The sequence below is a fragment of the Nuphar pumila genome, chromosome 17 (assembly GCF_984573655.1).
Source record: "Nuphar pumila chromosome 17, dmNupPumi1.hap1.1, whole genome shotgun sequence".
Taxonomy (NCBI): domain Eukaryota; kingdom Viridiplantae; phylum Streptophyta; class Magnoliopsida; order Nymphaeales; family Nymphaeaceae; genus Nuphar; species Nuphar pumila.
Window position 1 is genome coordinate 61,318,844 of NC_143265.1, and position 72,089 is coordinate 61,390,932.

Below are 72,089 nucleotides of genomic sequence, written 5' to 3' on the forward strand. Positions count from 1 at the left end.
TGATATGCGCCTTCAAATGATGAGAAAGATTGTCCCTCAAGAAAAATAAAATATTTTGAAAAGAGAGTCAAGAAATTAAGCCCAGATCTAAGGAAAGTAAGCACTATGAGTCATCAAATGATGAGGATGAGTACGACCGTAAGCAAAGCAAAAATCAAAAAAGACAAAGCAGAAATTTGAGGAAGTATAAGAACTATCATGAGTTAAAAGATCTACCATGAGTTACCCAAGGAAAGTGAGGAGGCGCTACCCAAGGAAAACAATCCTACTTAACATTCTACCATATGTTAAAAGATCTAAAAGATAGAAGAAGGTTAAGGAGAGAAAGGGACTTATACTTTGATGGGAAATACTACCCAAAAAGAACCTAAGAAAAATACATGAGACCTGAAAGGGAGTATGAAAAAAAAAATAACCAAAAATGAGGTTCCCAAGATGTCTAAACCATATCAGAAGATTGTGGAAAATGTCAGAGAAAGAATGCCCAAGAGGAAATCCAAGTATGAAGATACAACTTTTAAGTCTAAATCAAAATATGTTCCTAAAAAAAAGATTCTAGAACTCAGGGAAGAGTACATAAAATGAAAAGAAGAAGACTCCACTCGAAGAGAAGAAAGGAAAATAGAATAAAAGAAAATGAAAGTTTCCTATAATAGAAAAGAAGCACAATGAGAAGAGAATCCTAGAAAAGAAAGTCCCAAAAGCAATAGACTTGGCAAAAATCTCATAACAAAGTCAGCATATGATAAAAATGCAGAATTCAATTAAACAGATGATTCTTCAAATCAAGAATGAAGATGCCAATAAAGAACTCAATTCCAAAGACTACCTCTTGTAGCGTGAGAAAGAGCAAGCAGAAACACCTAAAAAGTTTGTTAAATTAAATGGAATAAAAAATCCTCATTCTCATATGACATTATTTATAAATGAATGTTCACAATACCTTGAGAATGACAAGCTCATGATAATATGGTTCCCACACAGCTTGGAGAGTAATATCCTAATATGGTCTTTCTACTCTGAATTTTCAAATGATCAAGAACTTCAAGGGACTAGGCAAAGCGTTTATTGATTGGTTCATATATAATGTTAAAGCAATCTCTACTAGAAATCACTTATATGAGACAAAGCAAAAAAGGGAAGAGGGTGAAACAAATTTCATTCATTGATGGAGATCTGTTTACAAAAAAATGATTGAACTAGTCTTAAAAAAAATGCTCTCACAATTATTTTGTATAATTTATCCCAACCATTGAAGACTCTGATCAGTACGATCCAGACAAATAGTTTTGAGGAGAAACTGATAAAAAGAGAACTTTATGAAATTGATGAAAATTCGTTTAAAAAAAATGACTGAACTAGTCTAAAAAAATGCCCTCACAATTATTTTGTATAATTTATCCCAACCGTTGAAGAGTTTGATCAGTATGATCCAGACAGATAGTTTTGAGGAGGAACTGATAAAAAGATGACTTTACGGAGTCATTATAAAGTCAAGAACAAAAAAGAACAACAACAAAAAGTAAAATTATCAGAAAGGCCAAGTCAATGTGGTCAGGCATAATAATAACACTCACAAAAAGGACAATAGGAAACAAAAAAAAAGGATAAATAGTATCAGAGGCAAAAATAGATGGTCAACCTCCTGATATGCAGGTAAGATATGGACAATACAATCCTCACTGGACAAAGGATAAGAAGTCTATAAAATATTTCCAAAGTTATGAGAATTAATGAATATTTTGATACAGGCAGGTGTTCTAAAGCTTCCAACTATCCCAAACCCATAAGTTACAAAGAGAAAGGACTTGGCTACATTTTGCAAGTTTTATGGTTCGGCCCAACATAATATAGAGGAGTGTATTGTTCTGGTGCATATAGTCCAAGACAACTAGGATAAGAGAAAACTTGACAAAAGGGGATGATCCATCCACTTCCAACCAAGATTTGGAGATTTATTAAAACCCATTTCCTAAACATAAAGTCTAGGAGGTGGATATAGGGGCGGTAAAAAAGTTCAAAACTATCCCCAGCCTGAAAATTGTCGAGAAATCATTTGGGTGTTACCCTTGAGAGAGGAATCCCCTCAACCAATAATTTCTTTGGGCTTTACTAAAATATCTGATCAAACCCTCTTAATAACTCCACTTCAAAAAAATTTATCCTATCCTTGGAAAATGAAGAAAGTTTTTCCCTAGAAAGCTGGGTCTGGAGAGGTCCCATTGAGTGCGGAAGGTAGTCATGGATGGGCTTCCTACTCGGTTAGCTATGAAAATAGCTATATGGAACATGGAGGTTGTAGGTTGCAAACATACACAGCTGGAGAAGCTGTTAAAAAAGGGGGTTTTGGCCAGCTTGATTGAGTAGGAAAAGTATGATAGCCGAACTCAGATATATATGACTTGGATTGGAAGCGCTAGAATATGGTTGCATACTCCTGAGTTGTAAAGCTGGACAGTATATGGTGGTTGTAGGTTGGGGTAGTTCTTTCTGCTTTTTTCAGGGCATGTGTTTGGCTCATGGTTATGTCTAGTCGGTAACTTTGTAACTTTGTTTTTTACGTATTAATTCATTTCCTTTCTTTCAAAAAAAAGATTTGAATTATCTCATCTTTAAGGAAACAAAAAAGATAAAAATAAAAGAGCAACATCCCTTTCTTATAATAGTTGCATCTCCATTCTCAATATCGTAAGCATTTTGAACATATCACATCCGTAGAAGACAAAAAGGATATATACAATAAATGAAAAATATAATAGACCCTGTTTAAAATGCTCACACACAAACACACTTCATAAACAGAGATGTTTAGGCGTCCATGCACAACCTCACGCCATCAAGATCACCTATAAACATTTCATCTGGGGTAGTTTGGTGTCTTTTCGGTAGGCGTTGTCCCCATAAATGCATAAAATAAACATTTCATCTGGGGTAGTTTGGTGTCTGCACTTTCAGGAACAAATGCTTTTCTCCTACCGAGCTCCGATGAATGGAGTGCTTGGGTAAATAATGGGGCAAGGAGTGTCGGAGCTACTCGAACTGTAGTTGTCCTTGCCTGTACCCTTCGTGGAGGTGCTGCTTTGGGTCGTTTTGGTTTCCCAATATGCTCTCAATCTGCTATTCCCAATAGAAGCAGCAGGGTATACAACGGATGGAAGATGCAAAGTGCAGTTTTCAAGCATGGCAACCACCTGGCGCATTTCTGGTCTGCTTGAAACATCTTCTTGGACACATAGCAGGCCAATGTGAATGCATCTTTGTACTTCACTTATCTCACATGTTCCAACCAGTATAGGATCCATGAGTTCTGTTTCCCTATTCACCCTCCAAAGTCTCCATATCTGCACGGAAAAACTTAATAATCAAATAATATTCTATTAGCAACAATTACTGTGTTTGTTTTCCCTTTATTCTTAAGCAATATAAGCTTGTACATTTCTATTTATCTTTGAGTAATGCGTTACTTATGCCCCTTTTTTGGTTAGGTCTCGTTAGGCCCCTTCAAAAATCATAGTTTTAAGTATTTTTTTCTCATATCTAACACTGTAGATGTGATCTATAAGTTTTGTTTAGTGGAAATCAGTTTTTGGATCGCCCGGATCTGACATGTATACAGGTTTTTCCAATGATCCAAAATCGATGGCTAGGAAGTTATCAGTTTTTTCCAGCTCATAAAATGATGGTTATTTATCGAAAAATCATGATCCAAGAGTCAATTCCCACTATATCGATCATGCTAAACACATCTAACGGTTCAGATCTATCATAAAACACTTAAAAGCTATAAGCACAAACGGGGCAAAACGAGAAATAGGGCCTAATATGTTCAGTTCTCTTTATCTTTAGTATTAGCATAAAAAGTAAATGTATTTGAGATTTTGCACGAAAGTTAAATGAGAATTTTTTTTTCTGAGTTAATCTGAAGTCTTTTACATAGTTTAGCGTATTTTACAACTTACCTCATCGGAGACATGTTAGTTCTTGATCTCATACATCATAACTTGCATAAAACTTTTTCTTTTTCTAGATAAATGATCATAAAAATTTATCAGATTATGATAAATTGTCTGATAAATCTAAATCTAAATCTCTTGAGTTTATAACAAATATTTTGGTTTGACAGCCAAGTCATTATGCGCTACAATATACAATTGCCTGCCGTTTATGTTAATGTGACCAATATACAATATTACTGCAACTAATGTTTGTGATTCCTTTTTTCAAAAATCTCCAGTTTTGTTTGCTAGTAGCAAAAAATGTCCTTCTTACCAAAGGGGGGGGGGGGGGGTTACACTTGTTTGGTAGGAACAGTTAGTTCGCGTAACCTTGTGTCCGGACGTTGCAAGTTCAAAACCCAATGGTATGAGTTGTATATAACTGGTGGAGGTCTGCCTAATCCTCAGCTTTCTTCGTAAAAAAAAATGTTCTAGTTTTTCTGAAGTGGTAGAACTACACCATTACCCCCATCTCTGGGGTTCGCGCTTGGCACAGTATCAGTGCAATTTTTTGTTGTCCAACTCTTTTTTTTTAAAGGAATCTTAACATCTTTTGGACTCTGTTTGGGAGCCATTGTTTGGGAGCAATGACAGCGGTGATGAAATCGGGGGATTCCGCAGCAACGTTCTCATGAGGATGTTGTTGAAATCCGCCCATTTACTGCACCATTGCCCCTCACAGAACGGTGACTCCTATGACAGAGGCGACTGTCACTCTATCGCCACTTCCAACTACGGCTCCCAACATGGTCTTATTTTGTAACAGACCTTTATCCCCTCTTACATAAATTTTCTAGTTCCACCCTGCTGCTATTCAAACACCCCCCCCCCCCCTTGAGTCCACGCTATTTATACTTATTTTAAATAGTTATTTTGGTGTTTGGATTTTTCACTTTTATTTTCTAAAACAGTTTTTTATAAATTTGATGAGAAATCACCATTTTTTCAAAAACAAGAAGAGACTTACTTTTGTTTTTCTTCACCAACTTTTTACACTATACCATCACCATCATCAATTCCACCACCACTACCGCCAATGCTACTATCACAACTATTGGTTTTTGCACGAAGGGGACTCCGGCGTTGAGGGATTCCTTTGTTTTTCTCCGTTTTTCTTCTTTTTTGTAGATGGATGATCCGTCTATTTGTAGAGGCTTCCCCTCAATCCCTTTGTCCCTATCGTAACCGCCCCATTAGAAGTTTCAGCTTTGAATTTCTGGAGATTTCTCTCCCACGATTCACGACCTTGATTTTTGGCCATTATCGGTAACGATTATACATTACCAACATCTCCCACTTGGCCAACAAATCAACATACTTACATTATTCGTATGAAGTATACCATATCAATTCTCATACTCCCACTATTAGTGAGATATCCATCCTTCTTTGCTCATATGTTCCTAAGCCTATTAAGCCAACAAGCTTGATGAATTTTTTCGCTGGAATTCCTTTTGTCAAAGGATCAACAATCATGTCACTAGTGGGGATATATGACAATTTCACTTCCCCTTTCTGTACAATATCTTGAATATAGTGATATTGTATTTCTATATGCTTTCCGTAAGAGTTATTTGCTTCGTTGTTAATCAAACTAAGTGTTGCTTGATTATCACAATACATCTCAATTGGTCCATCTACCAAGTTGAGATCCATATATTGTAAAAACCGTCTTATCCAGACTGAGTAGTAGCCATGCTACAAGCAATATACTCAGCTTCCTGTGTGTATCTTGCAACACACCCTTGTTTCTTGCTACCCCAAGAAACAACTGCACCACCAAAGATGAACAGGTGTCCCGAAGTGGACTTTTTATCATCTTTGTCCCCTCCAAAGTCTGCATCAGAATAATCGATAACATCAAGAGTATTAGCTTGATAAACCAACTTGTGGTGCAAGGTTCCTCTCAAATATTTCATTATCCTCTTGACAACTTCCCAATGTGTTGTTCCAGGATTAGCTTGGTATCGACTCACCAAGCTCACAGGATATGCCAAGTCAGGTCTCGTACTCATCATTGCATACATTAAGCTTCCAACTGCTTCAGCATACGGCACCCTGAGCGGATCTTGTCCCTCTTCAGGATATTGCTCTTTTCCCAACCGTTTCCCAGGGACTAACGGTGTAGGTGCTGGATTGCAGTTATGCATTCTGAATCTCTTGAGTACAGACCGAAAATAACCTTCTTGGTTTATAATCAACATTCTAGACTTCCAATCTCTTATAATTTGTATACCAAGAACATAGGAGGCCTCATCCATGTTCTTCATGTCAAACTTTCCACGTAATTCAGACTTGATGTATTTCATCATCTGAATATCTTTTTCGGCGAGCAAAATATTATCCACATATAAGGATAATATTATATATGTGCTCTCATTCTTCAATACATATACACAGTTATTAGCTTTATTTGCAACAAATCCCAGTTGAATAATTGTTTTGTGGAACTTGAGATACCATTGTCTAGAAGACTGTTTTAAACCATATATCAATTTTTTTAACTTGCATACCCTTTCCTCTTGACCTTCCTCCTGAAATCCTTCAGGTTGTTGCATATAAATATCTTCCTCCAACTCTCTGTTGAGGAACGCAGTCTTAACATCCATCTGATATAACTCCACGTCAAGATGCGCTACGATGGCCAAGATAATTCTGATTGATGTAAACTTAGCAAATGGAGAATATGTTTCTTGATAATCAATACCTGCTTTCTGAGAATAACCTTTGGCAACCAATCGAGCCTTGAACTTATCAATCAACCCATCAGCTTTAAGCTTCCTCTTGAATACCCATTTGCATCTGATAGCTTTCCTTTTCTTAGGTAAATCACATATTTCCCACACTCCATTCTTTCTCATGGAGTCCATTTCTTCCTTCATGGCTTCTAGTCATAAATCAGATTCCTGCGAATTCATCGCATCATTGAAATTTATCGGGTCTATATAATTATCCTCTTCTATATCCACAGATAAACATGAAGGCTCACACGAATATAAATGATAATTATTCATCCATGCAAGAGAAGTTCTCAATCTTTTGTTTCCAATAGCAGGTATACTAGATGATTTCACATTCGTAGGGTTTTCATTTTCCATTTTTGGATGAGGTTCATCCTCAATTTCTGGATAATTTTCAGCAATATCATTGTAATAGTCATCGCCTATTACAAGTAGAGGTTCCTTCTCCTTTTTCAAAGATTCTTCTTCCACAACATTTTCTAGAAACGTTGCATCCCTATACTCAATGATTTCTTTCTCTTTATGGAAAAATCCATATCCATATGATTTCTTACAATATCCTACGAAGTTGCATCTAAGAGTTTTGTTATCCAACTTATCTCTAAGTTGGTTTGGAATGAGAACATGGGCTACATACCCCCACTTCTTGAGATGACTCAAATGTGGTTTCCTCTCATTCCATAATTCATAAGGTATACTTATAACAACTTTAGTGGGTATTCAGTTCAGAACATAATTCGCAGTTACCAATGCCTCTCCCCACAAGTTCTTTGGGAGACCAGAATCTGATAATATGCATCTTACAGCATTCATCAGAGTTCTATTTTTTCTTTCTGTCACACCATTTTATTGTGGCGTATAAGGCATTGTCAAATTTCTTTTGATTCCATATTCTTGAAAATATGATTCAAATTCCTTTGAGTTATATTCTCCACCTCTATCTGTTCTCAACACCTTAATATTCCTTCCAAGTTGCCTTTCTACTTGCATCTTGTATCTCTTGAAGCAGTCAAATGCTTCTCACTTAAGAGAGATTAAGTAAACATAGGCAAACCTTCTTCTCACTTAAGAGAGATTAAGTAAACATAGGCAAACCTTGAAAAATCGTCCATAAATGTTATGAAATATTCCTTGTTATTGTACGTCTCTGTACTTAGAGGGCCACAAATATCCGAGTGGACCAACTCTAATAATTTATGTGATCTTTTTCCTTCTAAAAAGAGTTTCTTAGTCATTTTTTTGATTAAACAGTGTTCACAAAGTGATAAATCTGCCTTACTTAAACCTGATATTAAATCCATTTTGATCATTTGTTCCATTTTAGATTTTCCAGGATGACCCAATCTAGAGTGTCATAGATCACATTCTAACAAAGTACACAAGGAATACTTAGAAAACTCAATATTATTATTTTCAGTGTCAATTACTGAGATACAAAACAAATCATGTTCCAGGATAAACTTTCCCATGGCAAGTACTTTCTTGTCTTTCCCTATTGACACTTTTCCGTTGTAGAACCTAACTTTTAGGCCTCTCTTCATCAATGCTGGCACAAAAATCAGATTTCTTCTCATTCTAGGTGATAGAATACATCTTTGAGGACCATGATGTTGTCCCCAAGATCCAATCTATAATCACCAACACCATCCATATCTAGGTAGGTGTTGTTTCCCATATACACCCTTTGTTCTCCTGCATTGACCTTCTTCATCGACACCAGCCCTCTTTTCATTTTTGCAATGTGTCGAGTAGTCCCTGAATCAATCCATCATTCATTAGAGTCAGCTAATGCTGCATTGCATTCAGTCACTCCAATGAATTCTTTCTTCCCAATTCCTCCAACATTTTGTGGTATGTTCTCCCCTCTATTTTCTTGCTTGTTGGGACAATTAGCTTTGAAATGACTATATTTTCCACAGTTATAACAGACACCTTGGGGAATCTTCTTGCCTCTTGATTGTAATTTTCCTTTGAATTGTAGCTTCTTGGTTCCAAGTGGACATTTTTGGGCCATGGGCTTCCGGTGTACATGGTTAGCCTCTTCCAAGTTCACCTCTAGTTCTCTTATCCTAGCTAGTATGTCTTGCTCAATTGCTAACCTAGCTAGCAGGTCTGTGACACTTGAACAGAATCACTCATTCTCAATGTTGTGGCTGCCATATCAAGCAAGGCTGGCAAACTATTCAATATAGTTGCCACCTGCATTTTCTCAGGAATCTTAGTTCTAGCAGTTTCCAGCTCTTTAGCCATAACAATCATTTTGTTGACATGTTCAACAACGCTATCACCTTCATGCATCTTACATGTATTGTACCGATGCAATAGGAGTTGAGTATTCACTTCAATCTTGGTGTCATACTTCTCCTTGATAGCTTTCCACAGTTCATTGGAAGTTTTGTAAGTCTCGAAAATTTTTATCAAATTGTCCTCCATGAACATGAGCATAAAGCTCTTGGCTTTCCTGTCATCCGTGATCCATTGATCCCATTTTTTCTTTTCCAAATCCGTAGATTCGTTATTAATTTCCGGTTCAATGGTATCGATGACATGTTTCACATTGTCATGGATAAGGCCAAATCTGACTTTTCGGTGCCACATATCATAGTTGGTTCTATTTAGTTTGTCCAATTTAGCTAGTTCAAATGCAATGAGCTTACTAACCATTAGAACTAGGATCGTTCTGGAAATAATATCATTTAGTTTCATGAACATCATACTTAACAACATTCAAAAAAATATTCATACTAACATAGAATTTTGAATTTGAGAGCATGCATATTAATTTGAAACTAATATATTTGCAATTTAAGATCATGCATGTTATGAATAAGATAATATATATATATATATATATATATGAGTTAAATAATATACATGTAATAATATATGTTTAATATTTTATCTAATTGTAAAGACATACTTTATTAAAATAATACAAACTAACATTTCATATTATTTTATTATAACATTATGTATTTAAATAAATAAAAAATGTACCTTGAAACCGTAGTTTGCAAAAGGCTTTAAGTGACTGGGTTGCGCAGGCCCGGTACCAAACGGCTAAAAAAGAAACTAGTAAACTTAATAAAATATGTTTCTGGAAAACAGGTTTGTAAACCATGTGTTTTGCGTTTTCTGGATTCTGCAAAAACAATGAGTTTATATGACCTTTCTGCCTATACCACCAACAAATATGTTCGGCGTCCTTTCCGGTGAGGTGGACAAAGCCTCAGTGCTCTGCGATCCTTTCTTCGATGATCTAGACAAAAAAAACAAACCTTGAATGACCCAGATAGAACTTTGATCATCGATGCCTCCTCTGGTAAGTTGAACGAAATCCTGATGCACCCCACCAGAACCGAACTGAGGAAAGAGGAGATGACAGAACAACTGACTTTTCTGCAGGGTCGTCGGCGATGTTGACAATCGTGTCGCGGACAATTCGACGAGAAGGAAGAAAATGCAGAAGTCGGAAAATGACATTGGCATCTTGCCAAGAAAACAGAGAGGATTATCGACGGTCGTAGGTTGCAGCAAAGAAAAAACGAAGAGAAAAGCTTTAGTCTGTGAAGACCGATGGCTGGCGATGGTTGCCGGTGGTGAAGCAACTCCGGCAAAAGGAAGGCGGCTGTTGGAAGCTGCCGGCATGTGAGGTCAGATGGGAGGCAATCGCGGCTTCGGTCTGCATAGGGGAAACGAAAGAGGGAACCAAAAAATAAGCTCGTGTAGCAGACAGGGTGCCGATGAAGGAGGTAGAGAAGGGTCGGCAACGTCAGATGATCAGCGTGAGGACCACAAGTCATCGTCAATGGCTTGCCCAAAAAAGGGTTTTCCTTTCAGCCAAAGAAGAATAATAGGGAGCGACGCGGGGATGGGAAGAATGGCTTTTCTTTGTTGCAGACAACCTGAATAGAGCAGGGGTGAAATTGGCTGGACAGAAACTGATGATGCATAAATATTACATTTTATTAATACATTTTCACTACATAAATGCATCATCTATAGGTTTAAGGTCCACACTTAGGTGCATAATGATATTATAGAGCTTTGGTTCGAATTTCATCGAAATCGGACATAAAATGAAGGAATTATTGTATTTCTAGTGTTGCGGATCAAACCTCGGAGTTGAATCGGGTATTCAGGATCCAAATCGCCCATCCGGGTCTTGGATCTGGGCCAAAATTGATGTAGATCCACTCCAGCAAATCCATTCACGTTTTCTGTAAAATCTTTGCTAAAAAACCCCTCCTACATGAGGCGCCCAGTGAATATTTTCGTTTTAAACCTTTTTCTGGAAAAATGCCCAAAATAGCCCAAAACGTTAAAAGAGAGATGACGCCCAACACAAACCTGTCTTTGCTTTGGTTTTCATGCCCTAGGGGCACGAACCTTGGTCCAGCCCCTTCTCATCCTTCACCTCACGCCATCTCCATTAGAGTTTGAAGAAATGCTTGAGATCCAAGCATTCTCTCTTGCCTCTCTTCCATAACCTCTCCAATTCTTTTTCTTCCTTGTTGGTTAATCCCATGTTTGCTGTGTTTTGCAGGTGCAGCAGAGTTTGAAGACACCTTCTCTTGCGTGGAAGTGTGAGACACTCCAACAAGAGGGATCGACTTTACCTCCATCCGATCTTCAAAGCCATCCGATCGAGAATCAGCTCCTCCTCCATCTTCGGTGGACTTCAAACATGTAGTAGTTGTACAATACTGTTTCATGGTGTATTTCCAGCATCAACGAGGTCCCTTGCGGTGTGAAGCCAAGCAAAGTCTGCTCTGCCTTTCCCCTCAGTCGTTGGATCGCCCTGGAGGTTAGATCTTCCCATCTACTACTTCTAGATAAAACCCAATCTGTGCACGAGTTATGTGCTGTGTATTTTCTATTTTTCGTCAGCCTTAGTATAGATTTTTCGTGCATAAACCAGCACGTAGATGTGTTTAGGTTCTCTTCTTGAATAATCGTGATTTACCTTTCCATGTTGGCGTTTTGAGTGTGTGCGTGTGTTCTGAATTTTCTGATTTGTGTATCTGCGTTTTCATAGTGTTTTTCCAGTAATATTTAGGTATAGTTATGTTGATGATAGCAGATTAGGTCAAGTAGGTGTCTTACAATTTGATTTCGTGTGAAGTTCTCATTTCAGTTCCTGAAGATAATGTGAGTCGCATATTCGGTAGGTGCGCTTAATTTAGTTGTTTAATGTCAAATCTGCTGTAGCGTTTTCTGTATAATTTGAGTTTAAATTAGTCTTTAATTCAGTTAAATTGCTGTGTAGAGGAGTTAGTGTTAATCTGGTATTAGATTTAATTTAGTGCTTAATTTCTAATTTTGCTTTAGTTTAGTCGATTTTAGTGTAATTGTTTATAATGCGTGTTATGTGTTTGTTTAAATTTCCAGCATATTAGTTAGTCAGTTTTTACGTTTCTTAGTTTTTAGAGTTCCTGCATAAACGTGTATTAGTGTAGTTTAGATCGAATGATGTTTAGTGATTGTCGTTATAGTGTTAGATTATAATTAGTATAATTAGGTGTTGTTTGGTAGAATCAATAGAGTAATGTGTTTTATTGCAGTTTTGTTTAATTTCTGTATATAATACTAAGTTAAGTTAATGTTAATTCAATTTTAGAATAGATGTAATCATAGGTTATGTTTAAAATGTCTAGATTCGTTGAAGCTCTTTTTAGTCAAGTTAGAAGTCAATTAGCTAGGTCGATGTCTTGTAGTATTTAACATAGTAACTCATCCTAACGTGTATTTTATTGGCCAATCTTGTCCTTTGGGTTAGATTGGATAATGGATTAATTTTGAAATGCAAGGAGGGGCACATGAGTCATTCTATTGGAAAAACGGTTTTGGCAAATTGAGAATCTTACCTAAATTCGTGGAATTCAAGTAGAGGATTTGTAACTCCTTTGTGGCCAGCATTTATAGAAACCTCTCTCATTTTAATTTTGGAAACAAAGGTAAGTTTCAAATTCATTACTAAAATCGGATGGGGATAGAATTTCAAAAAGGATGTGTTGTTTTGAATGGAAAGTGAAAACCGTGTGGATCTCCTAAATTGGATGTTTTTATTGTAATTACAATCTTTCCAATTCATGATATCATTTTAATGATGGATGAATATGACTGATTTCCAAATTCGTGTTTCAACTTTTATAGCCCCTTCTTATTAACTTCCCTCTATTGACATAAGCTTATTTAGTATAGTATTAACTTAATATTTATTGAATAGGATTAGACTCTCAAAATCGTGTTTTTCTAATTTAGTTAAGTGTGTTGTCCTCTTTTAATATTAGTTTGAATATTGTTAGTTTGTTTAGTATAGATAAATTAAATTTAGGTTAATGTAGTCCATGTCGATTTTAGAAATTAACTTTTATTGTTAGGTTTTTATATTAATTGATTTTCAATATTAATTAGCCTAATTAACCCCTCTAGGTTGGCGTGGACCCTATTCAAGCCATAACCTAAGCCGCCACCTAGCTAACCCCTAACCCTAGTTAATTAGTTTCTAACCCTAGTTACTAACATTAGGTTGTCCTTGGCATTTTAATTAGGTTTTTAAGGTTGTTAGATAGCAATTAGTTAGTTGATATTAGCTAGATTATTTATTAAGTATTTCATTATTTAGTTAGTTTAGATTTGATAGAGTACATTACATTAGTTAGTTGTGTTTATATAGTTGTTATAATGAGAATTAGATCTTAAGTTAGGTTAGATTAGACTTAACGAGTGGCTTAGATTAACTTTAGTTTAGGTTGTTTAATTTATTTCCAAGTTTTTATAAATTAGCTTAATTGTTGTCCTTTGCTGTAGTTTAATAGTATATTATATTTAGTTCATGACTGTTCCTACGTGTGGTTTAATGTCAAGATGTGAAAAGTGTATTTCGCAAATGAGTAGTGCACTGATTTTTAAAATTGTTTTTTACCCTCTTGTGCACTCGTTATTTTATGTAAATTTTTCTGGAGTTTTCTGAAAATTATATTTCTATTCTCTACATCCGTGTGTGCACTATCTGCAGACCAAAATTCAGCTCAATTCGAGTTGATTTGGTCTGGTTTTTAAGCATTTTGTGAAAACAACTTTTTCAGGATTTTAAATTTCGGGTCTTGCGATTTCCAAGATTATCCTGATTTTGAAACGCTTATATCTGGAGATCCAGAATGAATTTTCCAATTCTGTAAAAACTGCCATCTTCTTGGTTTTGTTAGTTACAGAACAGAAGTGATTTCTTGAATTTTGGAAATTGTTGTTCTGTCAAATTATCTATTTGCGAAAAGCTGTTAGAATCTGCTTTTGCATTGTTTAGGGACAAACCAGTCATTTAGTCATTTGTTTGATTTAATGTAGTTTTAGTGTTTTCTAATATTGTAGTTAGTGAATATAAGTTAAGTAGACTAATTAGAGTCACTTTGCTTAGTTAGTTTAGTTAAATAATGTATTTTTAGTTTTCTTTAGTTGTTTAAGTGTATTTTAATTTCTGCATTAGTTTAGAAATAATCGTAGTTATAATGTAGATTTAATTATTATTTGTGTACTGACTTTGTGTTTTCATTGTGTAGGTTGATAAGTTAGAACAGGTTTACAGGTGTATTTCAAAGATGAAGTGCAACTGCACATGTGGTGAAAAGACAATTTTCCTCCTGGAGATCTGCAGAAGACTTAGCTTCCTACTTTAGTGCATTTTCCTGTTTTTAGATTGTTATTTGATTCAAATTGTAATATTGACATAGTTGTAAAACTTTGTGATATTAATAACGTGTTATTTTAGAATTATTTCAGAATGTATCTCGTTCCCTGTGGATTCGACCCATACTCGCCACTTCTGTGGAAAGTTGGTTTTTATATCTTTGGTTGACGATTTTCCTTGTTTTCATTGAAAAATATCTTTTCAAAATATGCATTCCAAAAGTCAAACCAAATTTTGACGCCGTTGCTGGGGAACGGCGATTATATTCTGATTATTTCTGAGATTTCAGTTTATTAATATGTGTTTAGTAGTTGTTTTATTTGTTTTAGTTTTAGGATTTAACATAGTTAGAAAATATAGGTTCACTTGCTGTTTTTCCTAGGATTCACTAAATTTCATGCTTCAGTGATCAATTAGACAGGTGAGTCTTAGAGAATATAGTAGTGTTTTCCTGTGTTTACTGATTTTCTGATTTAGATTAGAATTGTTTGTATTTCATAGATTAGTTAGATGGTTTTAACATAGCTTAACATAGAGTATTTGCTAAACTTGCTGATTTAGATGTAGACTGTTTTTATAGAATACTTTTGACATAGTGTAGTTGTTTAATGTGTTAGAAATTTTATTTTATTCATTGTTTTTCTTAGTGTATCATATGTATATTAAAATAAAGTAGTTAGTTGTTTATGTATTCTGTTTTGTTCTGAATTTTGTTTTGATTTCATTCTTTTGTTTTGGATTTCATTGTTGACATGTATGAACATTCGATCCATCAATGTATGAGTTCAAGTTACAAGACATGAAGAAGCCTTCAGGAGTAAAACATTGACCAAATTAGCAGAAAATTATGCATTTGTACATACATAGTGGTGGTGCAAGGTCCAGTCAATCGACAGCTTCAGAGGCTCGAGCATACCAGGTTGTATCTATCCTTTCTCCTAATTTAATTTATTGTTCTATAGTGTGCATCTGCATTGCATGATTACATATTTTGTATGCCACTAGGGACATTGTCATTCAAGCATGGGGGGATGGTTTAGATACACAAATTTTTTTAAAATTTTTTATGTCTGGTAGCTTAAAACTCATAAAAGTAGGTCTTTAAGAATAAGTTGTAGCATTTATGATTGTATTTCTGCATGATCTGACAATTTAGAAATGTTTAAGCCCCATGTGAATTTTTTTTTTCTGATCGGATTTAAATAGAGTAGTTGTTTATGAAATAGTTTAAAGAAAAGATAGTATTTGATTGTTAGAAAGTTTTGAATCACTTTAGTATAAGTATGCACAGTGTGTTTTGTGAAAAAGTAAGCAATTGAAAGATGTTTTTGAAAAATGAGCTTAAAAGTATAGAGCTACGTTTAGTTGTTGATGTCTTCGTGAGTCCAAGTAGTGGAAGTCAGACACAAGATGAAGTGTTTGAATCTCTTGACGAAAAGGATAACGAAGGAGATCATCTTCTTGTCTAGTCGATATCTGTGGCCTTTGTGGTTTGAGTAAGTAGAGTCTTAAGGGTGTTTTACACCTGGTGCCCTAAAGCCATCTGGTTTGGGAGCCACCGATTCGAAAGCTTGTTACATGGACTGCATAGAAAGCCTAAGAGATAGAGACATTGCACATGACGAGAGGAAGACTATACGTAAACTATTAGAATAGAAGGTCTAGTGACTCGAGCAATTAAGTCCGAGGGATACTTTGTATTTGGTGCCCTAAGGTCATCTGACCTGGGAGTCACTGACCCAAAGCTCGTTACAAGGGTCACAAAACTGGATATTTGAAATAGTTCTCAAGTTAAAAAAATGGAAAAAGAGTGAAAAATTGAAAAAAAAAAGAAAAAAGGAGCTTAATGAGAAAAATTTCATTGCTTAGGAATAATTATGAATTACTGTGCAGAAAATATACAAGTGAGGATAAATGAGTAAAACATGATAATACTTGACTTTCTGAGAAAATGCATAGATAATTACAAGTTTAGAGAAGTGAAAGAAAAAGATTTTTTACTGTGGTGGCATGAAATTTCTGAATTTGTTTAGAGAGTGTAGATTACATGAAATATTTGTTTACAATGAGTTCTTAATTGCCTAGTATTTCTGAAAAATCATTCATGCATGATATAGATGTTTGTGGGTAGCATCTCTGCAAACCCTCACGAGACCTTACTCGTCCACTGGGGTAACCCAGGGGTTTAAAGGGCTTGTTGCATGTGCTAAATGCAACCGTGATTCCTACGAAAGTGAATTAGTTTTTTATTCATTTAATAAGAGCTGTCATGTTATTGGGTAGTCCATATCTTCATTGCGAGGGTAGAGTGTATTGCTAGGGACTAGCAATTATTCTAGCATGGGGGTATTTGATGATGCATAAATATTACATTTTATTAATATATTTTCACTGCATAAATGCATCATCTATAGGTTTAAGGTCTACACTTAGGTGCATAATGATATTATAGAGCTTTGGTTCGAATTTCATCGAAATTGGACTTAAAACGAAGGAATTATTGCATTTCTAGTGTAGCGGATCAAACCTCAGAGTTGAATCGGGTATTCAGGATCCAAATCGCCCATTTGGGTCTTGGATCTGGGCCAAAATTGATGTAGATCCACTCCAGCAAATCCATTCACGTTTTCTGTAAAATCTTTGCTAAAAACCCCCTCCTACATGAGGCGCCAGTGAATATTTTCGTTTTAAACCTTTTTCTAGAAAAATGCCCAAAATAGCCCAAAATGTTAAAAGAGAGATGACGCCCAGCACAAACATGTCTTTGCTTTGGTTTTCGTGCCCTAGGGACACGAATCTTGGTCCAGCCCCTTCTCATCCTTCACCTCACGCCATCTCCATTAGAGTTTGAAGAAATGCTTGAGATCCAAGCATTCTCTCTTGCATCTCTTCCATAACCTCTCCAGTTCTTTTTCTTCCCTATTGGTTATTCCCGTGTTTGTTGTGTTTTGCAGGTGCAGCATAGGTTGTAGAAACCTTCTCTTGCGTGGAAGTGTGAGACACTCCAACAAGAGGAATTGGCTCTACCTCCATCCGATCTTCTAAGCCACCCGATCGAGAATCGGCTCCTCCTCCATCTTCGGTGGACTTCAAACGTGTTGCAGCTATATAATATTATTTCATGGTGTATTTCCAGCATCAACGAGGTCCCTTGTGGTGTGAAGCCAAGCAAAGTCCGCTCTGCCTTTCCCCTCAATCGTCGGATCGCCCTGGAGGTTAGATCTCCCCATCTACTGCTTCTAGATAAAACCCAATCTGTGCGCGAGTTATGTGCTATGTATTTTCGGTTTTTCATCAGCCTTAATATAGATTTTTCGTGCATAAACCAGCACGTAGATGTGTTTAGGTTCTCTTCTTGAATAATCATGATTTACCTTTCCATGTTGGCATTTTGAGTGTGTGCGTGTGTTCTGAATTTTCTGATTTGTGTATCTGTGTTTTCATAGTGTTTTTCCAGTAATATTTAGGTATAGTTTGTTACGTCAATGAAGCCGTACATGATACTTCAAGTACAAGATTTTGATGTTGAGCAAGTAAATCAGCTGCATTTCAGCTAAGGCAATGAAGAAATATGACAAGCATTGAAGAATTCGATGAAGAATCTTTGAAGACTAGTGTGCAAATGTTAAATTCCTTAAAAGTCTTAGATTCTTGTAAGAGCCTTACTTAGAGTACATATTTAGGTTGCATTTCACCTAAAAAGTCTTTAGAAAAACTTTTCTAAAAGAAACCTTCATGAAAATCTTTTTAGAAATCTCTTTTCTTAAATTGTCATGTTTATTAGTCGACCAATAGACTCACCAGTCGACTAATCCTTTCACGCCAATTTTTTTAAACAAAATGTCATTTTTGTCAAATTAGTCGACCGGACAGAATTCTGTTTTGTGGAAATTTAGCAGCAGTCGACTAATGATTTTATCAGTCGACTGAACAGAACATGTATTTTCAGAAAAATTTAGCAGTAGTCGACTGAAAGGTTTTTCAGCCTACTGATGATATTATCAGTCGACTAATCTTTCTCTAGTCGACTAAGTTTCAAAATTTCAGATTTTCAAACGGCTCGATAAATAGATCAGTCGACCGATGATAACTGTCAGTCTACTAATAGCTAATTATTAGTCGACTAACTATTGTTCCAGTCGACTAATTTTGTCATTTTTCCTGAAACTTTTAAAAGGCGTGTCTTTTTATTTTTCAAACATTTTGATCGTTCAAAATGGACAGTTTTGACACCCTTTCATACCGTCAACGTATGAAAACTTTCAACTATAAATATGAGTGCATTTTACACTCAAAAGCACGGCAATTCAATCAATTTGAATCAATTACTTTTTCTTTTCACTCATATTCATTTTCTCACTCACGTGATATTTTTCACTTCAGTTTTTCACTCAAATTCCTTTGAGAGATAGTGAATTCTTGAGTAGAGTATTTCAACAACCTCAAAAGCCAATTGCATCTTATTTGCATTCATAAGAATGGTTCATAGGTTGTATTGTAAGTTGTTACTTGTTTCAATTTTCTGTAAAAGGAAGGACTCTTTGGTTTAAAGGAGTTGTTTGCTTTCAGTAGGTGTGTTACTGAAAGTGGGACTGAATTTGGTGTGTATGATCTTGTAGTTACATAAGGTTGATAGTGGAAATCTCAAGCGGGTTTTGCTTGGGGACTGGATGTAGGTCGGGAAAGACCGAACCAGGATAAATTATTGTGTTCTTTGTGTGTTTGCTTTGCAAATTGCAAAATCCGTCAATATTCCGCAGACAAATTTTAAAAGCACTATTCACCCCCCATCCCTCTAGTGCTTGTTGCCTCGATCCTACTGCACTTTCATTTGGTATCAGAGCAGGTTTGCTATTATTTTGATTTGACCATCATCTAGCATAGCAACAACAAATCTCAGCACAAAGAAGGTTGCTCCTCTGTTCATCCTCCTCTCTTCGACAGAACAAACTATGGATACTGGAAAGTGAGAATGACAATATTCTTGCAATCCATGGATCTCAAAATTTGGAGAGTTGTTTCAGAAAAGTACCAAATGCCATCAACTGATTTCAGTCGATGGACCGGTGAAGAAAAGAAGACTGCTTCACTTAATGCCAAGGTTATGAATGCATTGTATTGTGCCGTTGATAAGGTAGAGTTCAATCACATCTCTCAATGCTCCACAGCAAATGAAATCTGGCGTACTCTTCTCGTGACTCACGAAGGTACGTCAAAGGTAAAGAAATCTAAAGTTGTTTCTTTAGTTCATAAATTTGAATTGTTTAAAATAAAGCAAAATGAATCTATATCGGACATGGTAACAAGAATGACCGATATCACTAACACTCTGAAATCCCTTGGAAAAGAATATTCACAAGTGGATTTAGTCAGAAAAATCCTAAGGTGTTTAACTCCTGAATGGGAGAGAAAAACCACAGCTATTGAAGAAGCAAATGATCTAAACACTCTTACTCTTGAAGATTTGGTTGGTAACTTAATGGCATATGAAGTCCAACTTCAAGACAAACAAGAAGAAGAACCCAAGAAAAAATCTCTTGCTTTTAAGGCTACTTCTGATTCTGAAAATTCAGAAGAAGATGAAGATATTGCCCTCATTACGAGGTAATTCAAAAGATTCATCAAAAGAGAAAGATTTCAATTATCCAAGAATGATCTTGTTAGAGGCCTACCTAGAATACCATATAAGAAGGATCACTTATGTGATGCTTGCCAAAGGGGTAAACAAATCAAGAGTTCTTTTAAAGCAAAAGATATAGTTTCAACAAAACATCATCTTGAACTTTTACATTTAGATCTATTTGGACCATCTAGAATTCAAAGTTTGAATAGTAGCAAGTATGCTTTTGTTATAGTAGATGATTATTCTTGATTTACATGGGTGATTTTTCTAAAAAGCAAAAATGATGCTTTTTCTGAATTTTTCAAACTTTGTAGAAGAATTACAAATGAAAAATCTACATCTATTATTAAAATTCGTAGTAATCATGGTGGTGAATTTGAAAATGAATCTTTTCTAAAGTTTTGTGATCTACATGGTATATCTCACAACTTTGCTTTTCCTAGAGCGGCTCCACAAAATGAAGTTGTTGAAAGAAAGAATAGAACTTTGCAAGAATGTGCTAGAACCATGCTTCAAGATAAAAATTTACCAAAATACTTTTGGGCTAAAGCAATAAATACATCATGTTATGTTTTAAACTGTGTTCTTATTCGACCAATCTTACATAAAACATGTTTTGAATTGTATTATGATCGTATACCAAAGATCTCATATTTCAAAATTTTTTGTAGTAAATGCTTCTTGTTAAATACCAAAGATAATCTTGATAAGTTTGATTCAAAATCAGATGAATAAATATTTCTTGGATATTCTTCTAGAAGTAAAGCTTATCGTGTTTTTAATAAAAGAACATCTTGCATTGAAGAATCTTTACATGTTGTATTTGATGAGAATTGTGAGCAGGTTATACCTCTAAGCGAAGGAGAAGAAGTAATACTTCAAGAAGAACCTTTGATAGAGAATACTTCTCAAGAAAATGTACCTCTTCAACCGGTTTGGAAAGAAGTTCCCAATCATCCACATGAACAAGTTATTGGAGAAATAAAGAGTGGTGTCCAAACTAGAAGGCAATTGCAATATATTGCAAATATTGCTTTCATATCTAAAATAGAACCAAAGAATATCAATGAGGCTTGTGATGATGAATTTTGGCTTTTGGCCATGTCTGAAGAACTTAACCAATTTACTAGAAATGATGTATGGGATCTAGTTGATAGACCAAAGAATCATCCAGTAATTGGAACAATATGGGTCTTCCGAAATAAGCTGGACGAAAATGACAAAGTCATTCGAAACAAAGCAAGGCTAGTAGCACAAGGCTATAATCAAGAAGAAGGCATAAATTTTGATGAAACCTATGCACCAGTGGCTCGACTGGAGTTAATTCAAATGATGCTTGGTTTTGCTAGTTACATGAACTTTAAGTTATATCAAATTGATGTTAAGAGTGCATTCTTAAATGGACACATCAATGAAAAAGTTTATGTAGAGCAACCTCCAGGCTTTGAAAATGAGAAATATCCAAAAAAGGTCTATAATTTAAAAAGAGCTTTGTACGGACTTAAACAAGCACCAAGAGCGTGGTATGAAAGACTACGAAATTTTCTAGAACAATCTGGTTTTTCCATTGGTCGGGTAGACTCCACTTTATTTATTAAAAATTTTAATTCAGATATTCTTATTGTGAAAATTTATGTTGATGACATAATATTTGGTTCTACTAATGATTCTCTTTGTAAAGAATTTGCTAAAGCTATGCAGGAAGAGTTTGAAATGAGCTTGATGGGCGAATTAAACTACTTCCTTGGACTTCAAATAAAGCAAACTGAAGAAGAAATCTTCATCAACCAGGCTAAGTATACAAAAGAACTTCTCAAAAGATTTGGGATGGACTCATCGAAATCAAGAAGGAATCATATTAGCACAACTACTTCTCTTGATAAAGATGAAAATGGTAAAAATGTAGATACTAAGCTCTACAGAGGTATGATCGGATCTCTATTATACTTAACTGCTAGTCGACCTGATATAATGTTTAGTGTTTGTATGTGTGCAAGATTTTAAGCTAATCCAAAGGAATCTCATTTAACTGCAGTAAAACAAATTCTTTGTTATTTGAAAGATACTTCAAATTTTGGTTTGTTTTACCCAAAATCATCTTCCTTTGATTTAGTTTCATATAGTGATGCAGATTTTGCCGGAAGTAAATCTGATCGCAAGAGTACTAGCGGAACTTGTCATTTCTTAGGAAATTCCTTAGTCTCTTGGTTTAGTAAAAAGCAAAATTCAGTGTCACTCTCAACAACTGAAGCAGAATCTATAGCGGCTAGTTTAGCATGTTCACAAGTACTATGGATGAAACAGACATTAAAAGATTTTGGTTTGAATTACTCCACAATAACAATTTATTGTGATAACACTAGTGCTATAAATCTTTCGAAAAAATCTTGTTCAGCACTCAAGAACTAAGCATATTGAAGTTAGACATCATTTCTTAAGAGATCATGTGTTAAAAGGAGATATTTCGTTAAATTTTATTTCCACTAATGAACAACATGCCAATATCTTCACTAAACCACTTAAAAATGAAGATTTTATGAGAATTAGGAGAGAACTAGGCATTTGCTCATTTTTGGATTTATAAAAAGCTGATTTTTGAACAAAATCTCAAAATCGCACCATATTAGTCGACCAATAAATTTATATTCGACTGATGTTTTAAAAAAAAAATTAGAATGAGTCGCACCTTATTAGTCGACCGATAAAATTTTAGTCGACTAAAATTTTTTTAAGTTTCAACTGAAAGGACCCGATACCCCTTGGTTTTTAACGCACCGTTTCATTTCACACCCATTCGTTTTTACCAAACGAAATCCTCTCTCTATCTCTCTCCTCTCTCCTCTCTCTCTCTTCCGAAAAACCCTCGGAGTGTCGTTCGAACCTCTCCTCGCCGGAATCTTCTAGTCGTAACAGGGAGTCGCCAGAATCCTCTTGCCGTGACCGGTGCATCTTCAGTTCTTGTCGGAATCCTCTTGCCGAGTTCAGTGCATCTTCAGTTCTTGGAATCCCCTTGTGACAACCCTCTCACCTGTCGTCAGCCACTGTATCCTCTATTTCTGTTGCACGACACACGACAACATCTTCCTCCCGCCGAACGTCATTTGGAAGCCAACATCACCTGTTCTTCTCAACGACTGTGTTGATCAATCATTCTCTACAACTGAAATTTTTTGGGGAATTTATTTCAACCATGCCTCGTTAGAAGACTTCATCCACAAAAGGTTCTCCTCCTCCTACACCTCCAGCAAGACATGGATTTTCTCTCAGATTACTCCGAAATCCTCTTTTATATGATACTTTTGGATCAATTTCTACACTTCCTATTTTAACAGGCTGAAATGTCCTCTTTCACCTATTTTCTCGTTACAAAATCAGAGAATTATTTCCAGGTATTTCACATCTTTTTGATGCCTATGCAGACCCCCTTCATTATCCTTTTCTGATTCACTTGTTTTATACAAATTTATAAATTGATCATGAAACTGGAGTTCTTTCCTCTCTTGTTCGTGATGTTGAAATTGAGTTTGATTTTAAACTACTTGGACACATTCTAAGTATTCCACCTTCAGACACTCTTTTCAATACTATTGAACTTAATAATGAAAGAATTTTTGAACAAATTCTTCTTCTCGGTGCACCTCATTGTCCTCCTTTCAAAAATACCAATCTTCAAACTCGTGCACGCATTGCTGGATGAATTCTTGCCCACAATGTTCTACCTAAAACTGGATCTTTTAATTACTACTCCACAGATCTATCTACGGCTCTTTATGTCTTATTTGGAAATATTTTTGTAAATTGGGCCAATGTGTATTTTACTAATTTGTGGAAACAAAAACCATTTCTTCCGTATGGATGTCTTCTAACTCGTATTTTCAGACATTTCAAAATTTCCTTAACTAATGAAAAATATATTGAGCAAAAGGAGTTCTTTTATCAAACTATTTTTAAACGAATGAAAATCAAGTATCTGCCTCCTTTAAACTTTGATCAAACTGAACCATCTGAACCATCAATTTCTGAACCCTCACCATCTTCTGTGACACCTTTATCTCAAGCAAAATGAAAGAAATTTTCTACTAGTCAAGATAATGATGAAGTTTTGCAACGACTAGAAGCTTTGGAGCTGCATCAACACACTTTTCGTGAAGATGTGACTCAACAACTTTCTTCCATTCAGAAAGATATTACTGCAATCAAGGACTTGCTCAACTCACTTTTCTGATCTTTGTTCTCTATATTTACTAAACTTTGATACTTTATGGGTTGTAATATTTTGAACTTGACTTTACATTTTGCTTATGCTATTTCTGCCCTTACTCTTTTTTATTATGACAAAGGGGGAGAAAATGATAGAATTTGGTAGACACATGCATGGAAGTAGACAATGGAAATTGCAGGAGAAAAAGATAGATCTTGCATCTTGCATGAAATTAAGAGAAAAAGATAGAAATTGCATATTGCATCAAAATTGCATTCTTGAAAAAGTTTTAGAAATGCATGAAGTAATGATGGAAATGCAAACCAATTAATATGTGATATATGTGCTTTAATTGTACTAACTTCTAAAGTTTTGCAGCATATTGATAGGGGGAGTAAAATCTCCATCCATGCATCTAAATGCTCCATCTTTGATTAGTTTGTCATCATCAAAAAGGGGGAGATTGTTACGACAATGAAGCTGTACATGATACTTCAAGTACAAGGTTTTGATTATAAGCAAGTAAATCAACTGCATTTCAGCTAAGGCAATGAAGAAATATGACAAGCATTGAAGAATTCGATGAAGAATCTTTGAAGACTAGTGTGCAAATGTTAAATTCATTAAAAGTCTTAGATTCTTGTAAGAGCCTTACTTAGAGTGCATATTTAGGTTGCATTTCACCTAAAAAGTCTTTAGAAAAACTTTTCTAAAAGAAACCTTCATGAAAATCTTTTTAGAAATCTCTTTTCTTAAATTTTCGTGTTTATTAGTCGACCAATAGACTCACCAGTCAACTAATCCTTTCACGCCAATTTTTCTAAACAAAATGTCATTTTTGTCAAATTAGTCGACCGAAGGTTTTATCAGTCGACCGGACATAATGTCTGTTTTCTGGAAATTTAACAGCAGTCGACTAATGATTTTATCAATCGACTGAACAGAACATGTATTTTCAGAAAAATTTAGCAGCAGTTGAGTGAAAGGTTTTTCAGCCTACTGATGATATTATCAGTCGACTAATCTTTCTCTAGTCGACTAAGTTTCAAAATTTCAGATTTTCAAATGGCTTGATAAACATATCAGTCGATCGACGATAACTGTCAGTCTACTAATAGCTAATTATTAGTCGACTAACTACTGTTCCAGTCGACTAATTTTGTCATTTTCCTGAAACTTTTAAAAGGCGTGTCTTTTCATTTTTCAAACATTTTGATCGTTCGAAATGGACAGTTTTGACACCCTTTCATACCCTCAACGTATGAAAACTTTCAACTATAAATATGAGTGCATTTTACACTCAAAAGCACTGCAATTCAATCAATTTGAATCAATTACTCTTTGTTTTTCACTCATATTTATTTTCTCACTCACGTGATATTTTTTCACTTCAGTTTTTCACTCAAATTCCTTTGAGAGATAGTGAATTCGTGAGTAGAGTATTTCAACAACCACAAAAGCCAATTGCAACTTATTTGCATTTATAAGAAGAGCTCATAGGTTGTATTGTAAGTTGTTACTTGTTTCAATTTTCTGTAAAAGGAAGGACTCCTTGGTTTAAAGGAGTTGTTTGCTTTCAGTAGGTGTGTTACTGAAAGTGGGACCAGATTTGGTGTGTATGATCTTGTAGTTACACAAGGTTGATAGTTGAAATCTCAAGCGGGTTTTGCTTGGGGACTGGATGTAGGTCGGGAAAGACCGAACCAGGATAAATTATTGTGTTCTTTGTGTGTTTGCTTTGCAAATTGCAAAATCTGTCAATATTTCGCAGACAAATTTTAAAAGCACTATTCACCCCCCCCCCCCTCTAGTGCTCGTTGCCTCGATCCTACTGCACTTTCATAGTTATGTTGATGATAGCAGAGTAGGTCGAGTAGGTGTCTTACAATTTGATTTTGTGTGAAGTTCTCATTTCAATTCCTGAAGATAATGTGAGTCGCATATTCGGTAGGTGCGCTTAATTTAGTTGTTTAATGTCAAATCTGTTGTAGTGTTTTCTGTATAATTTGAGTTTAAATTAGTCTTTAATTCAGTTAAATTGTTGTGTAGAGGAGTTAGTGTTAATATGGTATTAGATTTAGTTTAGTGCTTAATTTCTAATTTTTCTTTAGTTTAGTCGATTTTAGTGTAATTGTTTATAATGCGTGTTATGTGTTTGTTTAAATTTCCAGCATATTAGTTAGTCCGTTTTTACGTTTCTTAGTTTTTAGAGTTCCTGCATAAACGTGTATTAGTGTAGTTTAGATCGAATGATGTTTAGTGATTGTTGTTATAGTGTTATATGATAATTAGTATAATTAGGTGTTGTTTGGTAGAATCAATAGAGTAATGTGTTTTATTGCAGTTTTGTTTAATTTCTGTATATAATACTAAGTTAAGTTAATGTTAATTCAATTTTAGAATAGATGTAATCATAGGTTATGTTTAAAATGTCTAGATTCGTTGAAGCTCTTTTTAGTCAAGTTAGAAGTCAATTAGCTAGGTCGATTTCTTGTAGTATTTAACATAGTAACTCATCCTAACGTGTATTTTATTGGCCATTCTTGTCCTTTGGGTTAGATTAGATAATGGATTAATTTTGAAATGCAAGGAGGGGCACATGAGTCATTCTATTGGAAAAACGGTTTTGGCAAATTGAGAATCTTACCTAAATTCGTGGAATTCAAGTAGAGGATTTGTAACTCCTTTGTGGCCAGCATTTATAGAAACCTCTCTCATTTTAATTTTGGAAACAAAGGTAAGTTTCAAATTCATTACTAAAATTGGATGGGGAAAGAATTTCAAAAAGGATGTGTTGTTTTGAATGGAAAGTGAAAAACGTGTGGATCTCCTAAATTGGATGTTTTTATTGTAATTGCAATCTTTCCAATTCATGATATCATTTTAATGATGGATGAATATGACTGATTTCCAAATTCGTGTTTCAACTTTTATAGCCCCTTCTTATTAACTTCCCTCTATTGACATAAGCTTATTTAGTATAGTATTAACTTAATATTTATTGATTAGGATTAGACTCTCAAAATCGTGTTTTTCTAATTTAGTTAAGTGTGTTGTCCTCTTTTAATATTAGTTTGAATATTGTTAGTTGTTTAGTATAGATAAATTAAATTTAGGTTAATGTAGTCCATGTCGATTTTAGAAATTAACTTTTATTGTTAGGTTTTTATATTAATTGATTTTCAATATTAATTAGCCTAATTAACCCCTCTAGGTTGGCGTGGACCCTATTCAAGCCATAACCTAAGCCGCCACCTAGCTAACCCCTAACCCTAGTTAATTAGTTTCTAACCCTAGTTACTAACATTAGGTTGTCCTTGGCATTTTAATTAGGTTTTTAAGGTTGTTAGTTAGCAATTAGTTAATTGATATTAGCTAGATTATTTATTAAGTATTTCATTATTTAGTTAGTTTAGATTTGATAGAATACATTACATTAGTTAGTTGTATTTATATAGTTGTTATAATGAGAATTAGATCTTAAGTTAGGTTAGATTAGACTTAACGAGTGGCTTAGATTAACTTTAGTTTAGGTTGTTTAATTTATTTCCAAGTTTTTATAAATTAGCTTAATTGTTGTCCTTTGTTGTAGTTTAATAGTATATTAGATTAAGTTCATGATTATTCCTACGTGTGGTTTAGTGTCAAGATGTGAAAAGTGTATTTCGCAAATGAATAGTGCACTGATTTTTAAAATTGATTTTTACCCTCTCGTGCACTCATTTTTTTATGTGAATTTTTCTAGAGTTTTCTGAAAATTATTTTTCTATTCTTCACATCAGTGTGTGCACTATCTGCAGACCAAAATTCAGCTCAATCCGAGTTGATTTGGTCTGGTTTTTAAGCATTTTGTGAAAACAGCTTTTTAGGAATTATAAATTTTGGGTCCTGCGATTTCCACGATTATCCTGATTTTGAAACGCTTATATCTGGAGATCCAGAACGAATTTTCCAATTCTATAAAAACTGTCTTCTTGGTTCTGTTAGTTATAGAACAGAAGTGATTTCGTGAATTTTGGAAATCGTTTGATTTATAAAATCATCTATTTGCGAGAAGCTGTCAGAATTCGCTTTTGTATTGCTTAGGGACAAACCAATCATTTAGTCATTTGTTTGATTTAATGTAGTTTTAGTGTTTTCTAATATTGTAGTTAGTGAATAAGAGTTAAGTAGACTAATTAGATTCGCTTTTCTTAGTTAGTTTAGTTAAATAATGTATTTTTAGTTTTCTTTAGTTGTTTAAGTGTATTTTAATTTCTACATTAGTTTAGAAATAAACATAGATATAGTGTAGATTTAATTATTATTTGTGTACTGACTTTGTGTTTTTATTGTGTAGGTTGATAAGTTAGAACATGTTTACAGGTGTATTTCAAAGATGAAGTGCAACTACACATTTGGTGAAAAGACAATTTTGCCCCTGGAGATCTGCAGAAGACTTAGCTTCCTACTTTAGTACATTTTCCTGTTTTTAGATTGTTATTTGATTCAAATTGTAATATTGACATAGTTGTAAAACTTTGTGATATTAATAACATGTTATTTTAGAATTATTTCAGAATGTATCCCGTTTCCTGTGGATTCGACCCGTACTCGCCACTTATGTGGAAAGTCGGTTTTTATATCTTTGGTTGACGATTTTCCTTGTTTTCATTGAAAAATATCTTTTAAAAATATGCATTCCAAAAGTCAAACCAGAAACGTTTTGAGCAAAGGCGGTTCGGCGGCGGTGGTCCGGCAGGGGCGGCGAGGATCGGTGACTGCTCTGATACCATTATTGGTTTTTGCACGAAGGGGACTCTGGCATTGAGGGATTCCTTTGTTTTTCTCTGTTTTTCTGTAGATGGATGATTCATCTATTTGTAGAGGCTTCCCCTCAACAACCTCACCGTTACTTCACCACCATCATCAACATGACTGTCACAACTATCACAATCACCACCAACAGCAACAATATCATTACCATCTCCACTCCAACACTTTATTGCCACCACCGTTACCATCACTATCCACCATCACCATTAGTCATGCTTCTCTTTTTCTTCTTCATTCTAGTACAAATAATTTGTGGTTCAAATATTTAATTAAAAATAAAAACAAGAATCATTGTAAAATGTGTTTAATTTATGTATATACAAAATAAATGATGACAGATCCAAACAGCGCTGCTTCTTCAGGTAATCATTTTCTAATTTCGTGTGTATGTGCTAAAATCATGTATGTGTTTCATAAATGCAAAAAAATACTAACAATACAGCCTTTCTTTTTAGTTTTTTTTTGGGGGGGAAGCTAATGAATAGCAAAACCGTGTATATATAGAAGCAAAGATCGATATTCCACTTACAGAGGTTAGTAGGTTTTCACTATTCTCCGACTGATTGAGAATGCCATTTCGACGACCACTGATGATCTCTAGTAGTAGGACACCAAAGCTGTAAACATCTGTTTTGGTGGATACCAGACCATGCAAAAAATATTCTGGTGCAATATATCCACTGCGGAGAAAAAACGGAAGAAAATTAAATGTCAACTATTGGATAAGCATATTCATATGATCCAGTTGATAACATGGATGCATCATTGAATTAATCATTCTGCTTCATTACATATATGCACATGTAGTCTAGCAACGTAGAGAGCCCTTTCACTGTTCCCGACTCAGTAAACTTTGTAACTTGTGCTCAAGTTATTGAGCTGAGTTGAAGCCACTTTACCCAGCCAAAGATCTGGCATTATCGACTTCGCATCATAACAGGATGATGTATTGCGTATCTAGATATCGGTCCCATAGAGAGAACAAGAGTGTTTTACCATCCTATAATGGAGGAAATTATACAACCTTTCAAGTGGGGACCATTCATGATGGACAAGGTGGTATATTCTTGCCTATCCCAACACTTTGAGTCTGTACGTGGAGCAAGGGTACCTCTCTACTGTTTTTTGATAGGAAAGGCATTTCAGATTTGTTGAATCACAGACAAAAAACTACTTTCAAGGCTCAAAACAGAATAATACAAATTAAGTAACTCCGGGTGAATACTAGTAGATGATAGAGGTCAGCGGTTCATACTAAAGCTGCAAGGCCCGAGGCAGCTCGCTGACCTAGTTTAGCCTCACCCATTCTACATTCTCTGCTAATGCGAAGTTGGGTCAACATTTTGTTGGAGGGAGCATCTTCAAAATGGACCTCATTTTTGTGCGCCCACACGTGCTGCTTCCACATGGTAATGACCCAACACCTCCATTCATAGCCTTTTTTTCCCCATATCCCTTGATTCCAATGGTAGAGAAACATGTCGCCCAGACTGCTGATCTGCAAAGGCGAAAGGCTGCCCAAAAAAACCTTGTGCAGTGCCATCACCCATTAATGAAGAGGTGAGTATTGGTCTTAGTAGCATGGTAGCATAGTCGGCACCTGCTTGCCAAGCATATGCCTTTTCTCTGGAGCATGGCATCGGTTGTCGTTCTACCATGAAACACTACCCATCCTAAGAGCACCAATCTGGAGGCAAATTTGCCCCCTCACAGGGAGCGGTTGGGAAGCCACAAAATTGAGGAGGGTCCTTGCACACAATAACATGATGCCATTGTGAACACCCCATCCTTCTCATGCTCCCACCATATGCGGTCCTCCACAACTGAGGGTTGTACCCCCTCCAAATCACTCATCAGCATGACCAGTTGTTCTAATTCTCTGGTATGAGTACGTCTCACATGCAGTCACCACTGATGCACGGTGGACCAACTTTCTCCTATTCACGCCCCGTGCCTCCGCATATTCAGAATAAGTTTGAAAACTTTTGACAGAGAGAGATCTCCTTGAGTCAAACATTCCTCTAAAAGTTGGTCTTGCTTCCATTTTCGAATTTTACCCTAATGTTGGACATAAAGAGGTGATAGACCTTCATTAGTTTCTTCCAAAAACCAGAACTAGTATTCCATCTTAAATTTTAAACCTAGTGCCAAGGCCAATCTTGAAGCCCGTACTTATTCCTCATGACTCCCCCTACTCCCTCTTCCTCATTGGCTATAGTTCACCACCACTTAACCAACAATGAGTTGTTAAAGCACCTTAGGTCATGAATTCCCAATCCACCCTGCAATAGAGGTAACGTGACTACCTCCCAGCTCAAGGGCGGCTCCAGCTTCCTATCATCACTGCCCCCCTTCCCCAAGGAAAGCCTTTTAGCACCTTATTATTTTTTTTCAGGACTGAAGTAGGCATGGCAAAGAGTCCCATCAAATGCTGGGCAATCGTGGAAAAGACGTGCTTCACCAAGATATATCTACTAGCTTTTGATAATACCTTTGCTTTCCACGATTCTACCTTACAACAAATTATGTTCTCTACTGGAGCCCAAAAATTTTCTTTGATCACCCCTCTATGAAATGAAATTCTAAAGTATTTCATTGGCAGATACTTTCGCTTGCACTGAAAAAACTTTTGAGTTGTAGCCTTCGTACTTCCACTCTCATCATTGAAAAGGACAAAGCTACTCTTTCTCCGATTTTAGCCAAACGCCCAAGATTTTAAGAAAACACAAACTAAACATGTTTTCTTCAAAAGCTTTACCAAAGATTAGTAAATCATTTGCAACTAAAATATGAGAGAAAAACTCCATGCCTGGTGAGCTCACCCCTATGAACCTTCCACAACTGCTAGCTTGCCTCAGAGGTTAGCTAAGAACTTTCATTGCAATAATGAAAAGGAGGTGAAAAAGAAGGTCCCCTTGCCTTAGCCCCTTACGTGGTTGAAAGAAAGCCCCCTGCTAGCCATTAATGCAAATTGACACCAAAGAAGATCAAAAAATAGTCGTTTAAACACCTCAAATTTCTCTCGTTCACTTCCAGACACCCCCCTGCCATAGATGTCAAACCTATAGGTCAGTGTAGGAGTCTAACCTTAAGTTTGTCTCAGTTTAGGTGTCATTTTACTCCTTTCCACTAAGAAAATTATCATTTTACCCCTAGGTCACTCTAGATCTCTATCAGTCAGAATCGACCAAGCTCATTCTTAAGCTCTAAACAGTTAAAATGTCAGTCATTTCTAACTCACCTAACCTCACGATGGAAAGATCGTGTTCATTTCTGATCATTCCTGCCAAAATGAGTTCATTTCTTGATAAATGAGCTCATTTCTAACCTGAATCCTAGTCCATTGTCTCTAAGTCAGTTATTCCTAGTCAATCCTATTCCTCTGAGTCTAGCTTGAGCTCACCAAGAGTTCAAGTGCTCGAGCTTCAGTTCAAACCACCCTTTCATGGTGTCGGAGTCCATTTTATCCCATTTCATCTCATTTCAGCTGAAATTGAGCTGAGTCCAGTCAGTTGAGCTAGTCTTTTAGTTTCAGATTTAGTTCATCTAAGTATTTCTGACTTTTACTCCAACTCAAACCCAGTATATTTTGTGGTTCATTTCACTACAGTGTGCATTTCTCATAATTTCTCTAAAAATTGCATCATTTCTCGACCATTCAGCCTAGGAGTCTGTTTGAGTCAGTGTCATCTTAGTTCTCCTAAGTTTAAAAATCGTAGGACTCAGTTAAACGAGTCGAAACTAGTTTAAACTTCATTTTAGTATTTTTTATTTCATATCATTTCTTATCATTTCTCATGATTTCATATCATTTCATTACATTGCATATCATTTTCGAGATGCAGCACTCTGGTTTTCAAAATCTCTAATCCAGATTCAATTTTAAAACCTTTCTTTTGAAATCAATTTTAAAAACCTGGGTTTTTATATCAATATTTGTCATTTGTCAACCCCCCAAATATCTATATTTCAAAATATTTTCCTTAGAAAACAATCTAGATTTATTTCAAACTCAATTTTTAACTGATTTCAAACTACAGATGAGACCCATCTAGGTGGTGTCACTTCTGGATTCCTTCATTTGTCAAAATTCTCAAAATTTCAGAGTCCTAGTTGGATCAGGACTTTGTATTTTCATCTTTTTAAAACCTTTTCAAAATTCCATTTTGATTTTAAATGAGAGGTAGTTTCATCCCTTGTCCATTTTCTCTGTTTTTGGTGAAAATCATAAAGTCTCAGTCGGACTAGGACTATATCGCAGAGTTTCAGTCAGATTAAGACTCTATCCTGATTTCATCCTTTATTCATGTTTTTTACCTGTTTTCAAAATCCTTTTTATCAGACTTCCAAAAGAGCCAAAATCTTAGAGCTTCAGTCGAATTAGGACTCTATCACAGAGTTTCAGTCAGACTAGGACTCTGTCCTCCATCTTCATTTTTACTTGTTTTTCAACAAAATCTTAGAGTTTTAGTCAGATCAGGACTCTGTCTCAGAGTCCCAGATGGATTAGAACTCTAACCCCGACTTTATTTTTTGAGAGAATCTTTCAAAAACTTCTTCATTCATCTCTCAAAAGCCAAATTTTAAAAGTTTCAGGACTTCGTTGTAGAGTTTTAAAATTTTAGGACTCTATACCAGAGTTTCAGTCAGTTCAAAACTCTACTCTAATGTCATCTTTTACCTCTGTTCTACTCATTTTACGAAAACAGACCCCGTTCTCAAAGTTTCAAAAATTCAGGACTCTATCTTAGAGTTTCAAAATTTTAGGACTCTACCCCAGATACTCAATCGGGTCAAAACTCTACTCTAACATCCTCCTTTTACTTCTATCTTACTTGTTTTTCGAAAATAGATTTTGTTTTAAGAGTTTCAAATTTTTGGGACTCTATTCCCAGAGTCCCGGTTGATTAGGACTCTGACCCTGATCCCGTATTTTGTTCATTTTTGCCAATTTTTGAAAAGATCTTTCAAAACCTCTTTATTTTTTTTTAAACCCCAAAAATAAAGAGCTTCAAATTTTTAGGACTCTGTCCGAGAGTTCTAATCGGGTCAGGACTCTATTTTAAAACCTCTGATTCTCATTTGGTGATCAACTCTGTTTTAAAAACTCTTTTCAATCTTTATTTCCACTTTTTCAAAACCCTGATGTGGGCCCCACACAATCAGCTTCACCTTTGTAAGAGTCTTAATCCATTTAGTACTCTATTTGGTTTAGAACCTCGATTTTATTTTTTTAAACTTTCCTTCAAAAACTTCCCTTTTTAAAATCCTTCATTTCAAAAACCTGATTTCCAAATCAGTTTTCGACCTTCTTCAAGCGGGACCCAAACTGCAAGGATACAAAACCCTAATTTTTAATCTCATATCATTTATATCTCAAAAATACAAAAAAAAAATTACTTAGTTTAGATGTTCTTTTGAAGTTTCTGAGAAAAAAAATCGTTTAACCCTTTATTTTCAAAAATTTCAAAATCGTTTTCTGAAAAATCAAGTGGGGCCCACATTGGGTGGCGCCACATTTGAAATTTTTGGTTATATTACAAGAAAAATGCTAATTAGCGATGGATATTTGTGATGGATTTTTTTCATCGTAAATTTGCAACGGAATAGCGAGAGAAAACTATCTGTCGCTAACATTCGAAATATTTGCGAACTTAGCGATGAAAAGTTTTTTCTCGCTAATTCCGTCGCTAATGAGCGATAGAATTTTTTTGTTGCCAAACACTACAAGAAAAATGCTAATTAGCAACGGAATTAGCGAGGGAATATTTCTGTCGCTAATTAGCAAGGGATTAGTGACAGAAAAATTTTGTCGTTCATCTGTCGCTACTTTTTTATTTAAATCGACCCATTTAGGCACAAAAATTTTCCTCTCTCCCCGTGCAAAATTTAAACCAACGACATTCTTGACTTCTCGAACGAGGGCGACTTTGTGGCGGAGGAACGCAAGGAAGAAGAGGAGTCAGAGTTGCCCACCGGTGCTGGAGGACCAGGCTGTCCCGACCTCTCTGGTCCGGTAAGTGGTTTTCTTTTCTGAGTGTGACTTTTTGTTCCTAGTCTAACGATTCTGTTGGAGGTTCTGATTTCAGGTCAACGGACAAGCGTGGGAACCAGGTCGGGAGCGCGTCGGTTCAGAGGTGCAGCCATTGCATTGTGCAGAATACCCCGCAATGGCAAGCCGGGTCGGACAAGCAGAGAACTAGGTCAAGAGGGCATCGGAGAGCACGCATGAGAGTGCACCGGTTCAAAGATGCACTCTCCTGCGTTGTGCAGAAGACCCTACAATGGTGGGCCAGGCCAGAAAAGCAAGGAACCAAGTCGGGAGGGCGCTAGAGAGCATGTCGGAGAGCGCACCGGAGAGTGTGTTGGTTCTTTGAAAAAGACCCTGTAGTGGCGGGCAGGGCCGCTGGGGTGCAACACATGTGTGGTGCGGTACAAGTCTGGCCTATTGCTGCTGGAATACTGCCCGGCAGGGAGCAATTTTTTTTTAATTTTTTTTTTAAATTTAACGATGAATTAGCGACGAATATTATCCATCGCTAATTTAAAATAATGACGAACTCATGATGACTATTATCCGTCGCTAATTTAAAATAGTGATGGATCATGTTTGTTGCTAATCTATCGTAAATTAGCCACGGAAGTAGCGACAAATATGTTCTGTCGCTAATTAGCGACCAAGATTATGCGACAGATGATATCCATCGTTAATCCGTTGCTAAATAGTTTAGCAACGGTTTAGTGACAGATTAGCGACGGATAGCGTCCGTCGCTAATCCACATTTTTCTTGTAGTGTTAGTTTAGGATTAGTCAGTGTCCTAGCTAGGTTAGAAGAGTCAAAAGTGATTTTAAAACTTCATCTTTGCTTTTTAACAACTTTTAAATTCGAGTTTTAAAAAAACAAATGTGGGCCTACCTAGATGGCACCACATTTGGAATTTCTTTTTTATTAATTAAGTTAATTAAGTCAATTAGGATTAGATAGAGACCCACCTAGGTTAGGATCCTCATAAAAAGCGTCCCCCCTTGGTGGTTAATTCTAGATAGGGTTAAAAAGTCAAAGTTAGGTATTAATTAGGCCCTAATTAAAGGGATTTTGAAAAACTATAAAAAGGGAACCTAAAGTACACAAGGTTTCCTGCGAGTTCTCTCCCTCCATTCTCGTATATGCTTATAAATAAGCATCTCTCTGCAGAGAGAGAGAGAGAGTCTCGATTCTTTCATTCATCAGGGTTCTTTTGTGAATGAGTCTTTCACCCATTGATTCAATCGGAATATGGAGGGGTTGATGTCCATATTTGGGCTTTCCTCTTTTGGGGATTTCTGGACGAGATTGAGATTGCGAAAATCTATCGTGAAAAGGATCGAGATATTGAGTGTATTGTTGACAGTTGCTTAGATGATTTGATTTTCTGTTTTGTTTTTTATGAATTACGAGTTTTTATGGTTTCAGAGATTGCTTGGATTTTAACACAGTGTTTTTTGCAGATTTCTCAATGGATCCCGCTTGTGCCCCACCACCCGTGGTAAGTAAGTGACAAAAATAATGCAAATCGTGTAAATACCCGTGGTGAGTAAGTGATGCAAGCGTATCACATGTTATTCAATTTATTGGATGCAACACTTTACTGTTCACACACTCACTTAGTTGTTGATATCTAGGACTGCTTTATTGGAGTTTAGAGATCATGCTGAGCATGATTTTAATGTATGAGAATAGAAGTGTTCTTATTTTTAGAGTATGAATTTCATGCTAAGCATGGTAGTAGTTAGCGGGATATTGGAGTGTGTTTGTTGCAGATACACGTTTGACAGTTTTTTGATATGAATGTTTTTGATGTATTGCAATGTTTTATGTGACTGTATCCATGCTTGCATGTAGTTACTTTCAATTTGATTATGACTTACATGTGAAATTGTATAATGAAAGCATGTTTCAAATGAATGTATCATGTTATGAATAGTTTGCACGTGAAAATATTAAGTTATCAATGCATGCATCATAATTCTTGTGATTGTATGATGTCATATATTGCATGATAAGTTTAATATTTTCTTCATCATAACATTCTGATGATTCTCTTTTAACTGGTTAGGATACTATTTGTAACATCATATGACAAAATGACTATAAACCGTGAATGGATGTAACGTATGATACTATTCATAACATTTTGATGATTTGAATGTATTGTAATACTTGATTTGAATTATTTGAATGTATTGAAATACTTGATGTGAATGATTTGAAACAATTTGAATGTATTGCATAACATTTTTTATTTGTTAGAATATGGTTCGTGGAGCTTACAGTGGTCGTTCATCCAGTAGTAGCCAATCTTAGCATTCATCTTCACGGGCTCCTTTGATAGATATATCATTTAACTAATTGGATGCTTGATTAGTTGAAATGCGCATTCTAAGAATTTCTAACATATTTTTTTACAAATGATGTTTCGCCTGTACATGACCCACCTATAACAGATGATCATATAAGTCAGGAGCCAACACAGTCATTCGAATAGTGTATATCGATAATCGACCGTAAGTATTTCATTTTCACTCATTGCATATCTTATAAATATTGTATATTGATATTTATTGTGTACCAATTCATGTGCAGCACGAGGTTCGAACCACAAGAAGTAGTACGTGATATTAGGAATTCACTACTTCAACATCTACCAGGACCGATTGCTTAATGAAAAGAGTATCCAAAAGAGGTGATAGACAGATTGTGGTCCTCATTCACGGTATATAGTTGTTTGTCATAGTTAATGTGTTTCATATTTAATTATTTGTTATAGTCATGTCTACTAACTTTTTGAAAATATTTGTAAGCTTTGAATCGCTTTGCGACTACGATAGAGGAACATGATGCAAGGAAAGTGTGGCAGAAGGTAGTTGCCAATCAATTTGCAGACATGTTACACAATATGAAGACTGCAGCAAGAAAAGCATCTGGCGGGATAGATGATCCACTGCAATGGAAAAGCCATGGACCTCCTACTATCAGGTCAGATGTTTGGGATGCAATGTGTGACAAGTAGACTGGAGATGCATTTCAAAACTGCTCAGTGAAGGCTACACAAAATTGAGCAAAAATACCCGAAGCCCATCTACACACAAGTGAATCTAGGACTTTTGGGAGCCACCTGAAGAAAATGATAAATCATCAATATATAAACAAATCAATTTTATAAGTATTGTTGCAAACCTATTAACTAAATCTTTTATCATTTCACTTTGCATGAAGCAGAAAAAGGAGGCATTGTGTCATACATGGATGTGTTTGTTCAAACACATAAACGTAAGACCACGGAAGAGTTCGTATCGGAGAATGCGAGAACGACAATAGTATGTATTTATTGTAATAATAATTATTATAATATACAAGTTATCAAAAATATTTTAATTCTTAATTATTAATTCATATTGTAAACATTATTTTGTAGGAGTCATATGAGCAACCTATGGCAGAGCGATATGGCGATGACTCTACTCAGCGTTCATCATTTGATCTTGCAGCATGGATGACTGCAGCAGGTGAACCCAAAAAGGGTCGTGTGTTCGGGTTTGGGAGTAATATAAACACCTCACCAGTCGTTGCTTCTTTCAGTCACGGCTCAGAGACTTCTCCCGTTAACATCAGCTCCAAGCATCCGACTGATTCTTGAGATGATGTAGGTCAGATCGTTAAGGACACAATGCGTGACTACTTTCATGAAACAATTGCCAATGTTCTCTTGGATGAGTTCAACAATTTTTTGCAGAACAAAGAAGTTTCGTTTGCAGGTGCCTCTCAGGTATGAAAGTTTCATGTGATGTATTGCATGTCGTTAGATTTCATATAACTTTGATTGCTTTAACTTAGGTGCATTGCATATAATTTATTTCAGTATATTTTGTTTATCAATACTGGCCTTTTATATAATATTTTAGTACAATATTTTTACTGCCTTAGAACACATATGAGCATGATAGAATCATATATACAGTTTTTTTACTGCCTTTAAACACATATGCGCACGATAGAATCACATATACAAATTTTTTTAGCCTTAGAACATATATAAGCATGGTAGAATCACATATATAATTTTTTGACTGCCTTAGAGCACATATGAGCATGGTAGAATCACATATAAATTTTTTTTGACTGCCTTAGAGCACATATGAGCATGATATAATCACATATACAATTTTTCGCCTGCCTTAGAACACATATGAGCATGATAGAATCACATATACAGTTTTTTGACTTTCTTACAGCATATATGAGCATGATAGAATCACATATACAGTTTTTTTGAATGTCCTAGAACACATATGAGCATGATATAATCACATATACAGTTTTTTGCATGCCTTAGAACACATATGAGCATGATAGAATCACATATAAAGTTTTTTCACTGCCTTAGAGCACATATGAGCATGATAGAATCACATATACAGTTTTTTTGACTGCCTTAGAATACATATGAGCATGATATAATCACATATACAGTTTTTTGCCTGCCTTAGAACACATATCAGCATGATAGAATCACATATAAAGTTTTTTTACTGCCTTAGAGTACATATGAGCATGATAGAATCACATATACAGTTTTTTGACTGCCTTAGAGCACATATGAGCATAATAGAATCACATATACTATTTTTTTTACTACCTTAGAACACATACGAGCATGATAAAATCGCATATATAGTTTTTTGACTGCCTTAGAGCACATAGGAGCATGGTAGAATCATATATACAGTTTTTTTGACTACCTTAGAACACATATGAGCATGATATAATCACATATACAATTTTTTGTCTGCCTTAGAACACATATGAGCATGATAGAATCACATATACAGTTTTTTCACTGCCTTAGAGAATATATGAGCATGATAGAATCACATATACAGTTTTTTTACTGCCTTAGAATACATATGAGCATGATATAATCACATATACAGTTTTTTGCGTGCCTTAGAACACATATGAGCATGATAGAATCACATATAAAGTTTTTTTACTGCCTTAGAGCACATATGAGCATGATAGAATCATATATAAAGTTTTTTTCACTGTCTTAGAACATATATGAGCATAATATAATCACATATACAGTTTTTTGTCTGTCTTAGAACACATATGAGCATGATAGAATCACATATACAGTTTTTTGTCTGTCTTAGAACACATATGAGCATGATAGAATCACATATACAGTTTTTTGACTGCCTTAGAGCACATAAGAGCATGATAGAATCACATGTACAGTTTTTTTGACTGCCTTAGAACACATATGAGCATGATATAAGCACATATACAGTTTTTTGCCTGCCATAGAACACATATGAGCATGATAGAATCACATATAAAGTTTTTTAACTGCCTTAAAGCACATATGAGCATGATAGAATCACATATAAAGTTTTTTGCCTGCCTTAGAACACATATGAGCATGATAGAATCACATATACAGTTTTTTGACTGCCTTAGAGCACATATAAGCATGGTAGAATTACATATACAGTTTTTTTGACTGCCTTAGAACACATATGAGCATGATATAATCACATATATAGTTTTTTGCCTGCCTTAGAACACATATGAGCATGATAGAATCACATACAAAGTTTTTTGCCTGGCTTAGAACACATATGAGCATGATAGAGCCACATATAAAAAAATTTTACTGCCTTAGAACACATATGAGCATGGTAGAATCACATATGCAGTTTTTTTACTGCCTTAGAGCACATATGAGCATGGTAGAATCACATTTAAAGTTTTTTTACTGCCTTTAGAACACAGATGAGCATGATTGAATCACATATAAAGTTTTTTAACTGCCTTAGAACGCATACTAGCATGATATAATCACATATACATTTTTTTGCCTGCCTTAGAACACATATGAGCATGATAGAATTACATATATAATTTTTTTACTGCCTTAGAGCACATAGATATGAGTATGATAGAATCACAAAAACAATTTTTTTATTGTCTTTAGAACACATATGAAAATGATTGAATTACATATAAAGTTTTTTTACTACCTTAGAACAGATATGAGCATGGTATAATCACATATACATTTTTTTGACTGCCTTAGAGCACATATGAGCTTGATTGAATCACATATAAGTAGTTTTTACTGCCTTAAGAACACATATGAGCATTATAGAATCACATATATAATTTTTTTACTGTCTTAGAACACATATGAACATGATAGAATCACTTATAGAGTATAATTTATTTCAGTATATTTTGTTTATCAATATTGACCTTTTTTTTCTCGTGTAGGTTGCTGGCAATAATCAGCGTAGTGGAGGTGAAGGGACAGATCAAGACAATGAACAAGCAAACGCACAAAGTCTTGGCGATGATTAGATTCATGTGTTGAATTTGTTCTACCTTCTTTTTGTTTCAAAAATGTAAATGTTGAATTATAAATAATTAGAACTTGCGAATTTGACAATGGATTGATTAATTGTTTTAGTTTTCTTTTATATGTATTTTGATGTGTACTTTATTTTTTATTCACAGAAAATATAAATTGTACAAGAAATATAAATTGTATCACGAGAAATTTTTTGTCGATATTTAATTTTCATTTTTATTTTAATTTTTTTCCTTGTTTGCGATGAATTAGCAATGGATATATCCGTCGCTAATTACTATTAACATTGAATTAAGTGATGGATTAGCGACAACTATAAATCCGTCGCAACACCAAAATCGTCATATAGTAACGATGGCCTTGCGACGGATATTAACATTCGTTATTCCATCATAACTTAGCGACGAAACTGGTGACAGATACATTTTGTCGCTACTTAGCGACGGAATGGGTGATTGATATATTCCGTTGCTAATTAGCATCAAAAAATTGTGATGAAAGCTATCCGTCGCTAAGCTGTTTAGCGTTGGATTAGCTACAGATTTAGGTCATCGCTAATCCACAGGTTTCTTGTAGTGGGTTGCCACTCCCATGAGTACATCATTTAATCTCACCAAGGCCAACACTACTCCCTTTCAAGATGCAACATTGTATCGAAGTATTGTTGGAGGACTTCAATACTTATCTCTCACATGCCCATATATTGTGTTTGTCGTTAACAAAGTTTCTTCATACATGCACCAGCTTGTTGGAGATCATTGTTCTGCTGTTAAGCATATTCTTTGCTACCTTAAAGACACCGTTTAGTGTGGTCTACTTTTATGTTCATCTTCTTCTATTTCCCTTAGTGCTTTCTCTGATGCAGATTGGGTAGGGTGCTCAGATGATTATAAGTTCACAGGTGGGTTCATTGTTTTTCTAGGCTCTAACGTCATCTTGTGGTCTTCTTGCAAACAGCGCACAGTTGCTTGGTCTAGCAGCAAAGCTGAGTACAAGTCACTTGCATGTGTTGCCTCTGATTTGTTGTGGTTAAAATCTTTACTCACAGAACTTGGTGTGTCAATCCTAATTTTCATGCTCACACAAAGCATGTAGAGATCGATTTTCACTTCTTTTGGGATCACGTATGTACAGGCAATCTCCAAATTCAGTTCATTTCCTCCGAAGATTAGCTTACTGATGGGCTCACCAAGCCATTGCCTACGGTCAAGTTTCATGAACTACGGGACAAGCGCAATGTGCTTGCCCCTGTTGAACTTGCAGGGGCGTGTTAAGGTAAGTAGTAATTCTCGTCCATTACCCAATCCTCATAATCCGCCAGACACAAAATTCCATGGGTTCTCTATCCACTCAGAAGTTGAAGATTTCATATCCTATAAAATCAGCAAATGCAGTTTTGATTTGGTTAACAATTGCTGAATGTAGCACTTGGTTTCCTCAATGTAATCCTATAAAACCGCTGTAATAATTTTCGACAAAATGTGCGCACAACTGGAAATCCAAACCAGATCTCCTGTAACCGAATCGTTTTTTTTTTTTCTTCAATATATTTCCTCACAACTCACGGTGTACCAGTGAGTGTGTGAAGGTTTTCAATACTATACTCTGATTTTCAGAGATACCTCACTTCATGCATTTGGAGATTGGCACTTAAAAGTCATAATTTTTACAAGATTAAGATTTCTACCTCACTGAAGAAACCACTTTCATACTGGCCTCTTAAACAACTAATGAGATCCTATGTACCAGATGTGGACAAGTTACCCATGAAAGCTCCCAAATGAGCTTACTAACACACAAAAAGTGATTATCTCAAAGACCACTTCAAACAGGTATTTATACACCTTTCTCCATTCACAAACCCACCAAGAATGGGTTGGTGAAAGGTGCATAATAAACATGTGATCCTAAAATGTGACAAGTAGCAATGTTATTATTGTTAGATTTACTAAAAAATGAATGAACAATGTCACTATCTCAGTATAAAATTTGAGAGTAGCGAGGAGCAACATCCAACTTACTGTGTTCCAGCAATGGCTAATGTCAGAGCAGATGTTTGGTCTGTGTTGAAAATCTTTGCTATACCAAAGTCTGCGATCTTTGGGTTCATATCATGGTCCAACAAAATGTTGCTTGGCTTCATATCCCTATGAATGATCTTGAGGAGAGAATCCTCATGAAGGTAGAGAAGACCTCTTGCTATTCCGATAATGATCTTCTGTCGTGTTCTCCAGTCCAATTGTGCCCGTCTTGTTGGTTCCCCTTGCATAGTAACAATCATTTGCATTACTTGCTTGTGATCCTTTTTTACACAGAAGATTTTATATATATATATATATATATATATATATATATATATATATATATATATATATATATATATATATATATATATATATATATATAAATATAAAGAGAGAGAGAGAGAGATTCAACATTACCACTCGTGAAGATCAACACAATGTTGAACCCATGAACTGAACAAGAGCAAAGCCAAAACAAATAAAGAAAGCAGAAGCGAAAAAGAACATCAGCTGGATAGGTACCTAAGAGAGAGAGGGGGTAGGTGCCTGATACTTTTTTTGTGCCTATCGGGTGATTATCGAGATTCGGAAAGATTGTTTCTATTTTTTGTAAAATCTAACCATCCAGATGGGATCTACATGTTTGATTTTGTGGCCGATTCCAACCCAAGTTAGGTTTTTATAAGATTGAAAAATCAACCGTCTACAATTTCAAAAACTAACCAATGCTTTCAAAATCATTTTTTCTCAAAAAAAAAACTTGATCCAAGTGTGATTTCCTAATAAATTGATCATGCAGAACACATCTGTAGTGTCAGATTTTAAAAAAAAAAATCTGAAAACCCCTATCCAATCTCAGGCAGGTAAAAAAAGGGTCAGCCACCTACCCTTTGCCTATATATATATGCCCGTACATTTAAAATTTATTAGCCGGATAGGTACCTAAGATGGTTCAGTGAGCATTGGATCCCTGATGTCATACTCTGTCATCATATCTATCTTGGAATCTCAATATTATCAACTATGCTGAATCTATTTATGGAGTGGTTTTTATTAGAAAAAGTGCAAAAATGAGGGTAGGCATGATATTGGGGATGACTGAATCCTGTTTCAGAACTCTGCCAAAAATTCTCTGCAATGTTAAGCCCTTCTACTTGTGGGTAGGGGTGTCAAGGGTCGGATATATATGACTTGATCCAACCTGTACCAGCTATGAAAGGATCCTATTTTGGTAAGAAAGAAGGAGGTCCAATTATGGTCTTGGTTCAGACCTACAGAGTCGGATTAATATAAGGGCTGTGTATGGTTTATGAAATTTCATACCAGACCCAGATCTGGTTTAAATTCTGATTAAGATCCATATTTTTTTAATGTAAAAAAGTATACAATACATACTATTTTACCGGATGGACCTGGTCTGATTTATCTAATCTTAACTAGAGCCAGGTACGGTTTAGCCTATAGTAGGTCTGATGGAATCAAATTTCGGATCCAGAACCAATGCCTCTTAATCGGATCTAAATCTGGAACCGCCATTTCAGATGGGGTCCGACACACTAACACCCTACTTGTGGGTAGGCCTACGGATTGTTTTCCAAATCATTTTGTTCTGAATAACAGAAAATCATTGAATAACTCAAAAATAGTTCTCCGAGTAATGTGCAACTGACTGCTTGGCCAAGAGGGCTATATTGGCAAGCTAATTTCGATAAGGTAAAGTGTACGCTATATAAAACGTTTCCTAAGCTTTATTGGTAAAATGGGAATCACTTCCCTTTTTTTCTTTTTTTTTGTTATTGCAAATTTGTCTTTTTGACCCGGGTCTGATCCAGATCCAATTGGAATATTAGTTTCTCGAGTTATACAGCCGAGTGAAGATCATATTCAGGATATGGGTGGGCAGGTCTAGTTTGATCCAAATCGAAATCCAGTAGATATGGTTTAATCCATGCCGTATCAGGCCTAAATCCAACAAGCTTTAACTTTGGAACACAAAAATTAACAAAACTTGACCAGTTCCAGTTGATCAACGATCACCGAGTCGCCTATCGAAAAAACCCATCACTATGAGTATTGGATCAACTGAGACCCCACTGTAAGATCTGTGTACCTGAACCAACTCTTCAAAATTTGGATCTTGTGTAGCGTCAAGCATGACCACCCTATATTCATCTCTCTCATAGTAAAACGTAATATGCAATTGCTAAGAAAAGTACACAAGGTTTCCGCAGATCTAGCTAGGTGGGTCAGATTAAGGCATTCAAGTTGGAATGTGTCACGAGTTGATACACAGGGAGTGCATCCTTGGATTAATGGTGTTAGCCGAGGGATTTTAATTGCTTGGGGTTGGGGTTTATGGCAGAGCGTTAATCTCTGCCGGGCCCCGCCACCTAAATGTTGCATTTGATAAATATAAAAAGCAAAATTCTGCTAGAGCAGAGATCAGATGATCTATCAAATCACTTAAAAAAAAAAGGGCATTCCCTTACCAAAGAGGAAGTTTTCGAGGCTCTCATTGGGTACATACTCATAGATGAGTACCTTCTCCTCTTCTTCAGAGCAACCACCCAACAGCAGGACAAGGTTCTTATGTCGAAGTTGTGCAAGCGATTGCACCTCGGTCTCAAATGCTCTTTCACCATGGTCTGAATAACGTGACAATTTTTTTGCTGCGATCTCCTGTCCATCCCATAGTTTGCCCTGTCCACAAATCCATGCGAAGCTTTGATGTAGAACATTTAGCTTAGAATTCTCTAAAGAGTGGAGATAAAGCTAAGTCTGGATCAAAACTTAAGTCATAGAATTAAATTTCATGTAGAAAAATTAGATACTCCAAAACATGGATAAATTTGAACGTAAATAGGATTTTAATTTCTAGAACTATCTGAGACAATGTTATCAGTATCGGTGTGTATCGGGTTGCATAGGCAGAATTTTGATATGATTCAGGGCTGATTCAGCTAATTTTCAATAAATGTATAAAAAATACAAAAAAATTTATTATTATTTTTAAATTATTTTAATGGCTTTAACACGTCACGTTATGATTGACTTGTAATAGTTTTTTTACTATTTTTGAGCCGATACAGAACGATTCAGCTGAGTATCGGTATTGACCGAATACAGCTGAATCGGCAGCCCAACGATTCAGAGCCAATACAGATACTGACAACATTGATCTGAGATAACGAAAACTCTCTCAGAATCCTCATCAAGTTTGGGCATTTGGGTGCTTTAGGATCTATAAATAAAATTTTATTTGTGCAATCATATTACACCTGATCTTTTTACGTTGTCATGTGGTTTTTTTATTTGAGTAGAGATTAAGATTCACTATATTGGAAGTCGTAAACCTTCGGATTAGATTTTTTTTAGTAGGATCTTGTATAATTTATTTGATCAAGAATATATTGCTGGCAGCCTTATTCTCCCAGTGTTTCTTGTAAGAAAATATTGATCTTGTCTATGAAGTTTTCTCCTGCCATTTCTCTTTTCTTCTGCTATGATCAAATTCTGCAGAAGATCGATTATGCTGTAATCTGCATATCAAATTCTGCAGTAGATAGATCAACCGGATGAGTTCTTGAAACAGAACTTGCAGATTCTGTAAAGAGAGACTGCAGACGCAGAATCAGCCAATAAATGAATGGGCTGTGGATGATCAATCAACCGAATGAATAGACCGATTCAGAACACTCTGCAAATTGAGCTAGATCTCGATTTATATAGACTAATGCACTTAAATAAGTGCAGGTCCGTTCAGAACATCGTCGGCTCTGATACCATGAAAAGTGGATATCAGGATGAGACGTATAAAATTAATGAAAGAGAGAAAGATAATTCTCGTTGATTGATTTACACTCTACAATACATGAATATATATATATATATATATACCAACGTAACTGTTTAAGGATAAGCACATACTAAAAAGGTATTTAACGACTTTCCTGAAATAAGAGAAATGCAATATCTCTTGATTATCGGTCGACCTTTATCTCTTTACATGCTAATGCTTGTCCATTCTGTTTTCATCTATTATTGCTTTATACCGACCGAGTTTTCTGCATGTATTACCTTTTCTGGGCCACCTCCAATCCTGCTTTAGTTGCTTTTCTTTTTTAGATAATTCTCCGTCATTTAGAAAATTTATTTATGTTTCTTGATGATTTTAAATCAGGAATAAATACAAAATAAAAATTTGTTAGATCAAAGAACTAGCTATTTTCACTTGATAAGCTTGTGATTAGAAATTGATAAGGATAGTATAGAGGAGGTTGGGCTGGTTCTGAAAAAATTGCTAGATCCAAAAAACGAACAGGAAATGGTGCATTATTTGTTTAAAAGGAAATATATAAGGAGTTTGCATGATATCCAACGTAAATATGCTACAAGCTAAATTTTTGGGATGGTAATTCACAAGAAAAGGCTGCTTACCCTGAAAACTTCTCCGAATCCGCCTTGTCCAAGTAAATTTTTGGGATGAAAGTTATTGGTGGCAGCTTTAATAGTGGCCAGGTTGAATTTTACTGCATCCGTAGCTCCTGCTCCACTTGCATCTACAATGAACTTAGAAACTATATAAGTTCTGGGAAAAGGATGTATTGGTGGAGAAGGCAATCTTTGCTACGGAAACCGATCAATATGTTTGTTTAGATATAGAACTGGAGCAAGATTCAGTAATTGAGGTGATCAAGTTGGTTGCTCCTTTGGATGAATTCCATTGCAGGTCTTTTCAGTAATTGGCCAATATAAGGCTTCAAAACGTTGCTTGATTCTTCTTAGGGATAAAAAAATATACAGGGGCACCATTGATACAAGGGGGGGTTACATCAAAATTACTTTTAAAGTTGGTATTCTCATAGCTAATATTCCCGCTTATAGTACGACATTGATTCACCCCTTGATGGATGCAGAAAGGAGGCAAATCGGTTTCACTTATCCCCTATGTCATCCCTATCTTCACACTCCTGTACTCTGCATGCCTCAACGATCAGATTTTATCTGGCCAATTCCGGTCCTGTTTAGTAAAATTCTTTAAGCCAAAACAATGTCCAATTATAAGCCAGGTGGGATATGGTTTTGAATTTTTGCTACTGAATTTGATGTATATCTGAATATGATTACTTGCAAAAAAACTGGATTCAATGAATTTTTGTCCATCCGAATCCGAATCCATCTAACCTATATATGATTAGAAGGATTGACTATACCCGGATGTTATTAGCTATTTGCACAAGTAGGATCTACATTTATGTTTAAACAGTATTTAATGCTATCTAGAAATTAGTGTCCCGTCCATACTCCACGCTCTTGTAAATAAGTTTATATTAAAGTTTTTTATTATAACCAAAAATATGATTAATAAACTATATGAATGCATCTAAAATAAAATATTTTTGTTAAAAATGTATTTGAAAAAAATATTGCAGCCAAAAAATAACTTTTTATACCACTTGAAATTGAGGAAGGTAACATAAATACCATGTAAGTAATACACTCCTTTTTTAAAACAAGGTTACAAGTGTCCAAAAAAATCTATAATTCCATTCAAGAAAGACACGATAAATGTGTCATTTGAGAAAAAGTTATAAAGAAGAAACTTCTTGGCCTTCACTACCCATGCTCCTGCTTTACACAAACGTGGGATGCACAGACAGTTAATTAGGACAATGTTTCATGTCTGGGAGTGTTCTCCCTCCCCCTGAAACAGGGGAGGGCGGGATAGGATAGACACTTTTGAAAAACAAAAGAAAACATTTTACCATCTTTGACTAGGCCTGTTCGTGAGATTTAAGCCTTTGGACACTCCATCAGGCATCCAGATTAAGAAATTCATGATTGCCTGGCACTAATCATGAAGCTGCAAGTGTTTGATTTTTGTTTTTGAAAGCTTATTTTTTAATTTATTGTGTGCATGCATGCTAAATCGAATCTTTTTTTATACTTAGGTTTTAAGGGTTTTGTTTTTTAATACATAAGGATGAATGCATGCTAAATATGATTTTTTTATGAGCATGCTAAAATTATAGGTGGGTTTTGTATTTTAACCCATATTATTGCGATTTATTGAGTGAAGGAATACTAAATCCATTTTTTTTTTCAGCATGGTTAGATTTTAAGGATTTTGTATTTTAATCTATATTTTTGTAATTTGATGAAAGAATTCATATTGAATCTGATTTTTTTTTTTTAGGTTTGCATAGATTTTAGTTGTTTTGTATTTTAATCTCTATTTTCTCATTTTATTGGGTGAATGTATGCTAAATCCATTTTTTTATTATGCTTTAGATTTTATGGGTTTTGTGTTTTAATTCTTATTTTTTCAATTTATTGAATAAATAATTCTACATTTGTTTTTTTTTTGTATCTTTAGATTTTAGAGGTTTTGTAATTTAATCTTTATTTTTGCAATTTTTTAAGTGAATGATGATAAATTCAAAAAATTTTATATGCTTTAGATTTTAGGAGTTCTAGATTTTAAGATATGCTTTAGATTTTTGGATTGCATGTTAACTTTGAATTTCTTTTTTTTAATGCTTAGAATATGATTGCTTTTATCAAAATACACAAATTTTAAACTTTTGTATCCAAACTGTGTGTCATGATAAATCAAACATGGGACATATGCACAATAGTGTTTTAATGTGGTCAATGCAAACAATAGACAAGACACCATTAACTGCCTTGGATAGGGTCAAAATAGAACTAGATAAAACAGTGTCTTTGTCCAGCATTGTCGCCGTGAATGAAGCACCATCTTATGGAGCGTTTGAATCATCTGTGCACGCCTGCTAATAGGATAGGCACTGTCATGCCATGTCCACATGACTCAAAGAAAACATTTTTTTTATCCAAGAATGGTCATCTTCCACTGTTCCATGTGGGGGCATGGTTCAGTTGCAGATGCCAAATAAGCATCCGCTGAATGCACCAATACTGTGTTCGTGCATCTCATGTTTGCATGGGTGTGCAATCACACGTAGAGACTACACTTGGTGCATCCTGCAAACGGTGACTCCAATGCTCTCTTAGGTATCAATTTTGATGATGAACATCTACTATCGGATCTACGTAAGCGAAGCAGGTTATATGTTCCCCCCCTGAACAGGGGAGTTAGCTACATCTCATGTTCGGGGGTCCCAAAGAGCACCACGTATGTAAGCATGTGTGTCTCGTATCCCCATGTTTGTCAGCATTAATTAGCATTGGAGTTTGATGTGATTGCAAAGACTTAAGTACCCTTTCCTCCATTGGTGCCAAAAAAATGATGATTCTTGAAAAGGAGTGGTTGTAAAGACTTAAGTGCCCCGAAGATGATTATTTAAGACCCAGTCTCTGCGCTGCAGGATTATCCGAGAAAGAAATCTCCTCTGGAGGAGGCCATGAACATCAACCCTCTCACTCACTCTCTCCCTTCTATTTCTGCTTTTGTGCACATCCAGCAGAAGATCCTACATTGCTCCATCAAGCACCGACTGACCTGCACATTGACTGTTGTGGAGCCTGATTCAGAGTTTTTACCCTTACAGGAGGAGGGTTTGGGGGCTCATCCCAGCGTGGGTAGCATCATTCAACTAAATGAGTTATATATCCTGATTCAGAGTTTTTACCCTTACAGGAGAGGGGTCTGGGGGCTCCTCTCAGCGTGGGTAGCATCATTCAACTTGAAGAGTTGTGGAGTCTGATTCAGAGTTTTTACCCTTACAAAAAATGAGGTCTGAGGGCTCCTCCCAGCGTGGGTAGCATCATTCAACTTGAAGAGTTGTGGAGTCTGATTCAGAGTTTTTACCCTTACAGAAGGGGGGTCTGAGGGCTCCTCCCAGCGTGGGTAGCATCATTCAACTTGATGAGTTGTGGAGCTTGATTTAGAGTTTTTGCCCTTATAGGAGGAGGGTTTGGGGGCTCCTCCCAACGTAGATAGCATCGTTCAACTTGATTCGTTGTGGAGTTTGATTCAGAGTTTTTTCCCTTAAAGGAGAAGGGTTTGGGGGCTCCTCTCAGTGTGGGTAGCATCGTTCAACTTTATTCGTTGTGGAGCCTGATTTAGAGTTTTTGCCCTTACAGGAGGGGGCTACGGGGGCTCCCTCCCGGCGTGGATCCCGCTGTGTCGTGGTCAAAAAATGCACAGGGTGTCGTGGTGAGAAAGACATATGTTTGTTCCAAGCAAGGTTGGAAGAAATCAATGGAAAATCCAACAAGGAGCATGCCAGAATCAAGATGTGGATGTCAAGCGAGAATGGTGTTGTGCAACTCAAATAACACAAAATAATAAGGGTCTGGTTTTTAGTTAAAATGGGGAATGAAATAACAATAGAAATTGCTTAAAATTTACAGGAATAAACTAGACTCAATAACGAAGACACAACTTTTTACAGATTTGGAATATGATCTCCAGTTAGGGAGATATGGCCCTGACAAGTTGATTCTAATTCGGGTAGCGATTTACAGCGATTTGCTTACTGAATAACACTACAAATCGCTATAGTGATTTGCGAAAGACACTGCAAATCGCTATAGTGAGATTCAAAAATACTATAAATTGCTATAGCGATTTGCGAAAGACACTACAAATCGCTATAGTGAGATTCAAAAATACTATAAATTGCTATAGCGATTTGCGAAAGACACTACAAATCGCTATAGTGAGATCCAAAAACAGTATAAATCGCTATAGCGATTTGCGAAAGACACTCAAATCGCTATAGTGAGATTCAAAAACACTATAAATCGTTATAGCGATTTGCGGAAGACACTACAAATCGCTATAGTGAGATCCAAAAACACTATAAATCGCTATAGCGATTTGCGGAAGACACTACAAATCGCTGTTGAAAAGCCAGATAACACTATAAATCGTTGTGGGGCTCGTTGGAGACCCAAAAATACTACAAATCGTTATAGGAAAGCCCGATAATATTACAAATCGTTGTTGGAAGGCCCCAAAAAAAATTGGTCCAGAGGGCGCTGCCCCCCGAGCCCCCCTCTAGAGGCTGCCCCCCTGGACCCCCGCCCGCTGACCGCGCAGCGGGATCCGCGCTGGGGGGAGCCCCCGGACCCCCCTCCTGTAAGGGCAAAAACTCTAAATCAGGCTCCACAACTCATCAAGTTGAATGATGTTACCCACGCTGGGAGGAGCCCCCAAACCCCCTCCTGTAAGGGCAAAAACTATGAATCAAGCTCCGCAACTCATCAAGTTGAACGATGCTACAGTCAGTGTGCAGGTCAGTCGGTGTTTGATGGAGCAATATAGGATCGTCTGTTGGATGTGCACAGAAGTAGAGAGAGAAGGGAGAGAGAGTGAGACGGTTGATGTTCATGGCCTTCTCAAGGGAGAACTCTTTGCCTCCCTTGATTTCTTCTTTAGAGAGAGAGAGAGAGGGTTTTACAGTGTTTTACGGAGAAAGAAGAAGAAGACTTTGAAGAGTCAACATCATCCTCGACTTTTTGGATGGACATGTTTGTCCTTTTTTTGAACTATTTGTTTTTTCTTTTTTGAATGAAAGGCATTTTTGTTATTTTCTCAAACCATCACTTTATGAGAAGAATAGCAAGAAAGGGTACTGAAGTCTTTGCAACCACACTAGACTCCAATCCTTAGTGATGTCAACATACACGGGAATACGAGCCCCATGTGCTTGTATACGTGGTGCTCATTCAAAGCTCTGAACACAGACATGGGATTCAGTGAATCATCGGGGTGGAACATACACCACCCTCCCGTAAGGGATCCAATGTGGCCATATGGGCTCACAAATGGAATCCAAGGAGCCACACAAATAGTGGGCTCGTAACTCAAGAGAAACATAAACTTATGTATCAAAACATACTAAATTATTTCCATCCCTATGCATACACGAAGACAGTGAGTCATGATATGAGTGATGCCTCTTGATGCAAGACATTTACGAGAAAACCTTTCCTCTCTTTTTTCTGGTTCTTCTCCCTATCTGTGCACACTCAATCCAAAATTTCCTACATTGGTATTAGAGCGAGGTTACCATGTGCATAGAGGCTCGATGTTGATCGTCGCTCGGAGCCACCGATCGGAACCTGCCCAGGTTAGTATTTTTTATTCGGATAACAGTTGCCGAAAACTACAACCAGTATCACAGTCACTGAAAACAGTGATCAATATCAGAGTTGTCATTCAAATTCGTGACCGGCATCTCAGTCACTGAAAAACAATGTCTGAAGAAGTATAAAACAAAAAAAGAATATACAATGTACATGGGAATCATAAATCATAAAACTTGTTGGTATCTCACCAGGATAATTTTAAAAACATCATAAATTTATCAAAATTTGGTACTTTCCAATTATGTCACCTTAAAATAATGAGTTTATTAGAATATCGCTAATATTCATGATTGTTAGTCCCATAAACCATTTGTCCTAATTGGATACACTTGTGAATCGGTTTGGATATTAATCGGATTAAAAAAATTCTCCAAATTTGGGCAAATATTTTTTTAGATTGGATCTGACCCATTTAACCAATCAGATCTGATTGGACCGCATTAATTAAATGGGTCAGAGACAATTTGATTTCTAATTTGTCTTCACTATTTAACATCCCAGGACTATAGGAATTGTTCCTAATCAGTGTTGTTAAAAGCGTTGAGGCGTAGTGAGGCGCTCTACCAAAAACCGAGGCGAGGCGTAAAGCGTAAGCCTCAATTTTTTTTTTTTGAAAACTTAAAAGAATTATTAAAAAATATCTAAAAATATAAAGAAATAAAGAAATGCTTTATTGATGAAATAACAACCAATAATAAATAGAAAATCTCAAATAATTACTAAAAAATATGAGATTAACATATAAAAGTAACTAAAAACTGATTGCATAACTGGAAAAATAGATGAGATTAACCTACAAAAGTTAAAATATATGAGATTATTCTAAAAAATATGAGATTAACATATAAAAGTAACTAAAAATTGATTACATAACTGAAAAATTAACCAACAAAATTTAAAATATATTAAGAAACTACTTATATAAGTGAAATAACTGAAAAATATATGAGATTAACCAACAAAAGTTAAAATATAGTAATATACTAAGAAACTGATTACATAACTGAAAAATATATGAAATTAACATACAAAAATCTTGTTGATTATGTCTCAAAAATATTGTTGTAAAAAAAAATAGGCCTCAGGCCTGCACCTTGAGGCACATAGGGCCGTGCCTCGAGGCGAGACATGCCTTTTGTGCCTCAAGGCGTGTTTTTTATAACACTGGTGCCAATGGTGACAGCTACTAGGATGGAGCTAAGACTTCTGCCATAAAATCAACACCATGCAGTATGAGACCTAAGCCGATTCCAATATAATGTATACCGACCTTGCTGTTCTACTAGTGATGGGGCCTCCCATTCCTTATTCCGATGGCAGCAATCTCTCCAAAAAGAACGAAACTCCCTCTTCCAATAGAACAAAGCGCAAGTAAAGCAGATAAGAACCACAGCCAAGACAAGGATGAAAACTATAATGCTGACGTGCTTTCGGCCTGAGTCTGCATGTACATATTCTTAACATTAGAGAGAGAGAGAGAGAGAGAGAGAGAGAGAGAGAGAGAGAGAGACTAGCCTGGAAGCAGAGGGGATGGAGGAGTTGGATTTGGAGGAGTTAGATTTGAAGGTGGCGCGGGGATAAAGTAGGGTTGCGTGGCGAACCTCAGACGGCAGCTTCCCTGCACAATCTCACAACCATCTTGCATCTCGCAGAACCTCTTAATATAAGACCTAGCGTTGTCCAAACAGAACTTGCAGCCATCGAGGCTCGTGTCCCTCGTGCACTGCACCAATCCATATATCTTCTGTATATCCGTGTACACGACCTCCCCAATCGCGAACTCAAGACTTGAAGGTTCTGATGTTGCTCTAGAAGTAAGATCGTCTAGCAGACTGCCCAACTTCTTGTTGAACAGCGTAGGGTCGGTAATATTAGAGTCAATCCAGTTCCAGTTTCCGTAATCTTTGTCGTTGAGGACACCAAAGAAGTTGGTGTTAGAATAGCGCAACTGGCAAAGTTCATACCAAATGATGGCATCCACTGCGTTTGGGCAGTATTCGACGACTTGGATTGTCGAATTGTCGACGCATCTCCGGCACGTCTCTCCAAGCATGTCGCCTCTGCACTGAGCAAGGCCGTAGACTCGGTTGGGATCTTGGCCCGCACTGGTGTTGGAGAAACCAGAGGCAGGGGCCTCGGAGGTCAAAGTGGCTAAGACCGTCCCCAGGTTCAACTCGAACGTGCTTCCTGTGGAGTAATTGTCCGTGCTGCAGCGTTTGTCTATGTAGTTATTGGTGATATCTGCATCAACCGAAGAGACGAGGAGGATCGCAAATATGAGCCTCAACACCATCGCAGGACGAAGCATCTCTCTGTGTTTTTCTGGAAGAAGGCAATCTCGGGGCAGGCGGCCATTTTCTTTGGATGAGAGCGTGGCTTTATATTCCTAAAGTAGCTAACTCTTGAAAGTAACGAATGCTACAGTCGATTGACTTTGAAAAGTAAGAAAGACAAAGCTTCCCCTTTGGAAAGAAAATCAGTTTCGGACAAAATAGTGGGACTCAGTCGTCACATCATCAATCGATAGTGACCGCAAAATACCACGAATCGTGAGGGACACCTCCCGGAGGAAAAGAGGTGAGCCATGAGTTTTCAACTTCCAAACAGTGACCGTAATTATGACAGGCTTAGTCAGCGCGACTATCTCTGGTCATGATAAGATGCATGGCTGGACTGATAGTGATACAACAATATGACAAGATAAATTATTGATAAGGTGCCCCAGTTGGATAACTACATCCACCAACCCCATATTGGACTGGGCAATGACTGAGCCCCATATGTATCAAGAATGTGCAGGCAGCTACCTACCAACCTCGTCAACATTTTTCTATGGACCTGGGTTTAATTAACCTCATAAATGAAGGCTGCTTTCCTCTGGGAGGACGTCTCGCGAGTATAACACATTGTATTTTTTTTCCTTTTTTTTTACAAGAGAAAAAAACTGTTTTCTTTATTAAAAATAGTTCTTATGTTTTAATAGGTTTAAAACAATGCCATTTCCAGGCCAAAAAGTAACCACAATATGGGTCTCACTTCTCATCCCAAATGCATAAACGCCCATATCACAGCACCGCCAAGATTCCAAACAGGACCAAGGTTGTTTGACTAAGATTTTACCTCGGGACCACCAAATGCATAAACGCCCATCCCAGCCCCAAGATTCCAAACAGTCACTAAATGAGCAAAGCAGGTTATATGTTCCCCCCCCCGAACAGGGCCGGTATTGAGATCTCATGTTCGAGGTTCCAAATAGCGCCACGTATAAGATGCAGACCGGCATGTATCCCGATGTGTGTCCGCATCATACTGCATCGTAATTTGGTGCCGCAACAAAGACTTAAGTACCCTTTACCGTCATTCGCTTCCTCTTCCTCGAACGGACATAAATGCCTTCCTTCTAGAAAACTGAATCGTCGGTTCGTGAAAAGGACAAAACTGTCCTTCATCGTTATCGCGCCAAAACCTTCCGCAGAGTTTGCGTATGTAGCAAGCGTTATGTTGTAGGATTCAAATAGTTCAAAACAATCCATTCTCGCTCTAAGCACTCTACCGGAGATTCTTTGCTTTCATCTGGAGTCGTTGGAGCATCCTTTCCCTTTGTTCCAGAGCATCGGTTTTTGTCTTACGCACAATCGCAGCATAATAATCACCTTCTGTTGCGTATTAGTTGTTACTATTGCTTACTCTACAATTGGAATATCCAAATTCCCATCGTTTCGGTGAGTTTCGTGTAAGGTTTCTTTCTTCAATCTGAAGATTGTTTCTTATACAACGATTTGTTTCTTATGAACCCAAATATTCCGACGATTTCTAATCATGATGATTGTGTAATGTGTTGTGCAGGTTAGCAATGTCTGCACCTCATCAGATTAGAGATACCCCGTCGTTCTATGGGTTGTCTATTAGAGAAGTGATCCGTCAGTCTCATCTATCTAAGGTTTTTGAAAGATACCAAAATATACTTAAGGTTGAGAACGATGAAGACAAGGAAAAAGCCTTGGAATCGTATTATGCGGAGGATTATCCATCAGATATCGAGGCTGCAGACCAAAGGAAGAACTCTGAAGAACGAAAGATGCAGAACAAGGATGACGAATTGAAGGCAAAGGCAAGAAATATTGATGAGAATATAGATAGAAGGCAGAGGATTAACGCACAGGTGATGGAAAAGAGGAAGAAGAATGTAGAGGAGTTTGAAAGGTATGTTAGCTATTTAGTGGAGGACACTAAGGCGACATGTAAGAGGAGAGACTTGGAGCATAGTGCAATGCGAAACAAGGCAAGGCTACTGAAGGAGGAGGAGAAGAGGCGAAGGCAAATGAATAAGGAGGAGGAAGAGAAGGAACATAATATTCCTTAGTATGAGGAAGAAAAGGAAAGGCGAATGAGAGAGAAGGAGTTTGAGGAAGCTAAAGAAATGCAAAAGCAGGAGAAGGAGAATGAGGAAAAGAAGGAAAGGCAATAGAAGGAGGAGGAGGAGGAAGAAAAAGAAAGAGAAAGGAAGAAGCAGAAGGAAGAATTGCAGGAAAGAAGGAAACAAGAACTGGAAGAGAAAGAAAGGCGGCGGAAGGAGAAGGAGGAGGAAGAAAAGGAAAGGGAAAGGAAGAAGCAGGAGGAGGAAGTGCAGGAAAGGGAAAGGAAGAAGCAGGAGGAAGAGGCGAAAAGAGAGAGAGAAAGGAAGCAGAATGATGAGGAGAAAAAGGAGAGAGAAAGGAATGAGAAGGAGGAGGAGGCGAAAAAGGAGAGAGAAAGGATGCAGGAGGAGAAAAGGGAGAGAGAAAGGAAGCAGAAGGAGGAGGAGAAAAGGGAGAGAGAAAGGAAGCAGAAGAAGAAGGAGGAGAATAGGGAGAGAGAAAGGAAGCAGAAGGAGGAGGAGGATAATAGGGAGAGAGAAATGAAGCAGAAGAAGGAGGAGGAGAAAAGGGAGAGAGAAATGAAGGAGAAGAAGGAGGAGGAGAATAGGGAGAGAGAAAGGAAGCAGAAGGAGGAGGAGAAAAGGGAGAGAGAAAGGAAGGAGAAGGAGTTGGAGAAACGGGAGAGAGAAAGGAAGCAGAAGGAGCAGACGAAAAATGAGAGAGAAAGGAAGCAGAAGGAGGAGGAGAAACGAGAGAGAGAAAGGAAGGAGAAGGAGGATGAGAAAAGGAAGGATAAAGAAAGGATGGAGAAGGAGGGCGAGAAAAGGAAGGCGAGAGAAAGGCATGCGATGGTGGAGCCCGTAGAGATGGAGATTGAAAGGCAATTGGAGGCAGTGGACCCACCTGAAAGTCCCAGGTTGGAGGGAGAACAGGAGAAAATAGCGATTAAGGTAAATATATCCGTTCTGTCTGTGAAGATTTAATAACATGTTTAGCGATTTTGGTATAGTGATTACTGTGTTAGGTATTAATATGTATAGCGATTACTGTGATAGTCTGTCTGCAACCAATATTATTTATAGCGGTTAGTAGAATAGTATTTATAAGTACAAATGGAACTAATTTACAATTGGTAGGAATAATATGTTATTTTGTGTTACAGGGAGTTCACAGGAGAAGTAGAGCACCAGGTGAAAAGCTCGGAGGTCGGTGTCAATGGCCTGTAGTTCTGTCGTGGTATGGTCAGCTGAGTGCATATCAAAAGGACCGATTACGAAATATGCACTTCGGTGGCCTTTTGGACCAACAATATTTTGAAACTTGCTGGAATACCATGACCCACCTGGTAAATAAATGGAATGATAAGACGAACACATTCCAGTTTGATTCTTTTGAGATCACCATGACTCTAGAAGATGTGGCGAGGATCACTGGCCTTAAGTGCGATGGCAGTGCTGTCCTATTACGACATTCAAACTATAACGCAAGGGAAAAATGCACGGCTCTGTTAGGAATGTCGATGGACGCATGGAGTCAATGTATTTATGGTGGAATCAATTCCACATCAATGAAAGTCTCATTTTTTCGTAATAAATGGGAAGGCCACTTCGCTACTTGTGCATCTGAAATAGTTGACCAAGAGTTGCGCGACTTCCTTCTATATTTTTTTGGTCTTACATTATTTTCCGATTGTTCTGGTTCGAGAATAAGTTCCATGTGGCTGCAGTACCTGGCAGACTTAGACGAAGTCGACAACTATGCCTGGGGTGCCGCTATGCTCGCACACTTGTACAGTCAACTCCACCGTGCGAGTAATGGTACGAAAACAGTTGGGGGATTTTGGCCATTTGTTCAGGTATTTGTTGATTACATACTTAGTAATTGTAGACAAATCTCATTGCAGGTTGTGGTGTTATTAATAATATTGTTTTTGTTAGGCCTGGGCATTGGAACATATTATCCCATTGCGTCTACGTTGTGGCCCTCCGATTTGTGGTTTTCCAAAGATCGGTCGCTGGGCTAGAATAAACGTCACAATTTATAATGCTAAGTCCATTTTAGATGGGCTGCAACTAAATAAGGTAAACGTTATAAAATTTTTTACAATCGTGTTAGCATTTACCATTGAGTATTATAAATCGTTGTAATGTTCAACATTCTTAAGTATCCATCGCTGCAGGATTATCTTTCGTAGTACATATCGTTGTTGCCATATCATGCGTAAATAAATTTTAATATATTTGTCATTCGTTATTAAAAAGAATTACCAATGTACAGGTTTTGTAGAGACCTTATGGAGATGGGGAGGACGATGATGAAGACGTTGTTGCGGAGGCTGCTAGATTGTCTGACCGTGATTTGTGGTTATTCTGCAATTTTAAAGCCGAGTTGCAGCAAGGTAGTCGAGTTCTCCTACAATCTGGCTTGGGGCAGTATATCCCAAATAAGCCTTTGGAAGTGAGAAGAAAGATGAATAGTGGTGGGGGCAGGAACGTGAATTGGCGCGATTGCTACAGGGACAAATTATTAAATTAGAACTCAGGTGGTTTTCCTGCCGTATCGTATGATCATGAAGGACGACAATTTGATTCCTTCTATTTCGAAAGGTATTGGGAACCAATGCGGCGAAATCGAAAGATTGAAAAAATTGTGAAGCCATGCCTCCCAACTACCCCTTCTCATGTTGCAGCCCAGCCTCTACAACCAAAATGTCGTCTCTCTCTGGTTACTACGACTAGTCCCTCAGTAACAAAGCACGAGAAAGAGCGAACACTTGCTCCAAAAGAGAACATTGTCTCTGCCGCAAGGTTCAAAGTTATGGAGAGGGAGAATAAGAAATTAAGGGCAGAAGTAAGCACTATATGGGGATTCAATTGAACTCAGTGGTAGAGATTATGACCAGTTTTCTTAATAAAGGTCTCGCAACGAAGATGCCACGCAGGATAAACAGTCCACAAATAAAAAGTGAGAGACAAGTCTATGATATTTCATCTGATTCGTCAAGTGCCTCGGAATAAATCCTAGATTTTCATTTTTATCACGCTAGGTTTTTGTTGTAATTGTATAATGAGTTGTAGTAACGTGACATTCTTTTATTGTTTAATTCTTTATTATTACATCTTTTCGTCTGTGGATCTCGGTAATAAATAAACTTGAATCGAAAATAGATGTTTGTTAAGAAATCATGGCATTGCCTAACCTCTCTAGCATCGCTAAGATATAGCATTTCTGTTTAGCAATCGCTGTATTTGTCTCCGCTTCGAAAGAATATCACAAAAAGGATTGGCGATGTAAGCCGTGAACAATAATTTAACGAGTTCTGACGGCGTAAATAATAACAGTCAATAGCGATAAGAAAAGGTTGATGCTCCAAAATCTGTACGATACGGTTCCCGGTCAGCAATTGTTCATCTGGCAGGGACACCTTTAATTCAAACCGCGATAATGAACGTCTCGGTAATAAATAAACTTGAATCGAAAATATATGTTTGTTCAGAAATCGTGGCATTGCCTAACCTCTCTGGCATCGCTAAGATATAGCATTTCTGTTTAGCAATCACTGTATTTGTCTCCGCCTTGAAAGAATATCGCAAAAAGAATTGGTGATGTAAGCTGTGAACAATAATTTAACGAGTTCTGGCGGCGTAAATGATAACAGTCAATAGCAATAAGAAAAAGTTGATGCTCCAAAATCTGTACGATACGGTTCTCGGTCAGCAATTGTTCATCTGGCAGGGACACCTTCAATTCAAACCGTGATAATGAATGTTTGTTGTTAAAAAACCGCTGAGGAAAGTATGTTGCATGAATATATCGATGTATCCATATACGATAATCAATAGAATAATCGTGAAAGATTATTCATACCTGAAAAACGGGTTTGTTCGAGTCGTGTCAATCTCCCACTGAAAGATTGTTATAATGCGACCGACAAACGACGGATTTTTAATTATTTAAAAGTGAATCATTTAATTTGCAGGGTGTTTCCGAAAAAGTCCGGCATGTGAAACGACGTATTTTTAAATATTTAAAACACAAAGGGCGGCTTGTGGAAAGACGTATTTTTAAATACTTCGAACGCAATCATTTAATTTGGCGGCGGTTATCGAAAAAGGGCGGCATGCGAAAAGACGTATTTTTTTTATTTGAAACGCAATTATTTAATTAGCGGGCTGTTTTCGAAAAAGGGCAGCACGTTAAAGGACTTTACCTTTATATTTGACTGAGGACGGCGTTTCCGTATCTGCGTTGCAAAGGTGTCATCGATATCTCCGTCCAGGCATGGCGCCGAAGAAGGGGACAATCAGAGCAGTACGACCAGTCATGGCGGCCAAGAAGAGGACGATGGGAGCAATACGACCCGGCACGGCGCCAAAGACGATGGGAGCACTACGACCGAGCATGGCGGCAACGGAGAGGACGATGGGAGGAAAACGACAGGCATGGCGGCAACAGAGAGGATGATGGGAGCGAAACAACCAGGCATAGCGGCAACAAAGAGGACGATGGGAGCAAAACGACCAGGCACGGCGCCAAAGGAGTGGACGATGGGAGAAAAACGACCAGGCACGGAGCAAACAGAGAGGACAATGGGAGCGAAACGACCAGGCACGACACCGAAGAAGAAGACAACCACATCCACAGTACCAACACTAGCGCTTAAGACGTATATTTTTTGAAACGCCTGAGCGGTTTATTCAACATTTGCCTTTTCATGTCGTATTTGGACTAGTGTTGTTTACTGTAGACAATAATTTCAATGTCGAATCCTGAATACCACGCTCATGGTGCACTCAGTTCAACATCCACGGGCAAGGGTGGGCGGCAACGCCCTGATGAGTTCGTAGATGACATCGAGCAGATGCAAGATGAATTTGCAGTTGGGAACACTATCAGTAATTTTGTAAGTATTTAACCACTATCAATTTCTAGGTCGTTCTGGTGTGTATGTTTTCAAGTTCGTAAATTTGTGCAACCAGACAATGTGTGATTTTGTCAATTACATCCAGAGCAACCCAACGAGCAATACAGTACACATCATCAGCCTTTATTTCATGGTACGTCTGGTCCGCTGTTGTTTTGTTTGCTTTTATGACGTACTCACATTTCTTGGTGGTTAAACCTTACTATTTCATGCAACAGATGTACGTCCGGCGAAAGCCATACGGCATTGGATTCACAGATGCACTACCTTGTTGGAACAACGATGATGAGTGCCTAGACATTTCGAAATTTAGAAAGGTAAGTGAACAAACCTCTTCTCCAAGGTTTAGTCGTAACATCCCCATCACGATATGTCTCTGGAATGAAAAATTATTTTATCGATTCACAGATTTTACTTCCTACACTCTGGCAAAATCTCAACCATTGGGTCCTATACGAGATGAATTTTCTGGAAAAACAACTATGGTGCTACAACTCATTGGACTGCCACAGTGGCGTAGAACGCGATGCTATGCATATGGTAAGCTTGTGCCCATAGGTGAATCGTAGCTATTCGAGGTGGACCGGACTGTAATATATTATCCCTTTATCACAAGCGGGATTCCTTAACGGGCTTATGGTGTCGACATTGCCGAGTGGATGTTGCTCTGTGCTGACGATGCTCCTTTACAAAGTAATGGGGTCGATTGTGGCATATTCGTAATGAAGCATATTGAAGCAATATATAATGGAGAAGAACCTTGTTTCCACGCTGTATGAGCTTTGTATCCGATGTTATTGTTTATTCCTGACATCACTTGGTTTCACATTACATGTTTTGTTGCAGGATCATATGCCGGAAATACGCTACAAAATATGCGGACAATTGATTGAGTTTAAAAAGAATGACGGACAAAATATGTAAAGTGAAACCTATCGATTGCTCTGTCTGTACAACCTAACGAGCTCCACCATCACAGTTCTTGTCCTCCTCCTCGACAGCAACCCAGTCAATGCAGTCGCGCTGAGGATGGCCAACAGGAGCTCCACCACGTTCTCTTACTCTCCCTAGCGAGGAGGTCTCAGCGGAGCTGCCGTTCCGGTGACGGATGTTCATCTCGTTCCGGTGACGGGTGTTCTACGAAAAGTAAATCGTATTCAAAAATAGTTTTGTGTTGTATACGCATAACCAATGCTGGTAAAAGTTGTTCTTCAGTAATGAAAAATACTGTATGGCGAAAGATATTTCTAAAAATCGCATTCCGTGAACTTATCAATAAGAAAGGTTTATTCTCAGAAATCGCTGTATTGCTGAACCTACGATAATGTACACCTAAGGCGATTTCTTGGGACGTGTGTGGACGTACTTGTGGATTTATTTGAGATTGAAAAATTCGGTCCAATCGCATTGATTACTATTGAGAATAGCACTCTGGCATGACATTGTTCAATTTCATTAATGCGGAGTGCATTTTTACTGAAGATTTGTTTTTGGTTTAATGAAACTGACATATATACTTGAAAACTGACGGAGGGTGATAGGACGTTTCATTAATATTTGAATGACACAACACACAGTTCCACTTTGCTTCGTGAATAAGGAACCGACAAATCGACAATTCCTGCATAAACGACTTGTTCTTGAATCGAGTATATAGGCGGCTTCGACACAGTTGTCGTATCCGTTTATACTTTTTTCATATGTCTACAAGATCATAATTGAAGAAAACATCATTTAAAATTCAAGAAATTTTCAAATTCTTACACAAGTTTTCATGGTGGTAGCAGTGTAGTTGACGTTAGACCACCAAGCGTATCGCTTTGTACTATTCGTAAAATACGAAAGCGACATTAATGACTCTTATTCACCACTTTTTTCATATGCCAGCAATAAAGCGATGTTTAAGCATACAACATTTTATAGCGATGTTGAATATTATCATTTCGAACATTAGAAGTCTTTGTTCATTGCATACATCGCAGTCTCACTCTGCGACTGTCAATCACGCGGGTTGAGCGCACATCTTTTATCAATTACAAACCTTTTAGATCCTCGCGAGGCCGCCGTCAGTTTCTCCTCCGTAATTAGAAAGGACGTCAATTTTTTGCAGAGTTCTTTGCGGAATCTGGGTATATCAACCTGCAAAAACAGATTGTAAAGTAGAAGCAATAGACATGCACTTAATCCCCAATAACAGGGGCGAAGAAATGACATACAACGTCGAAACAGGGTTCTGCACCATTGTATATCGCTTCAATGTACTTCATTACAAATACGCCGCAATCAACGCCATTATCTTGTAAAGGAGCATGGTATGCCGTGCGATAGATCCACTCGCTAACATCGACTCCCAAAATGGCTTTGAGGAAACCGATCTGAGAATAATGCGACCGATAGTAAATTCATGACCTCAGTACACGACTTGTTCCTCACATAGATATTGAAACTTACGAGATGGGAAATGTCTAGCCGTAAACCACTGTCAACTTCCAACGAATTGTAACACCATAGTTGTTTTTCGTGTAAATCCATCACGTATAAGACCCAATGCTTTTCAGATTGCCAGAGTGTAGGAATCAATATCTGCAAATAGATCAAAAAAATATTGTTAGCACTGTTATGCTGTAATATTGCACTCTAGGTTTGTTTGCTTACCTTTTCACTTAACAAAAGGTCTCTGCAGTGATTACCGTTAACCCAATAAGGTATGCCGTCTTGAAATCCACTGGAGTATGGCAAACGGCGTAAGATAGTTTGCAAACCGAAACATTGCTAACACCAACGTTAACATACGAATCAATTGGACTAAATCAATAATGAAAAGCAACATAAAATACAACCGATATACCATGAAATACGGGCTGACGACGCTTACAGTTTGGCTTGGTGCGTTGCTTTTAATATAACTGACGAAATCAGATATAGTCTATTTGCAGCAAATATGTTGTTGTTAACGCACGTACACATGGCTTACGTATATAGACAACTGCTACTAGTTTCATACTAACAAAATTATTGATCATGTTGTATTGTGCGAATTCACTGCGCATTCAGTTGATGTCCTCCAGGAGTGATTGACTAAGTTTTCGCCCAACTTCGTCGGTGGATGTTCGACTGAAATGAATGCGGACATTGCAACGAACGATATTGAAATTACATTATATAGTACACAAAAACAAATCGCAAAAAATGGCATGAAAGAGACGGATTTTGCTGAACATGTAGACGATGTGTAGACAATATACCCATGATTCGCCATTGTTGGTCGTGTAGCTGTCTTCGTCTGCATCACCGACCACAATTTTCTATGTTCGAGGGCGGATCACCAGGTTTATGAAGGAACCGTCGGTTTGATTGTTGCTGGTTCACGAAGTAGATGACAAACACAGCTTCCAGTACTTGTGCGACTATTTATTACCTAAAAGATGTACTGCTCAACCAACATGATCAATGAATATTGTACGACAAATCAAACATTTATGGTTATCCGTTTGAACTGCGTAATTCGACTTCATATTCGCTGCATAGCGAGTTGTGGTTATCGCGGGAAAGCGATTTGTGCAGCAATACTCGGCCTTTGTAAAGGGTGTTAGTCAACACCGATTTGCAGTGTTAAACGATACTAGTATAACACGATAATGAACGTTTGTTGATAAAAACCCCACGGATCAGAAAGATCCCACAGGTTGAACTATATAGCGATTGTGAGAAATTGTGGAGTACCACTCACACTTGCACTTCCACTGTTAAAGCGAACAAAGTTCCACCTGTACCAGATGAAGAGGTTTACTTACCTCTTAAGAAATGAAGTGAGGAAGAGAAAAGACACATTGAGTAGCCTTTTATTTATAATATATGGATACAACTTTTCACAAGATAACAATAATGATTTCAAAAGGCAATTGGAAGTTTCGGGAACACGAAAGATTTGCTAGAGAAGAAGTTGAATCGACGCTAGGTCATAGCTTTGCCAACTAAAGTTGGTAAAGTTGACCGGAATTCCTTCTTTGTTCCATGGTTGATCTCTCTTCGTCCAGGCATGGCGCCGAAGAAGTGTAAGCTTCGATTAGTGATTATCGCTTGGAGCTGCGTAAGTAGAGTTCGTATTCCCTGCATAGACAGTTGTGGTTAACGCGGGAAAGCGAATGTGCTGTCATCTGGACAAGGATTTGTTGCCATCGCTGGATACTTTGTGCTGTGAGTCTGAGAGTGATTTATGAGTAACGACTGTTAGCGGTTTTTTGCTTCTGCAGGAAGTCGATTGATGACATCATTGTATGGTGATTTGTGGTTATCATTGAATAACGATCTGTGGCATCGCAGCATAGTGATTTTTGGACATTAAAATTACGGGATTGAAATTAAATTATATAGTACACAACACAAATCGCAAAAAATGGCATGAAAGAGACGATGTGTAGACAATATATGCATGATTCACCATTGTTGGTCGTGTACCTGTCTTCGTCTGCCTCACCGTCCACAATTTTCTATGTGGGAACGAGGAACTCCAGATTTATGACAGAACCGTCGGTTTGATTGTTGCTGGTTCACAAAGTATAAAATAATCTCACCGTCCAGTACCTGTGCAACTATTTATGACCCAAAAGATCTACTGCTCAACCAACATGATCAATGAATAATGTACGACAACTAAAAAATTTATGGTTATTCGTTGGAACTTCGTAATTCGACTACATATTCGGTGCATAGCGAGTTTTGGGTATCGCGGTAAAGCGATTTGTGTTGTAATACTCGGCCTTTGTAAACGGTGTTAGTCAACACTAAATCGCGCTGTCAAACGATAGTAGTATAAAATGTGATTGTTAGAAATTGTGGAGTACCACTCATACTTGCACTTCCACTGTTAAAGCGAACAAATCTCCCCTTGTAACAGATCAAGATGTTTACTTACCGCTTAAGAAATGAAGTGAGGAAGAGAAAAAAGACATGATTAGCCTTTTATTTATAATATATGGCTACATGTTTTCACAAGATAACAATAATGATTTCAAAAGGCAATCGAAGGTGCTGGAGAAGAAGTTGAATCAACGCTACGTCATAGCTTTACCAACTAACATCGGTAAATTGACCGGAATTCCTTCTTTGTTCCATGGTTGAACTCTCTTCGTCCAGGCATGGCGCCGAAGAAGTGTAAGCTTCGATTAGTGATTATCGCTTGGAGCTGCGTAAGTAGAGTTCGTATTCGTTGCATTACCAATTGTGGAAGTCGATTTCTGACATCACTGAACGGTGATTTGTGGTTATCGTTGAATAGCGATTTGTGGCATCGCAGCATAGTGATTTGAGGGTATTGTTCGACTGTCACTTTAAGCGGGATGAGAAACGTTGTTCAAGTAAGGTTTTTTGGGGCATTGATCAAGGTTGTGCTTCATTTTATGATCTAAGTAGGCTATCACCTGCGCGGTGATAGCTTACTCAGATCATAAAATGAATCACAACCTTTATCAATGCCACAAAAAAACTTACTTGAACAACCTTTCTCAGCCCGCTTAGCTTGACATTCGAACAATACCCTCAAATCACTATGTTGTGATGTCACAAATCGCTATTCAACGATAACCACAAATCACTGTTCAGTGATGTCAGGAATCGACTTCCAGCGGAAGCCACAAATCGCTATCTCTCGATTTAAGCAAACCCAACAGCGAAACGCAAGTCGTCAATGACAAATCGCTATAAACTCTTAACAAATCTGACATTGTTGACTTCGGGTCATGCAAAGACGCATGACAACTACATTAATAGCCCACACGAGATTCCTGCGTCCCATACCTATCTGTCGAATGCATCAAAGACTGTCATGAAAGAGAAAATATTAGACACTGAATTAAGTTTCACAAGAAATGCATACCTCCTCGCAACATTGATTACATACCAAAAGACTTGTAAAACTGTAGCGATCGTTGCCGGAAATCTGGTCGGGAGGAATGTAGGTTTCAACGTTTGGTGGTACTTTTGCAGGGTATTGCTGCATGATGGACATTACACGAGTTAGCTATTTGACAAGCTTCACGCAATGGGAAGCAATATAATGTTTTACATACCTGTTCATTCGAAGGGCTTTGTTGTTTTTTATTACAGGTTGGTTGTTTCTTAGTCCTGTTCTTGCCAACCAGTTCTACTGCACCCTTTGCCCTCCGACGACTGCGATCAGAGGCAGGTTTTCTTTTGATACCCTTCGCTTCATGAATATGTCCATCATAATCAACAACGTTTAATACTGACTTGTTGAAGATAATGTTTATGCTTCGGTGCAACTTCTCGGGAGTGTCAAGCGAAACATGATTTTGACCTACGTTGTTCGATCCCATTATCTTTGGCTTGTATTCATTCGCTGCAACGGACTTAATGTGAATTAACTCCACGTTTTCAAGTAACTCCGCTGCAGCTTTTCTCACACATGCATAGCCTTCTTCACTTCTCGATGCCAAATCAGCAACATGCATGAATGACCTACACAGTTGTTGGTAACGGGAGGCTATTGGCACTTCTCGTCAACACCAGATTTACTCGCATTGTCCATAACGAGCATTTCAATCTTCGCGCGTCTCGTCCATCTTCGCATTACGTAAGACTCAGGTATTTCTTGTATCTTCTCTTGATTGAGTGCCTTTAATGAATGACAACATAGAATACCTTTGAATTCATACATTTTGCACGAACATTCTACCCTTCCGTTGTCAACATTGTACGTGACATGTGCTTCTTGCCTTTCTTGATGCTTTTTGCTTTGACAAAAAATATGGTATTTGTGCATATTCTCGGTTTGCATGAGTCCTTCTATTTTGCAATTCATGACATGCAACACCTCTTTCTTGATCCATTCAAATACAGTTAGTGTATACAGAGCTGCAGGTCGCATCAATATTTTCATGCCAAAAGTTAGAGGTCGTGTATTAAAGCATTTCACGTCTTGTTCAAGCTCATTCTATCTTAGACCGTCTACAAATAATTCATATTGTTCCATGAAACGAAACATTGTTAAACATGAATACAGGGTTTTCTTCAAGGTGGCATGCATACATTCGGCTCTTTGTGTGCTTATCATACCTGCACAAAAGTATTGTCTTCCATATGCCAATGCCCACTTCTCTTTTTCTGCATATAAATTTTGTAACCACACACAATCAGTAAGGTCGTATGTCTTAATCATTTTGTCCCAATCTGACTTAAAGGTGACCTCGTCTACGCTATGAAGTACACACCTTGTAAATTTTTTGTCAAACCCTGTATTCTGATTAAATATGTGTCCTATGTTCTTTGCTGCATTTTAAAAGATATGCCATAAACATAGGCGATGATGTGTATCTGGCCACACATGAAGCACTACAGCCGCAATTGCGTGATCACCATCTGTAAGTACAGTTTCAGGATGCTTCCCGTTCATTGCCTGTGTAAATACTCTGAACAACCACTCAAAGCTTTCCTTGGTCTGGTCATACACAAAGCACCACCTAATATACAACTCTGTGCGTGATGGTTCACTCTCACAAACTGCGCAAATGGCCACTGTTCAGTATTAATCTTTACTGTAGTATCAAACACAAGCACATCATTGAAGCATTCATAATCTACTCTAGACTTTGAATCTGCCCAAAACATATTCACAACATATCCATCTTCGTCCACTTGCATTGCACTAAAGAAACCATATTCATTGCTTGATTTATTCTGTAAGTAACGAACCAAACAACATATTTCTCCGTTCTTCATGTTATCTGTCCTCTTCCTTCTCAAGTGATTTCTTAAATCCAAAGGTGTGAATGGCACATTTTCGCGACCACCATCTATGCGGGTAAACAAATTGTATGTCTTCCTTGGTGCAATGCCGGCGCTATCGGCTATTTCAGCCATTGCAGCATGCGCTACAGTTACTTTACGATGTGATCTTAGCATAGGAGTCATAAATGATGCAGATAAATCATGATTATGATCACTGATTAAAGTACGCACGACAAATTTCCCATTCGGATGTCTTCTCAAAACCAATCTCACCTGACATCCACATCTTGATTCTGGCATGCTCCTTGTCGGATTTCCCATTGATTTCTTTTAACCTTGCTTGGAACAGACATATGTCTTTCTAACCAAGACACCTTGTGCATTTTTTGACCAAGAAAACCTTCTCACACTGAAGCCAACTTTTAAGGCATAATAATTGTAAAATTTATATGCACCTTCCTCGTTATTAAACTGCATTCCTTCTACAGGAACATAGTCAAGTGTAATTCCATGTACATTCTCAGTTCCTATGGTTTTATTAAGTGTACTGACATCAAAATCTACCTCATTATTGAATTGCATTTCTTCTCCTGGAACATTTAAGTCAAGTGTACTTCCGTGTACATTTCCGTTGCCTACACTTTTATTATGTGCACTGTCATGGTAGTCTAGCTCATCATTGAATTGCATTTCTTTCACTGGAACATTCAAGTCAAGAGTGGGTCTAATGCCTGCACCCTTCTTTTTATGTGCATCGTTAGTGCAGATGTTCAATTCTTCAGTTGCGTCATAAGTATAGATATTCAATTCTCCAGATCTTTCGATTGATTGAGCTACATCGTCTTTATTACAACCTGATGATAAGCTCAACAATGTTTTAAGCAATATATCAATTTGTGTTTGCAGCAAAATAGCAAACAAATCGATATTAACTAACAAAACGAGAGTCTGTTACTAATACAGTGGTTTGAGATACAATGCATATAATGAGTGAATGTAGGATACCTAATGGGGTAGAGGCCCTTCCTAGTATCTGCAAACAAGCATTCTTGTCAATAGGTCCCAGCGTCTTACAAATATCGATAAGTTTTCAACCTTCGTAAGAACAAGATCTACCTGCAATAACCAAACAATGCCTTAATGGCACACAAGACGACATGCCTTCTTCATCAATAGCATGATGAGATGAAAAGCTACTCACACTGCCTTAATGGCACTGGTTGGAATGTTTGTGCATCATTGCTTTCTTCCATCATGCCTAACAACAACGACAAATAAAAGAAGACAGTGGAATGTTTTGTAAGCAATATATCAATTTGCGTTAGCAAGCGACATAGGTTTACTACGATTTAATCAGGATGCATATAACAACGGATACCACTAGGGTTAAGCAAGTCAAAGCAACGATTTAATGAATGAAAGTATCAAAGCAAGTGCGGTTTGATGTTTGCTTATACTGAGCATCGACTTGTCGCTTACCA

The 72,089-nt window shown here is 37.0% G+C and overlaps 1 protein-coding gene across 2 annotated transcripts; it reads right to left on the reverse strand.

Moving 5' to 3' along the window:
- Positions 1-2,636: 2,636 nt before the first annotated feature.
- On the reverse strand, positions 2,637-55,927 carry LOC149812028 (cysteine-rich receptor-like protein kinase 25). 2 transcript variants are annotated; one of them, XM_089993182.1, is made up of 7 exons: positions 55,096-55,927; positions 54,851-55,021; positions 47,938-48,059; positions 45,990-46,200; positions 43,498-43,738; positions 29,595-29,745; positions 2,637-3,341 (listed from the first exon to the last, which is right to left on the reverse strand). In XM_089993182.1, exons 1-7 carry the CDS (start codon positions 55,886-55,888, stop codon positions 2,973-2,975), a joined length of 2,058 nt encoding a protein of 685 aa, XP_089849308.1. In that variant the 5' UTR covers positions 55,889-55,927; the 3' UTR covers positions 2,637-2,972. The 2 variants fall into 2 exon arrangements, with proteins under 2 accessions (XP_089849308.1, XP_089849309.1); XM_089993183.1 differs by lacking the exon at positions 2,637-3,341 and adding an exon at positions 29,134-29,301.
- Positions 55,928-72,089: the final 16,162 nt, after the last annotated feature.

Bases quoted from the DNA above. Each gene is read 5' to 3' on its own strand.
- LOC149812028 (XM_089993182.1), bottom strand. From the start codon at position 55,888: ATGCTTCGTCCTGCGATGGTGTTGAGGCTCATATTTGCGATCCTCCTC. The intron at 46,201-47,937 runs GTAAGCAGCCTT...ATTTGTGGACAG, and splicing joins GATTCGGAGAAGTTTTCAGG to GGCAAACTATGGGATGGACA. The intron at 43,739-45,989 runs GTAAGGGAATGC...TTACTATGCAAG, and splicing joins CCTCGAAAACTTCCTCTTTG to GGGAACCAACAAGACGGGCA.